The sequence below is a fragment of the Puntigrus tetrazona genome, chromosome 24 (assembly GCF_018831695.1).
Source record: "Puntigrus tetrazona isolate hp1 chromosome 24, ASM1883169v1, whole genome shotgun sequence".
NCBI classification, from domain to species: Eukaryota; Metazoa; Chordata; class Actinopteri; order Cypriniformes; family Cyprinidae; genus Puntigrus; species Puntigrus tetrazona.
This window is the reverse complement of record NC_056722.1, coordinates 14434771-14504929: the sequence shown is the minus strand read 5'-3', so window position 1 is coordinate 14504929 and position 70159 is coordinate 14434771. Positions and strand designations below refer to the sequence as shown.

Sequence of the window (70159 nt, the reverse complement as noted above, 5' to 3'; positions counted from 1 at the left end):
GTGAACGGTCACTTTCCCACCAAGAATGGATAATACATTTCTATCTGGGTACTTTAGGTGCGCCTCACCCGGTTGGCCTTTTTGACGGCAACATTCCTCAAAGAGTTGCCCCATTTATCATCAGCCTAGGAGTCTTAAACATTTTGTGGTATTAAAATGAACAATCTATGAAAAGAATTGTGTAATTTGACGGTTATAATCAACTGAGGGGTTAATACTGGAAACCCACATGTGCAGCAGTTGTAGACTATAGCATTAACCCTTACTGAGGGATGAACAGCACAGCAGATTCTCTATTAGCTGACACATTGCAACGATCACACACTATGCTGTCATACCACCCTGACCTATTGTGTACAGTTGGTGTGAATGTACCCTGGTGGTTGGCCTCTGTTGGGTTTTCCTTCCACACTTTGTGCTGAGATCTGCAGAACTGGCCCATGGCACCAAAGGCTGCTCTCCTCACATCCTCATGTGGGAACTGACGGATGCCCATTCACAAAAGAGCACAAACATCAGTAAAGAATCAGCATTACGCACAATCACTCACAAAACCACACACAAGAGCAGTCACTCACATCGCGGAGCTCATACACCTGCTGGAAACTGGACTCCAGGAAAGGCCGGAACGCTACTCTGAGAGACAGAAAAACAAGACAAAAATCAGCTAAAATTTTAAAGACGGTGTGTTTAGCCAGAAAGGCTAAAATACTAACAATTATTACTTAAAAGGTTCAAATTGAGCCCACGTTATATCCTCAAATACTGTAGTTTGTTGTGAATGCTGTCTTAACACAGTCAAACAGCCAAGAGAAACTAAGCACCTGTCTTTGTTCAAACGCTTAGAGTGCAAGAAATATCTTACGCTCATTAAGGCTGCGTTTATCTGATCAAAAATGGAGGCAAAATAGTAATGTTATGAAATATTACAATTTAAAATATTTTATTAATTTTACACACACACACACACACACACACACAACCTCTGATGGCAAAACAGCCAATAATCAAGTGTTCTCTATCTTATGATCATTCATAAATGATTTTAATATACTGATTTGGCGATCCAAAAACATTTCTTATTGTAACTGACCCCAGACTTTTGCATGGTAGTGTTTCTATACCTAACAAAAGATTTTAACACGTGAACATTTGTGCAATCTATAAAACATGCCTCATTACCCTGTGTTGAAGGCAATTTCACCCAAAGCATCACAAGCATCTTCTTTCTCATCTATGTAAGCATTTTCCACGCTGAATCTGAGAGAATGGACAGAATCCTGATTAGTGCTCTTATATAAGAGAAAACGAAAGAGGTGGGATGAAAGAGTGAGACAGAGACATACCCTGCAACATCTCTATCATCGACCTCAGACTCTTCATCTAAATCGGTATCGCCCTCTCCTCCTTCATCGTCAGCATCGTCATCGTCTAGGAGCACAAACTGTTTATCTTCATCTAAATGAGCCTGTGAAGTAGACAAGAATGTTATAATATTTGTAATTTGTCTGATGGTGTACAGATGAGCAAATAGTAGAGTATTGACTGACCGTCACACCCTCTGTGGATCTGAGTGCCAGCAGCATCACCGTGGTAATGGGAGTGAGGTGAGGTGCCAGAGAGTCAGGACTCACATCAGATACAGCAGAGAATAAGCTATACCTGGAATGAGAAAGACAACTGATCTGAAGATCTGAAACACTGATCTTCCAGTTCATACAGCCAACAAAATAAGTTGTTCAATATTTCCATTACTCTTTCCTAACTATTCAGTCTTCTTCCTGTTTGTCATCTCTGCATAAGTGTATAATATAAATATATACATATATAAAGGTCATACGTGCAGCGCCGCAGGTCTGGATCATCCACTGCATCAGTGAGGTTCAAGCCTAACTGCACACACTCTGCTGCCAACGGACTAAACACTTCCTTCCCAACAGTACGGGCCAACACAGAAAGCGTGTCTACGATTAAGTACAGAGAAGACAATTTATTCCATTAAATTAGACTTTATGCCTCTATGTGTGTGATGTGTGGAAGATGTTGGATCATTGTTTTTACCTAGTGCCTGGGTCTGCAGTGTCCTCATCTCCTCTCTTGTGTCTGTCAGAAATCCCTTCAGACTCTCAATAATTGGAGGAAAGTAAGGCACCAGCATCTCCTTGGCTGCGTTAGCTAACAAAGAGAGACTCGTAAGTCTGAGCACAACTGTAACATTACAAAATCCTGCGTTAATGAAAGGAGGATGTTACCAATTGCTCCGATTGCGCTGACAGCAAGCTCTTTGAGCTTAAGGTTTTCTGCACTGTTGAGGGCTGACAACATGGTTTCCATTAGAGTTGGTAGATAGGGCTCAATTTCTGGACCTGATCACGAGAAGAGTGCCGTGTTATTTTAGCATCATATACACACACAAAATACTATTAGATTTTTTAATTCATGCACTTTATTTTTGTATTTTACTTTTAAGTTTTAATTTAGTGGTATGTCTTTTTCTTTTTTAGAAAATGAAATGCCTACATAGCTTTTATTTTGTTAAGTTTTCATTTAATTGAAACTATTTCAGTAATTATTTTTTTTTTTTATAGCGATAACCCTGGAAATGGTAGAAGGAGCCAAAAAAAAGTGGTAGCTAAAAATAATAAAATATTTGTACAAATATATATGTGTGTGTGTGTATATATATATATATATATATATATATATATATATATATATATATATATATATATATATAATAAATCCTCTTACATTGATAAAGCATTTGGGTATAAAAAGGTACACATGACTTGTGTCTGCATTCTAACCTAAATTCTCCAAGAAGTTCTCCAAGGCATAGAAAGCCTTCGTCATGTGTCCGATTTTGGTCTGATTCACTGCAGACAAGTATCCATGCAACAATGGCATCAGCTCAGCATGGAATTTACTGACATCTGGCTATAAGAGACAAATCATCTCATTTTAAACTCAAATTAAGTCAATGAATAATCACAAAAGACAAAAAAAAAAAAAAACATCTGGACATTTCAGTCTGACCTGTAGGTGTTCAGAAAACTGTCCAAGGGCAAAGAGTGCAGCGCTACGGACCACCTGGTTACTGTCCGACAGGCTGCGACATACTGTCTGAAGCATGGATGACAACATCCTAACACACATGCACAAAGATAAAGCATCATACAGGCCGTTTGTTCGTGCATTCGGAAATTGTAGAGTAAAGCCTACTTGGTGCGGATGTGATCTGCACAGCCCTCAGCCAGCACAGCCATACACATGAGACCTCCCTTACGCTCATACGGGTTCTCGCTTGACAAACAAGCCTGAGTCAAAGGCAGCTGCAGGATACATAAACACAGATACTTAAATATGAGATATTTAAATATTACTGTGCCATTGAAATGTGGACAATCCATACAATGTGTGTTTTGTTAACTGACCAGCTGGTTAAAGAGCTTTTCAGGTGGCATATGAAGAGCCATGGTGTCAATGACCTGCAGGGGAATACATATCATATCATATATAGGATTGAGAGAGGGTGAGATGAGTAAAAGAAATAAATCATGCCAAGAGACTAACCTGAACAGCAAAGTGTTTGGGATTCTCACTGTCGCTGTCATTGTCGTTTTCTTCATCCTCTGGGTCCTCTTCTCCAGGAGGGGGCGCCGCACTTAAGATCGGAAACACTACTTGCAGGATCGGCTGTAGGAGTTTATGCTTTAATACAGCCTTTAGGAGATAAAAATGATCTTAGTAGTAATAATTAAAATCAACTCGTTAATCACATAGTCTCCCCACAGACAAAAACAGCAAGTCCTGAATCACCAGATCTAATCAGGCATCATCTGATTTTAAGCAACTTACAAGACAGACATGTTTATATGCTAAAATAAATATGAAACTAAAATCATACAAGACAAAAACTTATTAAAATTGTACATTTTATCAACTAATTTTTACATACAGAGTGCGATGACCATGCAAAGCTTTTATTTTTAGTGTTTTAAACTTTTTTTTATACTTTTTCCAAAAAGCACCTCTTTATAGAGAATGTATTTATTTTTAAATAAATAGCCATATGCATTAACACACATAAAAGTAATATTTAAATAAATAAAATGAAAACTGTTAAAACGAAAGGTGAAACCAAATCATCTATCTTAAATGTTTTACGAATGAACACTTGCATGTGAACACGCAAATTTCATTAATATAGTTTTGTGATTCATAAGGAAAAGCAAATGCAAAAACATCGTTACCTTGCTTTTAAGTCTGATGAGAACAGCGATGCATGACAGAGCTTTTACACGCAGAGAATCACTAAGGGAGGCGTCCGCGCTGATCTAGAAGCAGCAAAATAAACCTTATCACACAGTAACTCTAAATCAACAAGCGCTGTTAATATATGAAGACAAACCTCCAGGCAAAAACGGACAATCTCAGCAATTTGAGGGACAACTATGGAGACCTCGCTTTCCATTAGCTCGTCGAAAACTTCCATTGCCTCGCTGGCTTGGTCCTTAAAAAGAACAAAACCACATTGAAATTAAACTTATGAGATAAAAGGAAAGGCTGAAAGATGGCCGAAGCCATTGAACCACTTGAGTCATAAAGATTCACAAAGACAAACAGATCAATCAAGCGCTGCAACTCTCACGGTGCTTATCACATCATTGAGGAACGTAATGAAAACAGTGATTGGAGCATTAGCATTCGAACACAGCGAGCCGGTTTCAAAGTGTCCTCACCTGGTCTACCTGAATGAGGTGTTTAAGAGCAATGAGCAGTTTGGGGATCAGAGAACGCATGAGGTTCTAAAAGAGAAAAACACAACATTTTAATGAGGCTGGCTATGAATTTTTTTTTATCCAAGGGTCAATTACAGCAGTCAAAAGAAGCAGAACATACCATCTCCTCTGTGCCGGTATAAGGCGTGATGGCGGTAAGAGTGAGGATGCAATAGTACAGAGCTGTGGTATTGTTTAGATCCTGGAGAACAGTCCCAAACAGCTGGAGAAGTTGCTTGTAGTGGGGCTTAAAGGGCTCCGGGTTCGATCCAACCACTTTGCTAAGCAATAAAAGGCCCACCTGAACAGTTTAAAGTAGATATGTGAGAACAGACGGTGTAATTTAGGCTTATGATCAAGGTTGGGTGTAAATTAGCTATCGTTTCCCATTGATTTTAAAAACAGATTTTGGCTAGCGTTAGGTTTAGGGGTTAGAATTGGGATAAGTTTATACTTTTGGACAGTAATGTTGATCCAGGATCACGTCTTACTCTGCAAAATTACAGCAACCTTGTAATAATAGTGCTGTCAAACAATCAGTTGCGACTAATCACATCTAAAATAAGGGGTTTTGTATACATAATGTATGTGTGTGTGTGTGTGTACTGTGCATATTAATTATGTATACATAAATATACACACACATGCATTTTACGTTTATGTATCAAATATATTTATATATGATATATAATACATACACATATCTATATACACACATACATACATATACACACACAAAAATACATGTAACTATTTTCTAAATATATACTGTATGTCTATATATAGATAATAAATACACATAGCACACACACACATATAATAATAATAACAAATCTCAATCATGTGCTCATTCACTTTAGAAAACAGTTTTTATTTACTAAAATAATTAAAAAAAAATTCTCTTTTCATTAGTAATTTTGTTCTAAGGATTATTTTTTCTAAGAATAATAAATAGCTATATATATATATATATATATATATATATATGTGTGTGTATATTTATATATTTATATATATATATATATATATATATATATATATATATATATATATATATATATATATATATATATATATATATATATATATATATACACACATATATATATATATATATATATATATATATATATATATATATATATATATATTTATTTATTTATTTATTCAAAATTGCAATATTGAACCACTCCTAGAAATGTAAAAAATGATAAACAATAATGAATTTACAGCTAAAATACATTTAACATTTAGAATTAAATGAATTAGTAATCAATATTATTAGCCTTTTTATTCATTAACAAAACGAAAAAAAACAAGAAAAGTTTTTTCATAAGGCAGTATTCTTACTATGTAAAAACCACGATTTAGGAATGTGGTAATGATCTGATACCATACATATTCCATGGTAGGGGCTGAAACATTTCGATAAAAAAATAAAAGTTTATCGGGGTTACCTGTCTGTCCTGTGGGTTATTGCTTTTAGTAGACTGGTTTAATAGGCCCAGAAGAGCAGGCCAGCGGTCTGGAGTCTCATGCTTCACCAAGACAGCGCTCAGCTGAGAGAGAGAGTGGCGTACTGTGTGTCTGAGAAATGGCAATAAAAGGAAAATGTATAAAACCTGAAGCAAAATGAATATCCAATGCCAGATATTATCTAGTATTACCATAATTACTGTAGCTCTAAGGAACACAATATTCAACATTTACAGTAACATGTAAATAACCATTATTCAGTCTGATGATTATGGTTTATGTTATTATTACGTTATCACCGTACCACATGCACAGACTTACTCAGTTTCATTCTGTAGAGCCTGCAGCACCACAGCCTTCACACTGAGGGAGTGGAATTGAAAACTAAATTAGAAAATGTACAGCAGAAAAGTAGATTAAATTACGCTTTATGTAAAAAAAATCCCAAACCTTTCTCTGTGGTCTGGACTGATTTTCTTCCAGTGTTTTCTGACTCTCATCCTCAGCATCACTGCAGCTGACTGACGGACCTGAAGCAAGAATTATTGGGAATTATGGGAACTAGCATAAAGGCTGAAATGAAGGACAGTAACTTACCTGTGGGTTCTGGGACCCGGTCATAACCGCGCATAAAGCAGGGATGATAGCTGGATCTTTGAAAGCCTGTTTCAGCTCAGCTGTGGCCTGATAAGAAACATTACATTAATGAAATAAAAATAAAAAACATTTAACTGAAAATAATGCTAAGAATGGTCCACGAATGATGCTAATGCTGGCCAGAACATTAAAAGTAACGTATTAATTACTCTTTATAGCGAAAAGCCACCATTTTACTCACATAATGAATATTAAATGCATCAAGTATATCATATATAATGACAGTTTCATACGAATACCTACCTGCTGAATAACAGCGTTGTCGGGCTCTGTCAGCCTCGCCAGAATGCGCTCGAGCTCTTCTGACATCGTTTTCACCGTCAAACGGTTATTTCTTTTAAAATCACTAAATCAACCACACCGACGAGAAGAATAAAGTTGACGAAAAGCAACTGACAAGCTGACAGTACTCAGAGCAGATCTTAGTTCTTGGCTTCTAATCAGACGAAACTCATAAGAATACACCGACGTCGGTCTTATAAGAATATACCGATATATAAACTGTCATAAGGGAAATATTCCACATATGCACGAGCGCTTATGTGCGGAGCTCCTGAAGTTACCACGCGGGACAGAAACGCCGCATGAGCTGGATGTTAAAGGGACCACAGCCCAATAAAACAATGTGATAGAGAGAAGCTAGGAGCGCTACTAGCTAACAGCGCCAGCTCTGGTTAAGGAGGTCAAAATTCAGCGCTCACAAGCTTAGGAAGAAAAATAAAGATAATTCACGTGAAACCGTTTTGTGTGTCATTGTGTGGAGCAAAGTTGTTCGTATGTTGTTTGTTTTGAAGCGGATCGTGTTGAGGCATATGCTTGCTATAGAAAATGAAGTGCTAATGGTCTATTTGCATTTGAATGTCCATTAAAAGAGATGCTCTGCAGAAGACAAACATCTGTCAGCGTAATTGCAAAGTAAAACTAGACTACAGAAAAACAAGCCGAACAACTATGCATTTCTCTGCGTTAAACAATAAAAAAAGCGAAATTAACTTACTTTTGCATGAAATAGGCCATTATTTTTAATTCTATTATTTAATTTATTAAAACCACAACAGCTAGAGATAGACTTATTGTTTTTTGTCACTCGTATTGTTTATATATATATATATATATATATATATATATATATATATATATATATATATATATATATATATATATATATATATATATAATATATTTTACTATATATACAATATTTTTTGCAATATATAACCTACAATATAAAACTGCTTTCTATTTGAATATATATATATATATATATATATATATATATATATATATATATATATATATATATATATATATATATATATATCGTTTTCAAATCAACAAATTGCATAGAATCACATAGAAAACAGTTATTTTAAATATTTCTACATTTTACTGTTTTTCTGTTGGTCTACATTGGATTAAAATTGGCAATTTTTTGTTTCTCTCTTATTTATAGCTTTTAATTGGCTTAGAAATCAGATACACTGCTGGACAATAACCAAAAATAATGATTTCTTTATATAAAACAAACACCTTTTTAGGGCAGAATAGTCTCTGAATGCTACGTCAGTTAGCACTACATTGTTCATACTCTGTATTTACCTGGAGAAAAAAAATATTGTCGCAATCGTACCGTATGTTAAATGTCTTGATGTTTCCAAACTTGTCTGTTCTTTTTCTGTAAAAGCAGCAGTTTCCATACAGCGACACGTTCACCCATATTAGGGATTTCCTGGCAACGCGTTCTGCGCGAGAGCGCCCTCGGGTGTGAAAGAAACGCACACTGCATGTAGTTGTATCTTCGAATTTCGCATTATTCTGGATTCGAAGACTGTATTTATTTATTTTGTGTGTTTTTTTAACCTTAACATTTAGAAAGCTTCCAATTTTGTCTAATTTGGTGCATTAGTAAACAAGCAAAAACGGCTGATCCATTTTTGCCGCCACCTCCCTTGTCATTCACACCTTTATTCCATATAAACAGATCTGTGATCTCTCCAAGCACTCCGTGATTATCACATATTTTCACCTCATACAAAAATATTTCCATTCTAATGCAGCAGGCAGGGTGGACTACAAACACGCCTATTCATGTGGTAATTTAAGGCAAACCTGTTTAAAGCATTCAAACAGTCCTGCCGGTAAATGCCCAGCAGTGATGCATTCCATACCCCACAAACATTTTACAAGTTGAAAGCTTTAGATTATCACATTTATAAACGTGTTCACGCGAGCTTTGTCTTGCTTCTGTAGGATTAGTCGTGCTAATCTATAGAAATTATTGTTAGCTTGCAATTCCTCTGAAAGGAACCGTGGTAAACATTTTAAAAAGACAACAGATTAGAGAGATAAGAAGGCTCTGCACTAATTGTGTTCGAAAACGTAGGTTAATTTTTAAAATGCTGAAACAAATAGCAAAAATCTGGGGAATTAACAATATTGTTTTTGTTAAAACGGCAATAAATTATTATGAGTTTAAGTATAACACATAAAAGCAAACGTATCGTTTTAATTTAGTTTTAACTTAAAATAATAGGCTACATTTAAAAAAAAAGTTTTGAAAAACTGTGGAAAAACAGCTAAAAACATAAAACTATAACGATAAATGTGGTCCAGGTAAATGAGGGTGTGGCTGCCGCCTCTCAGAAGTCGCATCTGATTGGTCCGAGCATCTCGTAGCCCTTCCGCCCCACCCACTCCCGCTCACCTGGCTTTATAAATCAGCTTCTCCACGCGTCTTATTAGGTCATGTCAAGGGGTCTATTTGCGGTACTATGAGGAGGAGAGCTGTTATAGTCATCCGTTTTCTAGGGTAGTCGAGCCCTTGGATTTTTGTACTCGGGTGTTGTTAATTGAGCCATTAATTTGGTTCCACCTCTGCACGTTTGCTTTCTGCTCTGCGTTGATCGACGACGGAATGGCGGACTGGAAGATGCCAGTGAGTTACAACTTCAACCCGTCTTATCATGCGTATGCATACGGGCTCGTGTATCCGCAAGTGTCAGAACACGGCCACCCGAATCTGAGCTGGGCCGAGGCCGCGTACACCCACTCCGGCGGGGTCAGCGCTACTTATTACTCCGCGCAAACCGCCCAGCAGTCGCCGCCCTGGAGCCCGGAGAACGGCAGCGCCAGCGCCTACGGTCACTACCCGAGTCACTCGCAGAACGGGCGGCTCTTCCTCTCGTATAGTAAGACTGAGCCCGATCCGAAGCCGAAAGACGCAGAGCAGGTCGGCAGCGATACACCCAGTGATTCAGAGGCCCATACGCCAGGTAACCCTGCTCTGACCCTGAAGTCTCACTAATTCGAGTAATGTCCAATGATCCCAATTTATCTAGGTTATAGTGTCCATAGGTAATCAATGCTTGTTACAATGATGAGTGTTAAATATACGTTCATTAATACATTTGCTTTATTTAACCCATCTCCCCTTCCCTCTGATCTGAGTAGATTCCTGGAGCTCAAGCAGCAGTCGTGAGGGGGCCGCTCTGACCAACCTAAATCTTCAGTCCTGGGCAGATCGGGATTATGAGACGGACAGTGGTAGTCCTGACAGCGGAGAGCAAATCCCAAACACCATATCTACAGCCAAAGAGGAGCAAGCGAGTCTGAATCTGGGGATGGAAACCTTGCCTCCACTGCCTGTTTTGACCGCATCTCCAGCCCGACCTCCAACCCAGACCCGCAAGACACGGGCGGCCTTTTCTGAAGAGCAGATGAATGCTCTGATCCACCGGTTCAATATCCAGAGATACCTCACGCCGGCAGAGATGAAGACGCTCGCTGGAGCGACGGGTCTTACATACAAACAGGTGTGTGTGAGGGTATTTATTTTTTTATAGTGTTGAAATGGCATTGTCATGATGACCAAGTCCTTTATTTCTTTGCATAGGTTAAAACTTGGTTTCAAAACCGTAGGATGAAACTCAAGAGGCATCAAAGAGACAGTAGTTGGATGACGGAGAGGTATGTCGTCACTGCCAACGCCAGCACACCAGCTCCTCACTCTCAGGTGAGTCTCGCTTCATGTGAAACCATGTCTGTTATTTCAAATCTAGCAGAATTTAAGGGATAAGTTAATCAATGCAATATATATTACATTGAAAATTTTCTTTTAATGCATTTAACTTGGCGTGTGTATAATTTCTATTTTAAAAGGTAATCTAAACCATGAATATTCTTCCCCTGGTTAATGAACTGTAACTGTTAGAAAGTAGTTTTAAAGTTGTGACTATGTATAGAGTGAGGTAACAAAGTCAGATGCAACCAAAAACATTACTGGACCCAAACTTTATTTGGCAGAGGTCATCCCAGTTTAAGTGTCTACGTTGTTGCTTGTTCTGTTTTTGATTTGGTAGCAGAACTGATCAATGTGGACATAGAGCAAGTTATCATCTACAAAGGAGGCATTTCAGTAGTTTGGTTAATGTCTTAAAGGCACGATGATACAAATGACTTGTTTGGTTGCGGCGTGCGTTCATGTAAAAAAGCATATTCTAATGCCCCACGTCTCTTAGTTTCAGACTGAAACCCCCCGATCAACCCAAGACCCCTACAGTAACCCTCAGGTGAGAGAGCCTGTGTTCAAGAGGAGCCCTCAACAAAATCAGTTCTACCCCGGCTACCCCCAGACACGCTCTCCTTCCCAGGCCACCGCAAGACCCCCGGGAAACTGGCCTCTGCCCCCAGCTGTGACGCACTACGAGTTCCCCAGCCCTGCTGGCTACATGCAAGCCCGTGAAGGCAGCAATGTGGCCAACAAAGACGACAGCCCTGCTCAGATGGCATCCATGCCTAGTGCCGCCCAGTGGACGACGAAAGGAATGACTTTGCTGTGAGTCCGGCTGCTAGTGTACATTCACGTTCAGCTCCACAGCCTGGCCGTTCACTGTGTTTGTAAATATTTCATTTTTCGCAACACATTGTTGGATAATTTTTTTTTTTAGGCAGTGATGTCATGGGTTGCCAGGTGGGGGACCAAATGAGACGTGTCTCAAGATTTTTGTAAACTCTGGCTTTTTTTTAAAAAAAAAAAAACCCCTCAGCATGTTTTATACCGAGATCTATTTTTATAACTTCATTGTACCTTTCAGAGTATTTAATATTGTGATCCTTTTTGCTCTTCCAGCTGCTCGTTTACACTCTTTGAATTTTAGTCAGGACAAGTTGAATTCTCTTGAGTTTCATGAATTTGTATATGCACTGCTCTAGATCTAATGTATACGGGAGAAGGTTGTCTGTATTGCACTGTTTTGTTCTGTGTATCCATTTCCTTGCCTTTCACCACTTCTGTGTATGTGATCTGTACTGCATTTTGTGCGTTTTCTTGGAAAAAATCTTGCTCACTGGGCCTGGTCCATACTAAAGGAACAATGCATTGTAACTGCTACTCATTTAGGCTCGTGCTTGCCAAGTATTCTTTCCCACCCAAAGATTTTTTTTTTTTTTTTTTTTTTTTTGACCTGGTTGAGCAATAAATTTTTCTGAAGATCTTCAACTTTGTGTGTTGGTTGGTTTTTTTTTTTTTTTTTTTTTTTTTTTTTTTTTTTGAAGGGGGTTAAATCCACAAACCATGCTTTTTAAAGTTCTTTCACATGAGCAACTAATTTTAGTATGCCATTTCTAAGTTTGTCTAGTTTTAAAATGTATTTTTAATTTGTTCTGTACTGACTGACATTCACAGACCCTTTTAGAGGCAGAAGCTTTTTTTTGAAATGCAGGTGCTCCAGCCTCAATACACATCAAGTTTAAGGCTGAAGATGGTGACATGTCTTTTGTCATTCCACTATTCAACTTTGACAAATGGGCACTGCCATTTGTAAATTATAGGGGTATAGCCTCTTGTTCACATGGGTGAAGTTTATGACCTACACTGCAGTATGACGACACCCAGATGGTAAATTTTTCTTTTCTTTTTAGGATGTGTAGGACAATTTGTTATTCAGTGTGTTCCAAATGGCATATCACCCTCTAATTGGCACTTTAGAGGTGAAAACGATAATTCCTGCCAAGCTGAAGGATTGTTACAAACCAGTGCTAAAATCTGGCCACTTCAAAATGAAGGATATCGAAGGGTACAACTTTAACCCCAAAATTAGACTTGGGGCCCCTGATCTTTTTGAGGCCCTAAGTGGTTGCTTATTTGTCAGGTCTGCCCCTTTTAGTAAATGACATTACAGTGAGTACAACTAGTTAATTTCTACTGTATTTTTGATCAAATTAGTAGAACCTTGGTTAAAAAGATTTTTCACAAACATTTTTAACAATAGTGTGCAAGAACATGCATCAGAAAGGCATTTCTGAGAGTGAGCTTGGAGTCAATTTACACAGCCGTTCTCAATCTACACCACCATTGTTGCATTTTACCCTCATTTATTTCTCTTACCGTAATAAAAGTGACTTTATTGAAAACAGTATATTTACATTACAACAGATCACAGTTGATGGTGACTTTAGAGCATGGTATTGCTTCCATAATCAATTCTTCATCTTGTTCGTGTTAAACCTTCCTTCCAAAACTACTCTTTTGGTCAAAATGTGTATACTGTACCCTCAAAAAACAATATGACACATCTCTTTACCTCGAAGATTGTAATATCCTTCCATATAACCAACATCCACCAATAATCAAATAACCCACCTACAGTACATACAAGTGCTTCACTTCCTCAATGGGTTTTATGAAACATAGATAAGTATGAAGGCCTCTGATTCTTCCCCCTTCCCGTTTTGAAACTGGCATTTAATCATTTTAGTCCTATTCACTACATAAACAAAATCCAAAACAGGACTTTCAAGTCTCGGATACTTGGTAAGCAACATTTGAAGTATGAAAAGCAGTTCAATTCAGCACAAACGATCCGAAATAACTCTCAAATACATCTGTATTTGATGTGCATATAACATAGCAACTATATGTATCTATGTGAATTAAGTATCAGGGTGTTGGTGAGCAAAATAAAATATTAAATTAGTCTTTAGTCAGTCACATTGTCTGTTCCCTATTCCTTTTTAGATTGGCATCAACAGTTTTGATAGTTTAATATACTTCAGCAACACAAAACCTGCTCATGCAGGGCTCCAAGAGGACCTGGTCCACGAGTCTCTTCCTCACGTGAGGAAACTTGAGAGGAAACAAACTCAGTCCATCTTAAGGCTACGGTAGATGTAACGAATAAAAGCCAGAGAAGCCCAGAAGGACACCGTTCCCAGCATGAGCGAGAAAACGAACGCAGTGAGCAAGGAATATCCGAAGAATTCGACGCTCTGTACAAGGCCGCTCATGTTGGAGCGATTGTGGTAGTAGAAGAGTGAGTAAACAAATATAAAGATGCCCGTGGAGCCGGTGCTAAGAACGCTTCTCCACCACCAGCGGTAGTCCTCGCCTGAGAGCAGGAAGTAGGTGAGGGCCACGGAGATGCAGGCGCCCACCGAGAGCAGGATGGCAAAGACGCACAACAGAATGCCGTAGAGTGTGTAGTGTTCTCGACCCCACGCGGTGGCAAAGATGTAGTACAGTTCTACTGAGATGGCACTGAAAAGTCAAAACATGAGAGAGGGAGAGACAGTGAGTAATACTAGATAAAATGCAGTAATGATATAACACACACACATTCAATCAATCAATCATTTTTATTTATATAGCGCTTTTAACAACACAGGTTGCATCAAAGCACTGAACAGTATAAAGTAGAAGAGTACAATGACAGGGATGTATAATGACGAGAGTAAACAATTTGTTATTAAATGCAGAGACGGTCTCTGTAATCAATTTTGTGAGTGATTAATGTAATATAATAATATACATAAATTTTTCAACATTTTATTACTGTCTCTGACATAATTTGTGAAAAAGCTGATATATTATTTACATTATGTAATGAAATATATATGATTTTAAAAAAATATATATTTACTTGCATGTTTTAAAAGCATAATTCAAGTTATTATTATATTACTTATATATTAACAAAATGTCATAATACATTAAAAAAAACCACACATACACACACACACACACACATATATACTTTTTTTTATTATTATAAAAAAAAAATGTACACATGCAAATACATGTATAACATTTAAAATATAGACATGTAAAAAGAATATATATCTTGTGTAAGAAGACATTATATTTTTCAAATCACACACATGCACTTTAAGAGAGATTTTTTGTTCGTTTTTTGTTCGGACTGAGAGAAAGAACTCCACATTTTCTGCAGAGATTCACAGCTCTAACCTGAAAGGCAGGAAGCCTCCGATGGCCATGTGCACGGCCGTGTGTTTATACCAGGGCTGCTGGGGGATCTGGCGAGGTATGTTCCGTGTGCGACACGGGGCCTGGAAGTTGCCTGCTCTGTTCTTTCCAACAATTCCACCAATGACGGTGAGAGGAAACCCCACCAGCACCCAGGCACCAAGCAGCAGAAGCACGGTGGTGGCAGGCAGGGCCTGAGTCGATCCGCTCCACCAGTGAACAGAGTTCACCACGCTCCAGGTGAAAAAGAGAGGGCCTAAACGCATCAGAAATGAGTGGGCGAAATGTCAGTTATGAAAGCATTGTAATTATGACAGGCTAAATTTGGAATAAAGCACTAGCTTGCATTATAGTGTGTACAAGTAAGAGATTAACCTTCTAAATTGAAATACACCAGAAATGAAGAACATCATATTGAGCGGCACATCGCGCTGAGAGCAACAGATGCACAAGAGTGTTATGTCTCACCAGAGAAGAGCGCAGAGGTGAGGATGATGTTCCAGACCCAGCGCTGGCCCTGAATCTGTGTGTAGAAGCTGCAGGAACAGTAACCTGACACACAGCTGGTCAGGGCGTACAATACAATCGCTGCAGAGTTTATGGCACCATGACGATGGACATTAAACATCCCCAGCAGTGCCATGACAATGATTCCTGAAGAAACCAGGAAAGAGGACGTTCAGAAAATCGGTGCGTGTTCACGTTCTTCCTATCGGCAACTCTCTTCTCATTTTTATCTCAACGCTCAGCTTAATCTCGGGTCAAATATTTAAGCACACCATCGATGCAAATATTGCTAAATCATCTAAACAATCGTCATCCTGGACCATAAAACCAGTCTTAAGTAGCACGGTTATATTTGTAGCAATAGTCAACAATATATTGCCAAAATATTGCCTATGCCAAAAACCATTAGGATAGTAAGTAAACATCATGTTTCATGAAGATATTTTGTAAATGTCCTACCGTAAATGTGTCAAAACTTAATTTGTTGATTAGTAATTTGTGGGTTTTTTACACCCTCAGATTCCAAAATTTTCAAATAGTTGCATCTCAGTCAAATATTGTCCTATCTTAACAAACAATACATTAATGTAAAGCTTATTTACAATACAATCGTTATATATAACAGTATATTTTATTAAGTTGAACATTTCTGTAAGTTTTAAAATCCGAATGCAACTCTGAAATATTGAAATAACCCAAATCTTAAGTAGTTATTGTATGTATATAGCAATATGTCATACCTGTGGCCAGAGTCAGAAACTGCGCCCCGACCCCTAATACGGCACACAAGAGGCTCTTATACGGTGGGAAGCGAAAGACATCGGTGTGGATGATTTTCCATCCATTATCCCCCTGATCCAAGTCGTCACAGCCACCATCTTCCTCCACATTATACCTGTACACACACACAGCAGCGTTTAATAAGATCAGTTCATTAATGATTTGAGTAATGGGTGCCGATCCCTTCTCTTCTCTTATGTGGATAATTTATTGTAAAAAATACTTATAATGACTATGACTGACTTACTATGTTAATAAATTAAACAAAATCAATAAATCGAGAATTAAAGGCGACAGTTACATAACCATTCGGGTTTGGGCTTGTTAAGATTTATTTTTTTATATAATAACGTAACATATTAGACACCAGTGACTGGAATAATTGCTGCTAAAAATTCTGCTTTTTTTCTGACAGATGGAAATTACACTGTAAACTTCTTCGTACTGTAAAGTTATTTTAAATAATAATAATAATATTATTATTTTACGAAATGACTGTTCACTGTATTTTTAAACAAATAAACGCAGCCTTTGTGAGCATAAGAGACTTTCTTTAAAAGCAATAAAATGGTAGTGTTCTAGAAAACCCGCTTGATAATTTACCCAGATTTCATTCGATCTAATAACTTAACTCCACCTCATTAAGATCTCCTGGAAACTTGTTTGTGTGCACATGTTGCTTAGGAAACAACAGAAACACTTCAACACCAGCTCCCCGGTGCATCCAACGTGCTTCTAATTCACTGTGTAATACGCATGTAACGTTCAAGTAACTCACAATAAATTAGCTTAATCAAGCACAATTTGTATTTTGTCACGATGTAAACAAATAGAATAAATGATCAGTCATCAAATCCACCAGTTAAACATTCCTGTCAAGTACAATAACTATAACAATAATAATATTAGCACCAGTGCCAGTGAAATCCAGTTGATTCTGTTCATCTCTCGGTGCTTTTATTGTTCATGAGCTGAACAAAACCCGTTTTGAAAATCGATTTTTATCATTCCTCAACGTAGTAATCATTACAGCTTTGATGTGGACATCCCTGTTCTCACAGAACTGCAATCTATTTTTACTGTCACAGTTATCGCATATGGCGTGAACAGCTTTAACAGGCCGTTCATGGCTGCCAAGCAAAATAACATCTAAATGTGTAAATACCCACGTGCAGCACAAGGGACTGTTTTGGAAACCGAATTCCTACCAGAAATGTTATCATGTCAGACACATCCTCACCTGGCGAAGTCATTCTTCAGCACCCTCATGAGGATGATGATGACGAAGCCCAGCAGAAGCACCACCAGCACTAGAGAGTTGATGATGGACAGCCAGTGGATCTCCAGAGTTTTAGGAAAGAAGGAATAGTCTCTAAGGCGCTCCGCTCTGCGGGAGTGGGGCAAAGTACTGTCAAACCAGCGCACGCTGTAGGTATGAGTGACTGTCAGTCCACCACTGCTGACGCCATGGCCCGCCCCTCCACCGCCTTCCTCCAACGGCTCTGGCTTCACGTCTTTCACAGACACATTGGCGAAGATCACCGAGTCACCGTTGTACTCTATATTGAAGTCCAAGTGTGTCCACAACCCCACCTGTTGTACAAAATAGTGATAGTGATATATACATACCAACAATTTGTCCTCTTTTGAACTCTGATATGTCACCCATAATGTTGTGTGCATTGCGATATTTTAAGCAAAACTGTGCTATTGCTCCGCTAATAAAACCTTCACACTCTGCTCTTATTGGTGGAATGTGCAATCAATGACGATTGGCCACCAGGCTGCCCAAATTTAGCCATGAAACCTCCTACACTAAATTCTGGCCAAACTGTTTCAGTTTCATTGTCCAACTCCTGTGTTATATATAGTGACAGAGAGAGAGAAAATTTTCTTGACTAGTCCTGCAATGCAAAAAAAGAAGTATATATATATATATATATATATATATATATATATATATATATATATATATATATATATATATATATATTAGAAGCCATTACTCCAACGTTCAGTGTCACATTAACCTTTGTAAATTACACTTATATGCTGATTTGCTGCATATTTGCTGAAATTATTATTTAATAATAATTATTATTTCTTTAGAACAAAAAGTTCAAAAGAACAGAATTTAACCTTTTTTTGAACATTATTAATGCATTTACTGACACTTTTCATCAATTTCATTTCATGCACCCTTGCTGAATAAACATAATAAAAAAATTTTGAACAATAGTCTTCATAATATTTAAATATTTAAAACTAGCAACGGTTTGGTAAAACACCACTTGTTTTGATATATTCTTCTCTACTATTTGCGTCAAAACACTTTTTGTGCAACTGACAGAAACCGAAAAAAAATACCTTGTGGCTGTGAGGCAGGAATCCACTCTCTTCCATGTATCCCACGAAACCCCAGATGGGAATGTCATCCAGGACAAACTCAAAGTAATACAGCTCCTCGATGGCCTCTCGCAACTGATCCACCTGTAGTTTCAAAAATGTATAAAATACGAGACATCAAAAAGAACTCCACTGCCCTAAGTCTCTGCCGTTTCCCGTTTCACGACATGAAAATGTGCTAAATCCTGCCCGAGGAGATCTGCCTTCCTGCAGAGTTTAGATCCAACCCTTTAACACACCCTTCACGATCATTCTCAAATGAACCTGAAAACCTTGACTGGCTGGTTCTGCTGTGTTTGATTAGAGCTGGAGCGAGACAGACATAAAAAAATGTTGCTCATCGTTTCCCATTCCGACTGCGCAAATAAAAATCCCATACATCTTTGATGAAACCAGCTATTTTTGTAAATGAGATATTGCTACCTCTTTCTCAGAGAGAGTAAGCTTGCATAGCGTCTGCCTCTCTGTGTTTTCCTTGAAGTGGATGTTGTAAAGAGATTCAGCCATGCGATCTCCGTCCAACACCTCTCCCAGACTCAAGGCTTTATGGCGGACCTGCAAACACGTTAATACAACAGTCATATCATAATGCATTGTATCATAAGGTAATAAAGGAAACCAACAACAAGATCTAGATAACACCAGCGCACACGCTCACCTCTTTAGGTCTACAGACCGGCAAAGTGTAATAGTGATAGGTTTCCTGGGGGTTGTGATACGGACCGACTTTGTTAACGTAAAGGATCACCGGATCACCTTGCTTGTAACTGACTGCCCAGCCAAAGCGAGGCAGCAAGAACAGGACCAGCACACAGAGCCTCATGGATCGACCAGCGACACACGGGCCTGAACATTCCAGTCTTGCTGTCATGACAACACCTGCCACAGGGTAAATCAAGAATGGAAAAGGGGTCAGCAGCTATGCAAAAAAACATTTGCATAATTACTTTAAGTGGTTAACAGGTACTGCAGCCTGACATTCTAGACGGGATCTTGAACTTCTATTTTAGAAATGTTATACAATATTATATATTTATACCGAAAGACAAAATCATGAGGTTTCATTTTAGGACGAACGGTCCATTGAAAAAAAAAAAAAAAAAAAAAACGGTCACAGCATCTAAAATAAACATTCGTAAAAGTAATCATTTAAAATGTTTTCATTCATATCAATTTGAATCTTGATTAAAAACAAAAAGCTAATGGAAATACGCATATACTAAAGAAAACTATTTTAAAAGTCTTATTATTATTATTATTATTATATAATATATTAATTATAATTTGTGAACTTGTAGTGACTAAATGTTTTGAAAATGTGATTTCATTTTGTGAAGAACTATCAAAAATGGTCACAGCACCTAATAGTAATAGTAATCATACAAAGAAGTAAAAAGAAAATGTATGTTTTAGGATAAAATATACTTCTATTTACAATTACTAATTTAATCATTTATATCACGACATGCTTATTGTAAATGGAGCGTACTGGTAAATAAGTGAAAAACAATTACAGAATTACACTTTATATTAGAGCAACTTGTTACAATGTTATAACATAAACACTGAGGGTTACACTTTACTTTAAGGTGTCCTTGTTATAGTGTAATTGGACATTTAAGTACAGAGTAATATTAATAAACGAAATGTGCTTAATATACGTTTAATGTTAGGATTATCGTTTGGTTTAGGGTTACTTGCATGTAATTATGCAACATTTATTGTTATTAGAATATTAAGTGCGTGTAACGTGTAACCAGGACACTAGGTCAATAAATTGTTACCGCAATAGTGTTGGTGTTAGTTGCTTGTAATTATGCATAATAAACACATATTACTAAAGAAAGCACATGCAACGTGTAACGAGGACGCTGTGAAACAAAACGGTAAGTTACTGAAATCAGAATTTTGTTGAACCTCGTAGTGAAAAAGGGACCATCTCCCCAACGTCTTCGTCTTAATTCAAATCAGTTTTGAAAGGTTATGTAAACACATATAGCTAGCATCGTTCGGACATAAACAAATGGGAAACAAATCATTGAGCCTGCATTCTGATTTAAAAGCACTATAAAAAATCTGCGCCTGCTAAGATGCTTGGAATACTTCCGCATCAGAGAAATGCAACAGACCTGTTTCAGACGCTCCCTCGGATTCCTCAGAATCTCTTCTTTCTTTTCAAAATCCAGTCAGCAGCGCTCCCGTATGTGTAATATCATATCCTGACATTGCTAGGGTTAGAAGATATCCGATCTTTGCTTTTAGGCGATGAAACAGCCGAAAGGTCGAGATCAGCAACGGCGCACAGCGAATCCACGTCACCTTAAAAAATAAAAACACCCTATTCGTATCTTCCGGGGTGGGCGGGGCTAGAACGCAACACCTGCCCCCGCTTTGACAAGTCTCTGCATTATTAATCCACGGCTTTAAGTGTGATTTAAATCAACTAAAACATTTACAGTGCATTTTAACAGGTGATTGGCGTTAGCGGGGAATTCCTTCGCTCTCATTAAAGTCTTGCCAGTCCTGACTAATCGACCCAGATGCGCGTTCCGTTGTGCTTCACTGCGAAGGCACAACTAGACGATTTTGAGAAATCGATTCCATCGCATACTCCACGAATTCGACTGTTTATGCCTGTATAAGATTTCGCGCGAAATTGACTACGGTTTCTGGCGCGGTTGTGTTTGTGTGTCTGACTGAATAGCGAGGAGCTGAGACACACAGTATTGGTAAGCTTTCGTTTGTTTTTACGTTTCAGTTTGTAAACCTTTGGTCCAGGTATTCGGCGCGGTTTTAAGCGGCTTTATCGCACGCGTGAGGGTTTTTTATACTTAGTTTGGGATGCTTGTCGTTTTATTCATTCTTTAATATCCACGCTTATGTATACGCTGCGTGGCTTTTTTTCTTTTTAATTTACCGTATCGGTCAAAACTTACTTGTATTTAGTTTCTATGGATTTTAATCATTTCAGATTTCTGATAATAAGGCAGTTTTATCACAATGGGAATTCATGGACTCGCAAAGCTCATTGCAGATCACGCGCCTTCAGCTATCAAGGAACAAGACATCAAAAACTACTTTGGTGAGGCCTCCTATTGTTTCTCGGATGACTGTAACAGTGAAGCTCAAAAGTAGCATATGTGTGTGCGCTTGCGTCTTATGTGTCGTGCGTGTGTGCAGGCAGGAAAATTGCTATTGATGCATCCATGTGCATCTACCAGTTTTTAATCGCGGTTAGACAGGACGGTAACGTGTTGCAAAATGAAGATGGAGAAACGACTAGGTACGTGGAATTGTCTATTATCATTTGTGCGAATCTGCATGGAAACATGACACACATTTCTAACCATTTGCATGGTTGCTGTGTCTCCCCAGCCACCTCATGGGCATGTTCTACAGGACCATCCGAATGCTGGAGAGCGGCATCAAGCCGGTTTATGTGTTTGATGGCAAGCCGCCTCAGCTGAAGTCAGGAGAGGTGTGTCAGAAACGCACAGTCACTGTAGTGTGTGTGTATATACGTGTGTGTGTTTGTGTGTATACTGTGAAGTACAAAATCTGCCTTTTATTCTAAACTTTTATTAATAAACGCATATTACAGAAAATTAAAATAAAAAGATTTGAATAAACATTAACAATAGGAGTAAACAGTTATTTACACTAGTCAACATTTAAACCCTTTTACTAAAACAGAAATGTTCTGGACTTTTTTTTTTGATCCACTTAATTATATATAAAAAATAAACCTGTGCGATGTCATTCAGGAATTTTTAGGGTAATGTTATTTTATTTATTTTGCAGTTTTTCTATTAAATTAGTTAATTTACTTTATTGTACAGAGGCATATGATGCAGTGTAAACATTTTAAGATTTGTAACGCATAGTGAAGCAACTTACCTTTTTCTCTAAACACTTTCTGCAGTATATATATTAACAGATCTTTTTATCTGAACCCCTACAGCTGGAGAAGAGAGGCGAGAGACGAGCAGAGGCTGAAAAGCTTCTAGCTCAGGCACAAGAAGCAGGTAGACAGCTTTTAATTTTGAATTTTTAAAAAAAAAATAATTCTTTAACATGGATCCTAATTCTGAGATTTCTCACAGGTGAACAGGAGAACATTGACAAGTTCAGTAAGCGGCTAGTGAAGGTTACTAAGCAACACAATGAGGAATGCAAGAGGTTACTTACTCTAATGGGAGTCCCTTACATTGAGGTACCATTGCAGTCACCGACAGCAAACTGTAGAATTGTCTCATCGTGGATATAAGCGAAATTGTTTACCTCTGATGTTAAGGCTCCGTGCGAGGCCGAGGCGAGCTGTGCTGCTCTGGTGAAATCGGGGAAGGTTTATGCCACAGCGACGGAAGATATGGACGGTCTGACGTTTGGAACAACGGTCCTGTTGAGGCATCTAACAGCCAGTGAAGCAAAGTATGAAATGAGTAGAAATGATCTCTTCACGTAGACGTTTTTATATGTTACAGTCACAGAGATTTGAGGGCTTTCAGAAATAATTGGACGGATTTTGTATTCCATCGTAGAAAACTTCCCATACAAGAATTTCACTTCAGCCGTATTCTACAGGAAATGGGTCTGACACATCAACAGGTAAGACCTTTATTTCAGCGTCTTTTTTTGGTGCAGATATCTGCCTTCATGATAGATGTCAGTTCTTTCTAACTGCTGTGTCTTCCTCAGTTCATTGACCTGTGCATCCTCCTGGGCTGTGACTACTGTGGCACTATAAAAGGAATCGGACCCAAGAGGGCCATCGACCTCATTAAGCAGCATGGCTCTATTGAAGAGATCCTTGAGAATATCGACCCAAATGTACATTTATTTACATTCTTTAAAAGCGTTTACTTACTGTCAAAATGTTGCAATCGTATCCAAGATCATATCCTTGCATAATTGTGCCCTCTAGTGGAAAATAGTACAAATATTTTTGACCACCGACTAGTGTTTTGACACTTTTCTGACCAAAAAATTGTCTGCCATAATTTAGATTGATTGATTGATTTATATATTAATTTTTGCAATCCTGCTTCATTAATTTAGCATCTTGGCTGAAACGCTAACCCAGCATGCTTTAACCACTGCCTTCTCTTCTAGATGCTCTTTACAAGGTGATGTTTTCTCATTTTGTGTCGCAGAAGCACCCAGCTCCGGAGGACTGGCTGTATAAAGAGGCTCGAGGTCTCTTCTTGGAGCCTGAGGTCATCGATGGCACCTCTGCCGATCTGAAGTGGAACGAACCTGACGAGGACGGACTGATTCAATTCATGTGTGCTGAGAAACAGTTCAGGTACAAAGCAAGTTGAGCTGTAAGAAGGAGCGAGTAGAAAGGAAATAGTTTTTATTCGTGGTTCTCGCAGCAGCAGAATGTTTTTCACATTTTTGTGTTGCCAGTGAGGATCGTATACGCAACGGCTGTAAGAAGATTCTGAAAAGCAGACAAGGGAGCACCCAGGGAAGACTGGACACGTTCTTTACTGTAACGGGATCGATTTCTTCTAAGCGCAAGGTAAGAGGAAGTATTAGTAAAGCTTAAAGGTTTTTAATACCGTCATGATTATTTTACTGTAATTGCATGCCTTTCTTTAAGCAGTGATTGGTTTATCTGTTTTAAAGAATTTTTTTTTTTTAATTGTATAGGAGCCTGAAATAAAGGGATCTGCTAAAAAGAAGCAGAAGACAAGTGCTACGCCCGGCAAATTCAAGAAAGGCAAATAAATTCAATTTCGGCTAAAGGAGTTTGTAGTGTCATTAAAATTCAAAATATCGTGTTAAGGAACAAAAACACAAGTTGCTCTCATTGTTTTAATGAACATGGGGAGAAAAACGTTTTAAATGTCCTATTTTCTGTTTATTATCTTGAATAAAGATAAATATTTAACCATATCAGAGTGTACTTTGTTTTTTGGTTTTTTTGTAGAAATGCTGTCTGGATTAAACAAAACTTCTTTGTTTTAAGGTATTCAAATACCGGAATATTTGGGTGCTTTTTTTTTTTTGTTCCTGGCTGTAACTTTAGCTGCCCACATCTTTAACACTATGCTAATACTTCATTATTTTGTAACGATGATCATTCATTTAATACTGAAGTCTTTGTTCTCTAATGTCGGTTTGCCTGAGGAAGTACAACCATTGTTTAAGGTAGAAAAGAGTGTGATACTTTAGTGTTGATTTATATTTAAATGGGGTTTTCTGGTAATTTGATAGTTTAGATGGATGTTTTTCAGGTTCGTTGTAAGGTTATGATTCACTTGTTGAAAGCACACGTTGGACGTCTTGGAAAGAGTTAATCTGTATCATGACTGTCTATTAAAAAAGCAGCCAGGGTTTGAGTCTCTGAATCGATGATGGACTCTGCTGCTGTAGGTGTGGCCTTTCTATTGTTCAATTGTTTCTGAGCACATTTAAAATTTATCTAATGCAGAAATGTACTTATTAAAAAAATAAAGTATTACATTTATGTTGAAGTACCTGTAAAGATCGAAAATAACGTTTTTGTGTTTGTATGTACAGCACCTGAGAGGCTTCTCTTTTCTTTCGCGGTTCTTCTATTCTTACCGGTACAAGTTCATGTGCAAAGTGAGTCTTAAGAAAATGAGATAAGAAAGTTACTTATTATTTAAACACAATATTTTGAAGTATGATTATTTATATTCTGTTTTCAGATCCTACATACGATTCAACAATGCCTAATACAATAGCGGCGCTGAGTGGCTCTTGTTTGCAGATACCTTGTGCGTTTGATGCCCCAGACAATATGCTGAAGAACGCTGAAAGTATATTTGGCTGTTGGTTAAAGGGGAACCATGCCTTTCTTCAGCATAATAGTTTGGTGGTTTTTAATGGAAGTACAAACCGCATCAAAGGATTCAATCATTTAGAGATACTTGGAAATCTTAGTCAAAGTAAATGTACCACTGTTTTTTATGATATCATGAACAATCACACAGACAAGTACTACTTCCGTGTGGAAATTAAGAATCCAATTCAATCCGATCGATACTGGAATTACACGTACCAAAACTATCCCGTCTACATTTCTGTCTACGGTAAGTGGGATCTTTACTGTAAGCTATATTGCTCTTTTATAAAAAAAATATTCTGTTATTGATCTGTTTTTTTTCATGGGTTCATCGCCTTTTATTTAAATGACTTTTCATGCTCATTATTCATAGAACTCATTCTCACCTTAAACTGGTAAAATCCTTCATTTTTATGATAATTAGTCTTTTAGTAACTTAAGGGAAAGAACTGTGGGATTCTTCCTGTTAAAGGGCCTAAAATATGACAAAAGGCCACAGCAAAAACAAAAACGCTGCACTATAAATTAACAAAAGAAACTGTTAGTGATATAGTAGTTAAGAAAAGGTATTTGTTGCGTGAAACTACTAATGGCTTATGGATTATGGCTATTATAAAAATTAGTTTGTATGAAATGTAGCCTACCTGCAGCTCAGATAATGCATTGTTCTGCAATAAAATAAAATACAAGTGATCATTTTACAGTGCATTTAGTCTTTACCACTGATCTGACTAAAGTGCTCATCTGGCCATCTTGCTATTTCTGACTGGGCAAAAACATTGCTGTGTTGATTTATGTGCATCTCAGTTCATTTTTAATTCAGATGTTATTATCTGAAATGTTTATTGGTATGTTCAGGATAAGCAGTATATTGAAATCACATTTGCCAAGTCCATGTGTACACAATGATGCAGAAAATATTAAACCATATTATTATTATTATTATGCCATGGTGTTAGTATCTGAATTTGATTTGTGTATAAAAAAAACAACAACAAAAAAGTGAACAGTCAAATAAATATAACAAGTTAAAATGGGTAATTATTTCCATGTTTTGGCTGAAAAAGTACATTTTATTATGTGCAGAAAGCTATCTCCTGCTCTCCATATGCACGTCCTATATGCATTTTGCCAAGTTCGATGTGTCCCCAGGTCAACATATTCAACATAAGGTCAACAACATTTTATTACAAAAAATTTGTCTTGACCATACACCTAAACCTAAACTTACCCACGAGTAATGCAGAGGAGATGATAGCTGAATGACACTAAACACTGTAAGCATTAACTTCACAAAAAAGCTTAATTCATTCATTTAACTTGGAGTCACTGTCGACTATTGTGCGTTTCCAAGGAATAGCGTTTTTTCATTAATCATTTTGTCTTAATGAATCATTGTGCTTGTAGTAAAATATTCGAATGAACAATTAATCAAAAAAAGCCGCTTTTTTCATTCCTGAATGAATGAATGTTTTTGATTGTTTTCAGTCAAGTAAATCATTGAAATGATTCAATGATTCATTTACTCACTCCCCAGTCACTTTTATCCCATCTACTGGCGTAATCAAGTAACAAGCGGGGCAATTATATTTCATTTAGTATTATTTTATTCAGTGTTCTCTTGCCTTGTAGATGTACCAGAGCTTCCCATCTTTATACCAACTGATCTGAAAGAAGTGATGGAGGGAACTACAGTGAATCTGAGCTGCTCTGCTGAAGCTCCCTGCCCCAAACAACCTCCTACAATCTCCTGGTCTAACATCCCTGAATCTGCTGACATTACAACACAGTTACAGGAGAAACCTGATAAAACCCAGTCGGTGGTTTCATACGTGACCTTCAAAGCTTCATACAAAGATCACAGGAAGAACATCACCTGCGCTGCTACATATCCAAGAAATACACCTGATGTCTCAACTGTGAAGAGCACCGTGACGCTTAAAGTCCTGTGTACGAATTTTGCAATTTCGCGAGCATTATTATAATCAGATGTGTAATGTTATGATGTCTTGTTTACTTACAGGTGTTTCTTTTGCCCAAAAGTTTCTCCAAAAGAGACTCACATTACCATCAACCCATCTGATTCAGTCTCTGCTGGTACTAATGTGACTTTAAGCTGCAAAAGCAAAGCCAGTCCAAATGAAGTGAACTACACCTGGTACAAACGTGGACAGGAGAAAGAGCTGGATTTCGGAGAACAGCTAACCTTTAATTTAAGTAGAATGAGCGGCGGCTGGTACTTTTGCAGAGCAGAGAACATACACGGTAATCAGACGTCAGAAGAAATCCAGCTAATCGGCGCAGGTCAGTTTAATTCAAGTGCCATTACTAGGTATACAGACACTAAAATTAATCATCATAGGTCGCTCTAGTTTTGTGCACACTCTGTGCACAGCTAAAACAATTAATTTTACTTAATGTTTTCGATCAGGTTCAGCCTCATCACAATCATTATCTTTAATCATTGGCTATGCAGCCGGAATTTCAGCATTTGGGTTTATGTTTCTTCTGGTAACAATTATCATAAGGTAAGCACAGTTACATGGTGCTTTTCTGAATCTCCATTGTCCAAATTATTGTAATTGCATGGAAAAAGGCCAACTAGCCTTCAGAATAAATGTAATTCGGCTTTGAAGATACATTTTTGTATTGTATGGATTTCTGCATGTCTCATCCAAACAGAGTGCATAGAGTAAAGGCGTCCATTATTGGGGAAACTGACATTTCAGATCAGGTATGTTCTCTTTTAGCAGGTCACGTTTCTGTTGTTTCAACTGGAAAGTGCTTTAAAAAGTAGATATCAGTACTCTCTCATCTACTTTACTGTAATGGTTTTCCTATTTCAGGGTCAGGAAAAACATCTGCAGATCAACTCCATTTATGTTAATAGTGCTTTTGCAACGAGCGGAGCGCTAGAGACACCAAAGGATGAGAATGAAATCCACTATGGCCAGATCGACTTCTCCAGTCAACAAACCAAAAGCGCCACGGAGAGATGTTCAGAACAAGAGACAATATATGCCGAAGTCTCTGGTTCAGGAAAAGATTAGTTTACATTAGAATAAACAGCTTATTATTGAACTGCATGAATGTAGTATACTGTATGCTTTGGCCTTTGTGCATTGTCATCCAATATGGAAATATACTTTTTATTGAATTGAAATATTTAGCTATTAAGATTTTTATCATAGTCTTCCAGTTAGCCATTTAAGTGCCACATGTGAAGTATTTGGTGATTATACAACTGTCAATTGTCCAGTTACTTCCACTTTTATATATAATACCACCACAAGCAGGGTCAAAATATTTCAATAAAGCAATAACCCACTTATTGATCTTTGTTAATTTACCATATATGAAAAATTAATACTCATTTACAGCATCAGTGTTCGTGTGGATCATCTAAATTAAACTTAAGTTTCATCATTATGTACTTCTGCATTTTGAGTAAGTGGTAACACCTTTTTTTTGTTGTTTTTTATTCAATGTTAACAGCATGGTAAAGTGTATAGGGCAGTTTTATTTACCAGTAACACGAAAAGGCTTATTAAACGAACATTAATGTTGGGAAATAAAATGTTGAATGATTCATCAAATCTTGGTCATATTTTGATCACCCATTTAATGTTTATTTTATAATTAATGAATGTATTTTTAATACATCTTGGGTGGGAAGTGTTACGTCATAAGTTCCTCAAATTAAAGTGTAAAATGTGTTGCAATTGAAATGATCTTCTGTTCTTGTAAACGCCTGCGCTGTTGTGTGGTAAGGTTTTTTTTTCTCTATTTTGTAAAATGATCTGTTATCTGTAACAAAGTGCATATGTGTATTAAACATCTTTTACCTATAGCTCTTATTATACAGTAAAATAGATTTAATTGATTGGATTGGCTTACCAACAGGTTTTTATAAGAATTTGTAAGAGCTGCCTTCTGCTTATCTGCTTAAAACACACTCTTTAGCCCAATGTGCGGTTTATGAAATAGCCCTGCATTAATTTGTCATAAAAACATAAATTAATAAATTGTAAATATAGGTTGTTATTATACTTTTAAATATAAACACAAAAACATTGAAAGCGATTCCATGATCTCTCTATGTGCCCATTTTATTTTTGTTCAACTTCAGAAGTCAAAGGATCACTTCATGATTCTGACCTAAAAGACCTCTAGAGATGTCTGTGATTCACTTCACTTTCTTCATCATCATCAGTTTTGTGCTATTACATACTCACTCAGGTTAGTCCATTTGTAAATGAATTTTTCAATAGCAAACTTACAATTCAAATGTCTATATTGACAGAAAAACACAGAATTGTTGACATTTTTGCAGATTAATTAAAAAAGATATTTACATATATACATATATATTTATCTTCCAGCTGATTATTTCTCTGCTGAGATGCCTCAGACACTAACAGCTCTTACAGGCTCTTGTGTGCAGATTCCTTGTGCATTCAACATCTCTAATTTTGAGGACAAATGTAAGAAAACAAAATCTATTCATGGAATCTGGCTCAGAAACATATCCCACTATGCACATGAAAACAGTTTTATAGCTTTTAATAGCAGTAAAAACATCATCAATGGATTCAGTGACATACAAATGACTGGAGATCTCAGCGAGATGAACTGCACAACTATCTTCTATAACATCATGAAGAATCATTCAGACCGTTATTACTTCAGACTGGAAATGGAGCCAAATGTGTTCAGAGCAACATTTAACCCTAGCACAGATAGGTCACAGAAGACTGTGAGGATCCATGTCACAGGTAAATGTCATCTTTAACATATAGATTTTCTTCACCAAGTCACTTCAGATGGAACATCTTAAAAATAAGTACAGATCAATGTAAACATTATGTATTAAATATAAAGACACTTCACGTCGTGGCTCCATCACCTGAATTTTATCAGTTATTCCTTGCATAATATTTAAGGCTCACATCCCTAGGACCTGAACGTTTACTTAATGATGAATCGCAATTTTTTATTTATTTTATAGATTCACCACAACCTCTTGAACTTAAACCCAGTGGGCTACATTATGTGATGGAGGGAACTACAGTGAATCTGAGCTGCTCTGCTGAAGCTCCCTGCCCCAAACAACCTCCTACAATCTCCTGGTCAAATATCCCTGAATCTGCTGACATTTCAACACAGTTACAGGAGAAACCTGATAAAACCCAGTCGGTGGTTTCATACGTGACCTTCAAAGCTTCATACAAAGATCACAGGAAGAACATCACCTGCGCTGCTACATATCCAAGAAATACACCTGATGTCTCAACTGTGAAGAGCACCGTGACGCTTAAAGTCCTGTGTAAGAGATCTGGAGTAGTTTTGTGTTTCTCGTAATTTTTTATGTGATTAAATGAATATGTCTTTGCTATGATTTAGGATTAGGTATCAGTTTACTCTGCTTGTGTTTCCTTTAAAGTTCCTCCAAAAGAAACTCACTTCACCTTTACTTCTGTTGGCAATAATGTGACACTGACCTGCAAGAGCAAGGCCAGTCCAGCAACTGACTTGAACTACACCTGGTACAAATTTGGAGTGGAGATGCCTATAGCTTGGGAAAAAAAAATACATTTAACAGAATCCCAGCATCAAACAGGATCATACTATTGCATCGCACAAAATAAATATGGAAAGCAGTCATCAGAAGAGGCCTGGCGCACTGCTAAAGGTGAGTTTACACAGTTTAAACATAAAGAACAAAGTTATGAAAAGCAATGAAAATTATTCAAATGTCAGCATTCTGGCCCAATTATTTGTGTTTTATGACACAGGACCATTTATGAATATGTTTGCTGGTTGTGTGGGAGGAATTATGGCAGTGCTCATACTCTGTGCTATTGTCGTTTGTATCAGGTACATTTTGTTGTATTTACTCATAACATATCTTATAACAGTTTTAAGATGTGCTCTACATTATGCTTGAGGAAGTTTAAGTGTCAGTCACAGTTAAACCATATGAAACTGAGATGCTAGTGTTTGACCTGACAGTCATTTACAAGCTGCAAAGGCCTTAGTCATGCACACGTGTTTAACAAAGTCATTCTGTTTGTTTAATGCTTTGCTTTGTTACCATTGATGACAATATAATGCATTCAAGTATGCCACAAAATAATTTTTTAGCAAATTGCGAATTATAAAATGTTTTACATTTTTAATATCATTCATGACTCAAATGAGAGCATGATGGAATTTGTAACCATCAAATAGCATTTTAATGTTTTTTCTGCTTCTAAGAAATAAGACGGTTGACTTTTTGAGTTGTATTACAATCAAACATTGTTGCATATTATTCATTATTTACATATAATATAGGTTGACGAGAAAACAAGTGTACCTAAAACATTCTTTTTTTTTATTAGAACGATAACTTTCAATAAACCCAGTGATAATAGGAAGGATCCTTCCGGTTGGGTATGTTTGATTTGTTTAATTTAGTCAGAAATGCTGTTATAAGCTTATAGCTTATTTTACCATGTTAACGTCATACGTTTTATACACTCTGTTGTTGATATTAAATAGTTAATTTTGCATATAAAATATGTTTGAAATCTTTTGTCTTTGTGCACAGTTTAATGGCACTGATTATGTCAACATTGCCGGAGACATGATGAATAAATGGATTATTTCTGATGATGATACGCTCATCGTGTATTATGAAGAGACTGACATCTCAAAGCAGCAGAACTTCTGCCTCACAGAAACACTCTTCAAAGACGACAAATGCACAGAAATAGAATATACTCAGATGTGTTAGGATTTATATGCTCAAATAAAAAAATCTGCAAATGACGTAAAAATCTAAATAAAATAATAGATTATTTTTAATCTTTAATGTAATGTTAAGGAAGAACAACAGAAGCTGATTTGAACTCGATTAGTTTCAATAAATTGGCATTTCAGCAGACTGCTCAAAAAAGCAAAAATGTGCCTAAATTATTTGGGTATTACTCGCTCTCTCATCAGAACAAAAACCTAATAAAGCCAGTGACTAGTGGAATGATTCTTCTGGTTGGGGTAGTTTTGTACAGTTATCTTGAAATTAAGAAATGATTTTATCTTGTGTGTATCAAAATGTTGACATTTGTTTCCAAACGCAGATTTATCATTGATAATACATTTTTATGCAAGATATTACATACATTTTGCACAAAATATGTCTAATCTATTACACACAATAATTAATATATAATTTCTTATCACACACACATATCGTCTATAAGGAGACTGACATCTCAAAGTGACACAGACGAGCTGTTCTTCAATACCTTTCCTTGTGAGAACTGATACTGATCAATGCATGTTTATTTTAAACATTGTATTTTATAATCATTTTTTATTTACTTTAATATTGTTGATAAGCAAATATATTATGACTGTCATTATCTGTGTAATGGCTTTTTTCCTGTGAGGAATTTTTTTTTTGGCTAACACTGTATATGATTTAGATCAATTGGTTAAACTTTAGACCACCTGATATTTTAAATGTCACAATATACTTTCAAATTCAGGATTTTTGAATGAAAAAAAGTCTAAACTATTCTTTCTATATTCAGTCAGTCAGTGCTACAACACATCACTAAATGTCACGACCCGGACTCAGGTCTCTCTGGTGGGGGTCAAATGACTTAACACTTAGCCACAAGGGGAGTAAATGAAACACTTTAGGCAGAGCTCCAAGCAAGGTAGATTTAATAAAAAAAAAAAAAATATTTGCACAATAAAACAACAAAAAAAATCCAATTCCAACAAAAGTTCTTCTCATACCCAAACAACTTAATAGAAGTAGCTTGAGGGACTAGGTAACACAAGGCAGAAACTCACAGTAACGACTCAAAAAGAGAAGAACAAAAGGAGAAAATAACAACTTAAATACCCAATGGTAAACAAGGCACAGGTGAACTAGTTATCACTAAACAAGAACACACGGGGAAGAACTAAGGCGGGGGGAACACGTGGGCCTGTAGAGGCATGGAGAACAAGACCGGACGTATGCATGCACACACTCGTGTGACGAAGCTCACCGGTGCCATCTTGTGCACCGAGCTCATAGGGAGTATTTAAATGTCTTTTGAATAAGCGCTCAAGCAATTCTGTTCACTTTTACTTGTGATTTTGCAAAAATGAGTACAATAATAGCTACATCTTAAATAAATCTTTACAAAAAAAATTAACTAAACACGTTTTGGATTATCATGGGTCATGTTTTGTCCTAAGTAAAATAACTATGGTACTATTATGGTAACTATTATTATTACGAATTACGCTTTCTCAACATGAACGTATTGGATCCGAAACCAACCTGATCAAATTAAATAAACTATACCTAATTTGTTGCAGTAAAGTACAAATGCAGATGTTGCGCATGCGCATTTTAGATTAAAACACTGAAGGCGGGAAGTCGACTAGGTGCGACAATACTCAACGGTAGCAAGGAAATATTAACTATAATATAAGCTTACTTGTTCACTTACTTGGTAAAAGTGTTAATGTTCGCACTTTTTTTTTTACTTAGGTAAAAAATGGTATGTGAGTCTTGGGAATGTGGCAATGTAAAGTGTGTGTCACAGAAGTATCCAGTAGGTATGAGTTACTGAAACATTCTAAGCTCAAACATGGACTTTTTGGGGCTAGGTTCAGGCAACCTTGTGTATACAGTGATTGTCCTTGCACTTTTAAATAATGGAATAACCTCCTAAGTCATATATACCGGTATATGACCATGGTGATCAGTCATCTTCAAAACAACATCAGTTAGCCACATTTTCATGTCAGCTGTCAAATGAAAGAGATTACTTCAGTCATCTAGCTGAACATTTGCGTAAACATGAAACTGTGACTTGTGTATTTAAAGAGTGTACATTTCAAAATAACATTTATAACACATTTCATGCACACACAAATAGGAAGCACAATCCACATGTTCTAACTGAAACTGAATGAATTGAATGTTATCACAGTCAAATTGAATGTTATCACAGTCACTGCAGACTGTCGTGAGTCGGCCAGTTGAGTCCCATTGATTTTCCCACATGTTCAACTGAATCTGTGTTAGAGTCATGCAGTGATGCTGGTAATGATGAAGATATTTCTAGGGCAAGTGTTCTTAATATTGCCCTTGTTTTATTAAAGTTGGAAAACATTTTGCAGTTGATGAATTACTTCAGGAACTACATTATTCATTAACTTCAGCATCAAATCAAGTCACTTGTAGCATAATTTCTGACATTCTTAAAAATCACAACTTCGAAATTGACAAGTCTGTCATTCAAGAGCTTTCTGAAGCAGTAGGCAGGTCAAATCCCTTGGTTAAAGCCATAGAAAAAGTTAGTTTAGTTTAGTTTAGTTGCAGTGGTATTTTACAGTGTTACAGTGTGTTACTGGTAAACATGAGAGACAGAAAACTGATTCAGGGGTAGAAAAAGAACAGCTATATAGGTCTATCAGCGATGGTCTTTATTGCAAGTAAAACTCATTTTTCTGTGGAGAGGAATTAAAAATATCATTGTCATTGTACATTGATGATTTTGAGCTCTGCAACCCTTTAGGCACCTCACGTAAAAAGCATAAACTTTGTGGGGTCTATTGGATTTTGAGTAATTTGCCACCCGGATGCAGCTCCACACTTTCATCTATCTATCTAGCAGTTTTATGAAATGAAAATTCATGATTCACATGTTGCATCTGCAAAAGAAACCTCTGCTGCATTTTGTGGAGTAAAAAGAGGTTGTGTGTTAACAGTGAATTCATCTCACTTTCATGTTACTAGAGGCTATCCACCTGACATTGCACATGACTTGTTTGAGGGCATTGTCCTATTTGAGGTTGCACTCTGCTTGAAAGACTTTGTTTCCAAGAAGTATCTGTCTCTTGATACTCTAAACAACTTGATCTTGAACTTCCCCTACAAGTGGGGTGATAAAACCAATAAACCTCACATTATTACATGTGCTTATGCCTCCAAGAAGACCATTGGAGGTAATGCATATAAACATTGGAATTTACTGAGATTGCTTCCATTCATCATTGGAGACTTGAAACCAGAGACTGAGCCTGCTTGGCTTATACTTCTTGATTTGAAAGAAATAGTTGAACTTACAGTTGCTCCTATCCATAATGAAGAAAAAATAGCCTACTTAAACTGCTAAATTGTTGAGCACAGACACAGATTTGTTGAACTTTTTCCACTTTTACCTAAACATCATTATGTGGAGCATTATCCGCAAATGATTCAGTTGTTTGGACCTCTAGTAGGGCAGTTGACTATGAGGTTTGAAAACATAGTTTCTTTAAGAAAGTTGCTCACCACACAAATTGTTTTAAAAATATAACACTCACACCGGCTGCTAAACACCAGCAAATAATTGCTTACCAGATCCAATCCAGGAGCTTTAAGAAGTACACACTAGAAGTGTCTCCACACTTCCAGTGGATGTTTTAACTGAGGAAGTGGTTGCAGGTTTAAGACTGTAATATCCAGGAATTAATGAAGTTCATCTGGCAAAAAATGTGACAATGGGATAAATTATAGAACTGGTATGCTGATTTCATTTGGGTCTGCGGGTGGACTCACAGAGTTTGCTGAAATTCTTCAAATCTGTATTGTCAAAAGCAGTCTACATTTTGTTGTGAAGGTACTGTGCGCATGGTATCAAGAACATTTTAGAGCTTTTCAGTTGACTGTCTCTCCTGACAGAGAGGTTGCCCTGATTGATCTAGATCAGCTAACTGATGCCTATCCACTGTGTGATTATATGGTAGGAGGAAGATGAATGGTGACCCTGAAGAGGCACATCCTCATTTAAGGTAATGTATTTATAAACATGTAAAATAACTTACAGCGCAAAATTGTATTACTGATGTATGTTCTGCTTCCTTCCCTCTTTTTTAATAGAAAAGAAAGATTGAGTCCTGTCATTCTGAGAATTGTTTTTTGGGGGTTGACGATGCAAGAAAGCTTACCTTTCTTACAAAGTCAGCTTACAAAGTCTGTGGATGACCTTGTCCTTGAAATAATGACTGTTTTTGGGGTGAAGCAAAAGTTCAGGCTCCAGTACAAAGATGAGGACTTTGGAAATAAATACATGAACCTTGTGTCAACCAGTCAAATTGAAGATAGCACACCCTGAAGTATCAACTGATGACTGTCACTCTTGGACGCAGGAGACTGAACCTGATGCACCTTCCTGCTCCAGCATTTATGTTCCTTCACCCAGATCAACTTGTAGCTCTGATACTCCTGACAAAATAGATGTTAGCCCTTGTGTCATTGACTCAAGTCAGCACTGAGACTGTCATAATTACATTGAGAACCAGTTCTTGGCCTCAGGTTTTTGTAGTTCCTTGTTTTTCTTGTTCTGCTGAAATTCAGCTTCAGAGAGCTGACACAGAGTTAAATAAAAGTGAAATGCTGCTTATTCCACCACCCAAATTAAGATCTGACATTCTTGAAGGCATGGCTGAGGAGATCTTTAAGTATGCAGCATACCCCACTAATAGTCAGCTTGATCAGGCAGCTGAAGCCTTGATAAATGGCCACTCTTGCTTGAGCGAAAAAGGAACTCCCACTGGACACGAAGGATGGAAACACTACATTGAAGATAAAGATGGCTAATTTTCGCTCAAAACCTCAGCAAGATTGGACACCGCCAAATCCCTGTGAATTCTCTTAGGAACAAGCGTAAAGGTCAGGGTAAAGCAGCATCAAACATCAAAAAGCCAAAGAAAGCTGAGGTGAATATCCTTCCTTGCCTTCCAAAAGGGGAAACAGCAGAAAGTATGGAGAAGGAAAGAATTGCTCTCTTAACTGAAGTCCAAAAGAAAAACAACGAGGCAGTCGGAAAGGAAAAGATGCACTTGACCTTCTCCTACAGACGCCAAGAGTTGGTTGAGGACATGACAATGGTTTCTGATTTACAAAGCAGGTGGCCTGCGCTGTTCACATGAACATAAATGAAGTAAGTGGTATTGATATTTACACCAGAAAAAAAAAAAACATTTCAATGAATTCCTCCACACTACACCTATATTTCATCTTCTGCATTTCCTTTCCTTCTCTCAAATAAAGTAATTCATGCGGATAACGCCAGTGCCACTTCTGTCAAAGTTCTTGGCGCAGCTGGACAAATACACTGCTACTCTACAGGTTTTCAGCAGCAAAGAAGGCGCTTAAAGCCAGAAGATATCACGCATCATGGCAGTTGCAGACAAGGTGTGGTCAATTGCTTTTGATTTCTTTAGAAGTAATAACATATCAAATTGGAATCAGTTTTTATTATTGTGCCATTTCTTGTATTGTACATTCAATACAAGAAATGGTCCTGAACAGTACAGTTTTGCCTCTCTGCTCCATCTGGACACTTCCAAACCATTCTCGACTTGATTCTTGGAGCCTTTTGCGAAAGGCAAATCAAGAACGATTCTCATTTATTTGTTTTTACTCATTCAGTAATTTATTTTTGATTTGATATAGTTTTATTATTTAATGGCGAATTCTGAAATACTCAGTTTAGTACCTTGGACAGACAATAAAAACAACAATTTAAAAAAAAGAAAAAGAAAAAGTAGGGCAGCGGGCCAAATTAGCTGCCAGGCCGTCCCTTGATAAGAGTCATTGAAAATTTCTTAACGGCTCTGGTTTCAATTGAAGACTACAGAATACCTAAGATGTGTCACTCATATAGTTTTGAATGGGGAGAAACAGGCAATGCCTAAAATGTCCGATCAATCACAAGAAGTCCCGCCTTCTAAATAAAATAGCCAATCGCTGATCTGTGAAGCATTACCGCATCTGCAGTTCGAAATTCTACTTGCTATAGAAACAGTCAGCATTCCTAGACGTGCGCGTGCGCACTGACTGATCTCACATGTGAAAAAAGCTTTTTTATAACGCTATTTCAGCAAAAGAAACAACAATAATTGAACAGTTGTTGTCAGATTTCATTGGTGATTTCAAATACGAAATTTAATCATAAGCTTAGTGAACAGTTTGGGAGAATTTGATCTTTCCCAGTACAAAGAGATAGGAGCTACACTTGGATTCTCGAGAGGAGTTTCAAAGATGGTGACCGAGTGACATGACTTGTCTTAAATAGACTTTGCTGCAATATAGCGGACGGCTTACGTGAAGCTGATGTTATCCCACGTAGATGTCTGGAAAACGGCTTTTTTTATCCGCCATTTTGAAAGGATCGCGTTACCACTCGCTATAGAGTTCAGGGAAGGATTATGATTTTCTTTAGATTTTTCGTGATTGTAGAAAAGGGATATGTCACCACTGTTTGTCATTTATGCTGCATTGAGAATTGCAAAAACAACTCCATCATAGCCACTTGTAAGCAGAGAGTGGTCTTCTCAAAATGGCGGCGCGACTTAATTCACATTCTCTATAGCGGCCCATAGAAACAGTAGACGTATATACCCTTCGTAATCTATGGCTCCAAACACCGCTTCCATACTGTCTTCAGCTTACTGGATTTTTTAAAGAGCGTATAAAACAATTCAATATTTTTTTCTTTGACATTTTCATAGATTAATTATATATATATATATATATATATATATATATATATATATATATATATATATATATATATATATATATATGGGTCATTCTCCTGAAACATAAATTTTTCCGTAGCTTTTACAGAAATATTACAATTTAAAAATCTGACATTTGGGAAAATGCATTTTTCCTGAAAATTGTCACTGGTGTTACCTTCCTTATGGGTAACACCAGTAAAGACCAATAGATCAGGTCTCTGGTGATTACTTCTTGCAAATTCATTATTTTGCTGTAACTGAAATGTGATGAAAACAAACTAGGAATAATATTTCAGAAAATCATTTAATATAGCTAAAGTAGGTAACGTCAATGTAACGCCAAGCCAGCAGAGGGAGCCTTCACCCGAGTACTGACTCATCTCCACTCTGCGCTCATTTCCTGTTTGCCCAGCATAAAGCCAGAGCACGTTTTACTTGACGCAAAAAAATTGCCAGTTTCACTGCCTTACCAAGCGTTTCTCTCATTATTATTCTGACTGCTATCGAAGGCAAAACTAGTTGAATCCGTAGCATTGCATGTATTAATTGGCACATTTGAGACATATTAAGATTCTGTGTAGCCATAGAAGTTTGCAGAAAAGTGAGCATAGCAGGAATGTGACATAAATGTTTGTTTGTTTACAGAAATAGTTTTCTTTGCCGTGATGCTTTTGGTCATTATTTTCTGCATGTGTTGGATCAGTGAAAAAAACTAAAGAGTCACATTTTGGTGAATGGCAACTTTCATTTGATATAGTTTGCGGATAATATGAATATGAATATTTTTACGTCAAACTTCACAGGGTGGTGATTTTTTTGTGGGTGCAATTTCAGACCTTATTTTACTTTATGTAACATAAATGCATTATTATTACAAACTGCACTGATGCATGTTTTTCAAAGGTTTATATTGTATTGTTCTTATATTTTCTAATAATATTAGTAATAATAATAATAATTCAGAATTATTATTAACAATAATATGTTCTAAAAAAAAACATGTGATGATGCAGTTTCTATACCAGTATCTTCATTACAACCTTAAACGTCCCATGACCAGAAATATTCACTTTATGAGGTTTTTTAACATTAATATGGCCCCCTAGTGGCTAGAAAGAGCCCTGTGTTTTTTTTTTTTTGTCGTATTTTACCACAGCTGTCGTCAGTTTTTTTTGTCAGGAAGTAACATCGGGTATACGGTCATATTTCTAATTTGAGGCTGTATTACGTCGATTCTGATGCCCAACATTACAAGAAGATGATATTTTTAGCTCCGTTTGTAGCCCAATCTGCGCTGTTTTGAAAGAGCTGCCTCAGTCTTCTCCTTGATGAACGCTCACAAGCCAACAAACTAGTCTGAGCAGCTTGATTTTTTTCACCAGGAGTGACATAAAGTCAGCCAACAGCAATGTGAAAGACTGATGGAGACTAAGATGTATGAATTTTTTTATTGGAAATCAGTAAAGATTTAATAATGAAATTTTGAAGTTGAACAGCGGAAATATTAGTATTGGTATGTTTTTAATAAACCGACTTTTCTTTGCATTATTTGAGGTCTGAAAACATGCCATCTTTTTCCATTACATATTTTCTGCGTAATAAAAAATATATAATTTTTTTTCCAGTAAAGTTTAAATAGCACGTTTATACATGCAAGTGTTTCAGAGTTCAGTTAATATGCATGTTGTTATGCATGTAATTTCACAAAATAAGTTTGGAATTCAGGAGAGCTATTTTGTAAATTAAAAGTAAAACCTATTTAGCGGATGTTAGAAATGTACGACCCAGATTTGTCCAGTAGAGGATGCAAGTGAACTATTTTTATCTGTTCCAAAGGATATTTCACAGGTAATAAAACAAGTTTGAAACAATACAACTGTAAAAACTAAAGTACTTTTATTAAATGTATGTGAAAGTTTTTTGTTGTTGATCTGTGGATTTTAACAAGGGAATTGAAGAAGCATCCTGTGTGTAAATGCAAAGGACGCTGTGCACTTCTGGACATTATTATGTCCTCCATTAATTACAGGATAATCAGTGGTAGATCGCAGCTCGTAGATGGCATGAATTTGTGGGTTTAGTTGTTGCAGTCTTGAAGCTCCTCTGTGTTTAGTAGATGCTGTATGATTAGTTGTATAAAAAATATAAGAAAAAGCAAAAGTACACAATGATAATCAATGTTGGACGGTGCAAATACTTGAATTTATCATTTATATTAAAAAAAACATGTTTTGATAACATGTATTTTCTTTTGTTATGGCTTCCATCCTTTTTTGAACAAATTGTAGCTCTTTATTGAGAGAGGTCAAACAGGCAGAAGATCAACAATAGCATCAGGGGTACCTGAGACAGAGGCAGAAACATAAACCGTACCAGGCAGAGGTCGAAACAGAGAATCGTCCAAGGTAACAGTCTAAGGTAAATATGGGAAATCAACAGTGGGATATAAACGCTCAAAATTACCAGCTGGAGCAAGGATGAGATTTTGCAGCGAGCGTGTGTCAGGGCACAGCTTATGGGATGATGGGAGTTCTGAATAGTTAGTGTTCAAGAGTGGGTTCCCTCCGGTGGCCGTACAAGAGAGCCACAAAGGCATCTTTCAACACAAGATTTCAAAACAACATAGTCAATAGTACCGCAAAATAACTTTGAGGCCTCAAGTGTCTTTAAAAGGCCATAGGTAGAGCAATATAAACGTACATTAGTTCAGGACAGTAAGATTAACTCTTCGTTGAGAGTCACTGATGCTTAAATTACATTAGCTTCGCTGAAGTAGATGAATTAATCGTTCAAGGCCTACCTGGAGTTCAATGCACAGTCAATGCCTTCCGGCCAAGTTGAAACTCACTCAAGATTACGGCTTTCCAATTCCTCGTAGTTTGAACACAGCTGGTTAACGAGTCGCGAAAATCCAAATTCTCCTCCACTGTGCAGCATTAACATGGCACCGTCACCTCCAGTTCTAGCCTCATTTTCGGTAGCTTTACTTCAAGACGGTTCAGCTTTCGTCTGTCCAGACACAGTAAGGAAAGGAACTGTCAAATCAAAGCAGTCCTCCACAGTGCAGCAAACGAAGCTGCCATAACACGGTTAGTTCCAGTCTTCCCATTTCAGGTTCGGCACATTTTTTGTAAATCTCTACAGGCTCCAGGCAGTTTCCTGCACCACTAAATTAATGGCAAACCTGATTTCTGGTAGGTATTAGTCACATTGTTTATGATTATATTCTATAAATGCTGCAATCATACTTTTAAGAGATCAGTTGACCCTCTCTGTGGGTGGTAAGATGTATCTTATTTTGGTGTTACATTCCAACTCACACAATTCTTTAAATACAGCAGACACAAACTGTGTACCTCTGTCAGATACAAGTCAGGAACTCCCTATCTAGTTAATATCTCTTTTCTGAAAATTGTTGCAACAGGATTGGCTGTAGCTGTATGAAAAAGAAACAGTTCTACCCAACAAGTAGTTTTGGGTGAGTTCGTCGCCCACTGCAAAGCAGATTGATCTGCAACAACAGTGAATATTCCACGTTCAAGATAGCGCTGCCACTTTTCTGAAGCCCAAATTACAGCTTAGCATTCTTTTTCTGTTTTATAGTAGACCTGGTCCTCTCTTTTGTGTTAACACTGCACCCAGTCCTGTTGTAACGCTCTGAAGTTCATTACAAGCTGAGAGTATGCAATTAGTTGATTGCTTTTTTAGCCATTCTGTAATAAAAAAATCCATAAAAATTATGTTAAAAAACGGCAGCCATGGTTTTAGGTTTTATATAAAATTTACAGTTAAATACCGGAATTTCATTAACTGATCTAAAGTTATTATACCAACCTATTAAAGTACTAAAATCAGTTTTGTACCTTTATCATACACTGATAACCAGTGATAACCAAATGCAAGTGGTGGGTCACACAATGAACCAAAGTCCATTGCAGCTTTTAAATAACGCATAGAAGGTGCTCAGTGTCATTCATGAAACTTCTTACTTTAGTAAATAAAAAAAAAAAAAAATAAGTAGAAAAAACAAGTCCAAAAACGCTTATGATAGCTGGATCTGGCAATACAGTAACTGCACCTGTGCACTCATTCACAACTCTCTCAAGACTCGTTGACTCTGCCAGCATCTCGCAGTGATCATTTTCATATTAAAGACGCTAAACATTCTTGCAAACTGTCTAAACTGAATTAAACTTGTCATGCTGATTCATTTGAGGAGATTTAAACCTCATAGCTGGCTATGGGCCTGCCCCCAAAAAACATTTTACTGCAAGTAACTTTGCAAGAACATGTCAGAGATTTATTTCTAGAAATAACGCAGAGCGCGATGTTATGTCGCAATATTCAAATAAATGCTTAACAATGAAAAGCATGTAAATTGCCACATTCAAATAAAGATTTTTTTCTATCTCCACTGTGTGTCTTTTTCCTGATCCTGTTCATGTAAAAATGCCTGTAAATGGACAATAATATTGTATTTCTTCATTGCATCTTCATTGCTTATATGCAAATGACCTTGCTTTTTACATTTAGACTTTGTTAAAATTTATCTTGTTTCTCCGAGCTATTATCATCTCCTGTCCGTGTTTGTACCAGATGTAGATCAAGTCAATTGATGGACTGGCTTTACCTCTGCAGGTCAAAGTCACATTTGTACCAGGAGAGACAGAATCAGATGGATTAATGGTGAGTTTCTTTTGGAGAAACTTTGGAAAAAGAAAAAAAGCATAAATGGGGTAAAACTTTGCATTAGACATTTCTGTGTAGCTAAAATCAGACTAATTCAGACTTCATTTAAGCACCCACAGACTTCTGTTAAATGAAATAAGTATTCAGATCTCTTACACAAGACTTTAAGCGTCACAGTGCTCTTCACAGGCGAGATATCCGTTGTATTTCTTGGATATGTATCAGTGCAGGTGATGTTTTACCCCATTTGGCTCCATTTCCAGTCTGAAGTAATAGAGGTCTGAATGATTCTTCATGATGTTATAGAAGACAGTTGTGCAGTTCATCTCGCTGAGATTTCCAGTCATCTGTATGTCACTGAATTTGTGTTTTTACTGCTATTAAAAACTTCTAAAACATATCTTTGCATATCCACATCCCATGAATAGATTTTCCCTTCTTACACTTGTCTTCAAAATTAGAGATGTTGAATGTGCAAGGAATCTGCACACAAGAGCCTGTCAGAGCTGTTAGTGTCTGAGGCCTCTCAGCAGAGTACATATCATCAGCTGGAACATAAAAAAACACAATTATGACTTAAAGCATAGAAGGGTAAAGCTCTTAATTAACCTAAAATTATAATAATAAAAAAAAAAACTCAAAACCTTTGACATTGCTAATGGATTATATTTTAATTGAAAATCAGTTTAGTATAAAACGAAATATATATTCCTTCTGGAGAACACCAAATTTGTAACCCTAATTTACAAAATGAATCTCTTTTTAACAAATTGTCAGTCTGATTTGATACCAGGATGGGCATGGTTGTACTTGATTTTTGATTTTTTGTTTGTAGACACACTGGAGCTGTCTTTGGAATTAGTTGCATTTGTCCCGATAATCCTATTGTCTTTGCAAATTTTCCAGACAAGGGCAGATGTGAGGCATATTTTGAATTTAAACATGTATAAACTGCTCCTGTGTCCAACATTATGGCTGTGGTTTTCCCCTCTATTTTATACTCTATTTTGCATAATAGGTTCTTGATTAGCTTGAGTTGTTAACATTGGAAGCTGATTCTCCCCATTAATAGCCGTGATTGGGACCTCCCAAAGGCTTTGCTGGGCCCTGCACTCTACCTCTGTTAGGCTTCGTCCAGTTCTCCCCTCTTCCCCCCTGAGGATACTGTTGCCAAGGATAGGTGGGACAGTCAATTGTATTATGTCCAGGCAGTCCACATGTCCAGCATACTCCTGGAGGACCAGTATAAGGCCTGCCTCTTCCTCTCTTTGGGCATCTTTCACCTGTCTGTAATGGTGACGCATCCCTTCCAGATGCGCTGAATGACTTCTACACACATTTTTAGGCACAGAATAACACAATGGTGAGGAAGTCCATCCCTCATACTAACGACCTGGTACTCTGCAGCATTTTACAACATCTGAAGATTGTTGACTTCAAGAGAGCACAGAGTGACCATTCTCCACTGTCCACGGTCCTCTCTTGCTGTTTGCACTAGTCTGCACACTTTGTACTTTACGTGGTTAAACAGTTTAAACTATAACTAGAAAACAAACGTAGAAAGAAGCTCAAAGAACACCCACACCTCACCAAGGCAAAAGAACAAAGTAAGGAGTTGAAGTGTATTTACAGACCTCAACCTGGGGAATCTGGGTAATGTAGTGCTCCCTGTATGGAAAGGTACTATACAAGAAATTGTAACGTACTAGGAATTATGGGAAATGTAGTTCAAAGGAAAAAAGAGAATTAGGAAAAATTATAAAGAGTCAAAATCTACTGAAATACACATACTGAAAAGCAAAAAGTATTAGCAAGTACACTACCAGCCAAAAGTATTTGAACAGTAAGATTTTTGTTTTTATGTTTTTAAAGTGTCTTCTGCCAAGCCTGGATTAGTTTGATCCAGAATACAGCAAAAGCTGGAATATTGTGATATATCTTTACTTTTTAAACATAATTGCTTTTTATTTTAATGTTTTAAAGTGTAAGTTAGTTCTGTTTGATTCGAAATACAGCAAAAGCAGTAATATCTTGAAAAATTTGATCACCCTAATGGAAGTTCACTTGTGGTTAACACTGCTCGATGGCAGTCTCAAGAGAAGACTCCAATATACCTCTGATGCTGACGACATGACCACAAACCTGAAAATAAAATACAAAAGATATTCTTGTAGTAACAGTGGTAACTCAGTTTTCCTCAGACTAGAAACCTGAAAATATCAAAAGAAGTAACGTTACAAGAAAATACTGTGTAAAATCTCCACTGAAACGGTGGTGTTTCCTAAATGTACTTTATCTCAAAATTTCACCTTAATTTGCTGGTAAGGTTAAATAGCGATTGGCCAGGCGAGCTAACATCAGTCAGAAAGTACAAAATTTGGTTACAGTGTAGGTTTACTCGGTAGCTTAATTAATAAGGCATTGCACTAATAAAAAGCTCAGGTTCAAATCCCATGGAGATATGGTTCAACAAATCTGCATAAAAGGCAGTTGAAATGGCATGGTTGCATACATTTTTCAGTTTTCATTCATCAGTTTTGCATTTGTTTACACTAGCTGGTAGGTTTAGGGTTGGATTTTGTGTAGGGCACATTTACAACACAGCAGAGCATTTCAAGCAATGTAATAACACAGCAATACTTACCAAGATCAAACAAAATAACATTGACGTGTACTAGGCAGAACTGGCAGAACTCGAGAAAGACTTACAGGCTTTAGTTCCTTTTTCACACTGTGGGCTAAATATATGTTCACACAACATGAAGATGGCATTTAGTTAACAGTATGAATTTTTGTAGTGCAGTGTTGCATCCTTGTGTGCCGGTTAGTATTCGTGCCCTTGTATGGTTAATATTTGTGATGAACAGTAAATGTTGCAGGTACCATAATGTAGATAATATACAGTAAGTAACATACAGCTGAAAGAATATAAGTGTGAATTGTATATACTCTCCACTGAAAAGTAAAAAAAATTAACTTTTGTAACAGTTTATTGCCATATTTGTTCTGTTACTGTTTCTATTTGAACAAATCATACGTGTTGGAATGAATGAAGACACTGCCAGTGGTACATCAAAAGTAGTGCAGTGAGGAAGATGGTTTTTATGCTGCGTTTCTTTGAATGTACTGCTCTGTGGTAACTTGTCTCTTGCAAATTGACTCTTATTAGGATATAAATCAGTAGAAAACTGAGTAAACTTGTGTTTGTTATGATGTCTGTGCTTCAGATCCTTCATCATCGTTAGCTCTGTTTCTACACACTCACTCAGGATGGTCCATATTACATTTGGTTTATTTGATGCTAAATATTGTTTTCCCAGCAGAACTTTACCATTGTCATGAACCGGTCCATCAACTTCCATTTACTCAGCACCAGATGTCACCCGCTTACCACATGGACTCTTGCACTACGCTATTTCGGTCTTCAATTCCCATCACCTATTGCACTGACGACACACACAGACCTGATTCCACTCATCAAACGCTGTTGTCCCCTCATTATCCCAATTACAACGAGCAGATAAAAGGTCCAGAATTCATGTCAAGCGTGCTATTTGCATTTGGAATCTGTTCCTGTCAACTCTCAAGATGAGATCCAAAGAGCTGTCACTATCAGTCACTATCATTTGGCTGAAAAAACAAAACAACTACAGATGCAGTGACTACAGATCTTTAGATACTATCAGTCCCATAAGGTATTAGTATTTAGCTTTTATTAGTTCTTTTATAAGAAATAAGCAAGCAAAAAAGTATACTAATACATACTAATACAGTCTTATTTACACAAATTAGGCTATATATAATATCTCCCAAAATCAAACTTTGGCTTGGTTGTGTAGTTGCAGCTCTGTATCATTCTTGAAGAAAAAAAATAATTTCTATTTCTGTTTTCATTTCTACATTGACTTTGTGGTCAGCAGAATTTCTTTTACAATGAAAAAAACTTCTACAATGCTTGAACATCATTGTCTTTTACTGGATATGATAATTTATACTAAAATGACATTCACAAGATCATAAGTTGAAACAGACTATATTTCCAGTCATGTATTTTGTCATTAAGGTTTCTCATAAAATCTCATTGTCATTTTGAAATATTTGTGTTGAGATAATTCTAATTGAACAGTCTACAGACATATACTTGTATAAACCTGTAGACACAGCTTACTTTCTGTAGACCTGACTAAGTAGTTTTGCCAATAATAAGACCATCTGTGAATTTTAGAAAAGAAGAGCTGGAAAACTTATTGATGATCATTCTTTGCATTTTATTAACATTATATAAGGATTATAAGAAAACACAAATCTCTTCTTTATCACATGGCCAACTTTAAAATAAAATAAACCAACAAGGGATTACGACAGGTTACTTAGAGAGTGAAGTTAAAAGTGGCCTAAAAAGCAGAAGTGCTCTCACTGAAGTCATGCTCACAGTACATGAAAATGTGACTAAACCATCACATGATGCCAGCCTCCTCACCACCATCAGTCACAAATTGAATGAATGGCACATATTTATGCTGGATTCATTTTCAAAGTTTCAGTGAATTAGTGATTACTGACAAAGCAATGAATGAGTCAAAAAATGTATATGAGAGCGTCCTTAGTGATTTCATTCAGGAACCGGTCCTGGCCAAACACAGACAAGGCACATTCAGAGCGAGATCTAGTTCAAGAACCAAAAGTTGACCAAATAGTTTACCTAAGAGTGAAAAGTATGTCACCATTTACTCCCCCTTAAGTAGTTCCAAACCTGTAAGAATGTCTTTATTCAGAAAGGAAGGAAGATATTTTGAAAAAAGTTTTTAACCAGGCTGTTTTGGGTCACCATTGACTTCTATAGTAGGAAAAAAATACTATGGAAGTCAGTGGACCTAAAAACTGCACGAAACCTATTCAGTGGACCTACATTTTTCCATCTTAAAAATATATCCAAATTATGACCTATGCTCTCAATATCAAATGCAGAAATGTTAATTCATGCGTTTATGACCTCTAGGTTAGTTTATTGTAATGCTTTACTGGGTGGTTGTTCTGCACGCTTGATAATCAAACTTCATCTAGTCCAAAACAAATATAATATTCATATAGATAATGCAGAAATCGCTAAAGAAATAGGAATTGTGGACACACTCTAGATTTAATCATGAGTAGAGGTCTAAACATTGCATTTATTGTTATTAAGGATGCAGCACTCTCTGCTCACTTCTGTGTTTTCTCTGAGATATTGACCTCTGTTTGTCTTTGCACTGTTTGCACTAGTCTGCACACTTTGCACTTTATGTGGTTAAGACACTGTCTTAGCTCAATATGTGAGTTATTTTGTATTGTGTTGTAAGTGTGACTTCATGTAGCACCAGGTCCTGGAGAAACGTTGTCTCATTTCACTATGTGCTGCACGGCTATATGTAGTTGAAATGACAATAAAAAGCCACTTGACTTGACTTGACTTGTTACCACTGAATCTAGATCAGTCTGTGAGAAGGAGATGCATTACGGAGGCTATATCTTTAACACCAAGCATTTCTGTTGATCTTCTCCTCGATTCATTTAACCTGAAAGTTAAGACTGTAACTGATGAAATTGCTCCAGTGAAATTCTGCTAGAAAAACGGCAGACAGAATCACCATAAACACAACAGCAGTTCAGAGTATAAAAAGTCAATACAGAAAAACTGAGCGGATGTGGGGGAAGAAACTGTAAATTCACTATAGAACATATAAAGACAGCCTTCATGCTTTCAATGTGACGCTAGTCAACCTAGACAGACTTCTTCTCAAACCTCATAGTAGCTTAAACAACACTCGCTCTCTTTTTGCTAGTGATTTCAAAGTTGTGTAGCTAATGACTGATTTTGGGGCTGAACAGTGAACTATATTGTCCTAACTACTGTTGTGTTTTGTTGTTGCATTTATTTAGGTAAATGGCAATACAACCCCTATTTAAGGCAGGGCAAAATTGTACCTAATTGTAGCTACAAATGTTTAATAAGAACATTTCCCTTTTGTGGCCTGCAACTGTTAGCTAACAGTAAACACACAAGAAAATGCTCTGACGAGATGGATTAACGCAGATAAGCTTATGTGAATATGTGGTAAGTTAAAACCGAGAGAGTGAGCAATCACTACTTCAGACTCTGGTCATAATCAAAGATTTCTAAATTAATACATTTTTATATGATGATAGTGTAACATTATACACATCTTTTTCTTTGTAAAACATGATTTAAAACATAAAAGTAACAGAAGGAGGAAGAATGTCCAGTGACGTCTATGGTTTCTGCAAATATCTTCCTGTTTGATGACATTACCCTGTGGGTGTAGTGCAATGACACAACATGAAGCATGTTTTGAAAAAGGCAGTTGCAACAAAAAAAATGTATGCATCTGCTTCTTAGAACTTAAACTACTTTTCTGAGGTAAGAAAATTCATTATAGCACTTTATATATATATATATTTTTTTTTTTACTGATGTAAATGTAAACGTGTTACTGATGAGCTAAGAGATATGTTTTTTTGTTGCTTCGTGATAAAGTGTACTGTCATAAAGTCCAATGTCATCCTCTCTACAAACCCTGATGGCGAGAAACAAGATCTCATGCCTTATTTTCATCAGCTCTGTGCTGGTACTTACTCACTCAGGTTAGTAATAATTGTCGTTATTATGAATTAGGATGAGTATCATTTTAATTTGTACTAATAGGAATTACAAAATAAATACTAATTTCTTCATGACCATGTGTGTTTGTTTTCCAGCTGATAACTTCTCTGCTGAGATGCCTCAGACAGTAACAGCTCTTACAGGCTCTTGCGTGCAGATTCCTTGCGCATTTAACATCTCTAATTTTGAGGACAAACGTAAAAGGGCAAACTCTGTTCATAGGATCTGGCTAAAAAACATATCACAGTATGCAAATCAAAACAGTTTTATAGCTTTTAATAGCAGTAAAAACATCATCAATGGATTCAGTGACATACAAATGACTGGAGATCTCAGCAAGATGAACTGCACAACTATCTTCTATAACATCATGAAGAATCATTCAGACCGTTATTACTTCAGACTGGAAATGGAGCCAAATGTGTTCAGAGCAACATTTAACCCTAGCACAGATAGTTCACAGAAGACTGTGAGGATCCATGTCACAGGTAAATGTCATTTCATACTGAAATCTATTGTGTTACATTTGTTTAAGGTTAGTGGTTAAGGTAAGGTTAATTACATGATATTGATATTACATGAAAAGTCAGGTTTACAAACTGCCTTTTTGAAAAACGCTGTGACATTATAAAACCATGTCTTCTGTGTTAAGAGGTTGCATTTCTTAGCTGACACATAGCAATAATTTAAATAAAAGATACAAAAAAACACATTATTTAAATATTGGCAGCAGTGATTTTACCTTGTGACACAAACAATATAAGTGCAAATGTGCTAAAATGCACCACAACTCTGAAAACCTTCTAACATGACTTGTGCATTGTGCATTTTCCGTTAAGCTGTCTGCCATCATTTGCCCTGTAGATTCACCACAACCTCTTGAACTTAAACCCAGTGGGCTACAGTATGTGATGGAGGGAACTACAGTGAATCTGAGCTGCTCTGCTGAAGCTCCCTGCCCCAGACAACCTCCTACAATCTCCTGGTCAAATATCCCTGAATCTGCCGACATTTCAACACAGTTACAGGAGAAACCTGATAAAACCCAGTCGGTGGTTTCATACGTGACCTTCAAAGCTTCATACAAAGATCACAGGAAGAACATCACCTGCGCTGCTACATATCCAAGAAATACACCTGATGTCTCAACTGTGAAGAGCACCGTGACGCTTAAAGTCCTGTGTAAGAGATCTGGAGGTTTTTTTTGCTTATTTATTACTAATGATCCTTAATGTGAGGACATGAAAAGGTATCAATTGTTAACCCTTATGTGCTTATGTTTCTCTGAAAGTTCCTCCAAAAGAAACTTACTTCACCCTTACTTCTGTTGGCAATAATGTGACACTGACCTGCAAGAGCAAGGCCAGTCCATCAACTGACTTGAACTACACCTGGTACAAATTTGGAGTGGAGATGCCTATAGCTTGGGGAAAAAAATTACATTTAACAGAATCCCAGCATCAAACAGGATCATACTATTGCATCGCACAAAATAAATACGGAAAGCAGTCATCAGAAGAGGCCCGGCGCACAGCTGAAAGTAAATAAAGCACTGTTTTTGTATTTTTATTCAGATGTGCCATGGATCTATGCATTTAAACTTTTACTTTTGTAATCTAGGACAGAGTGGACGTTCTCGTCAGGTGATATATGGCTGCACAGGAGGACTTTTGGTTTTTGTTCTGTTGTCTGCAGTATTTTTTTACCGTAGGAGGTAAATATATAATAACAGGAATGTAGCTCATGTCTATAATATTGTATTTAATAATTGCATGTGTATACATTTACGAATGTTTTTTTTTTTTTTGCAACAGAACAAAGGTTTTAAAACAGGCCAATGTCATAGGAAGTGATCAGGTAATAAGTTTAATAAACAAGATGAGTAGCTTAAACAACAAAAATTGTTCCAAATAAAGTCATAGCAGAACTGACTCAACCATGAACCGTAGCTATTTGATTCCTGGTGAATACATTTTTAACCATTTATTTGAGGGAACGATTCAATAACACAATCGTTTCTTAAAAACTACTTCACTTTCTCTCTCAGGCTGAGGATAAAATGATGGATATCTACGCTAACAATGCCACTGTGCTCGGCATGAATGACAAGAAGAAGGAAACTGGTGATCTCCACTATGGTGAAATAGACTTCTCCAAACTCCAGAGGGGTCACAAGACGAGAGAACACTTAAACACTGGCCTAGAGACAGAGTATTCTGAGCTTCAAGTGACAGAGAGAACGAGACAAATCAAAGGTGCTCAGCAAACGGACATCATTTATGCTCAGGTGCAAAAAAAGTGATTTTTGCTCATGTTAAACGTTGGGCCTGTGACTCTCTCAGCCATGGAAAGTCAGCACTTTTCACAAGTGTTATTTTTACATTATTACTGCTGCACGGTTGACTCATCACAGTTTCTCTCCACCCTTTTGCAGCAAACTAGCTTCAGAAAAATAAGCACAAGGTTTTAGCGCTATAGATTTAGCCATATTCGCCTGTATATATATAATGTACATATAATGTAGATTTGAGTTGTTTCCAAATACATTAAATGCCATTAAAGTGGTTTCCATATATTCCATTGATATCAACATGGCATTTGAGCATTTAAACTTTGCCAAAACATTTCCATACATGTAATTTTCTTTGATTTACTAAATTGAGTTTTACAATTTGTATTTTGTTTTATAGTCTTTATCTGCTGTCTGCACCTAAACGTTTCTCTTTTCAATATACTCATTTTTTTTTCTTATATTTTTATTATTATTCTTATATATAAATCTTTTTTAAGCATTAAAGTGTGTTTGGCGTTCAGCAAAATTGAGCAGTATGCGTTTGGGACTACAACCCTAAATTCTGGACTTTTTTTAACCTTGTATTTTTCACTTAATGATGCACTAAATGTTCTCTAAAGGAAATATCTGGACTGCAACAGGCCAATTTCACTTTATTTAGCGAGCATTAACAACGTTAAGCTGATAAATGTAAGCATTATAAACTTAGGACATTCAGAGTATATGTAGTTCATGGTATTTTGCTTAGACAGCATAGTCACATTTCTGGACTTTGTTATTGTTTTTTGTCTCAAGCCATGTGCTATCTGTGCCCTACCTTCCCTTCGTGTTTAATTGTTTAATTGTCTTCAGCTGTGTCTTTGTTAATTTAGTTAATATCCTGTGTCTTTGTATTCCGTTTGTCGGATTGTCAATGTCCCTGCTCGATGTCTTTACTCAAAGTCTATACCGGTTTTTGTTCACGAGGTCTATTCGTGGTTTTTGTTCTGCCTGCCTGTATTTGTATATTTATTTTTCCCGTTTTGGATTAAATCTATTTGAGTTTATTTACGCCTCGAGTGCGCTCAGTAACAACAGTAACAACATGTTTGTACGTATTGAAAGCATTTAATATTAGGCTATTTTGGTGCAGGGGAAAAAAAATGCAGTTACAATTTACAATGTACAAAAATTAAATGTAAAGTTAAGAGTTTATGGAGTTATTCAAAACAGGCAGATATTCTCTGCATACATACTGCAAGCGGTAAACCAAGAGTGGTCTCATAGAGTTATTATAACTCTTTGATTATTTTTAATGTAACAATGCATGCAAATCCTGGTCCGTAACATTTGGGTGCAGATCATTCACAATCGGTGACACTTGAGGATTACAGCTGCTCTCCTTTTCTTTGGTTTCGCAGCTCTCCTCGCAGTCTTCCTTGCGCTTCAGGATTTCCCTGTAGTTTGAAAACGCATCATATATAGCAGGCCTGTCATCAGACCTTGCTAGGACATTAATAGTCATGCGTTGGGCCCATGCGATGCATATTGGTCTGCCCAATTGGTCCAAAAGGCCTGAATATCGCACGCAGCAATTGTTCGGTGACATCTGGGTGCAAATCACTGGCAAGCAATGATGAAACATGGTCATTAGATTTTTGGCTGCCCACAACTGAAGTCCAATTGTAGGACATTGCCATTTATGATTATGCTTTAGTCAGATTAACCTTATAAACCGACTAGTGACATCTAACGTGACATCATTCTCCACAGTATCTCAGTATCTAAGACACGCATTAAAAACTGACATATTGTTATTCTTGTTACATGATCGAAAAAATATAATAAAAAAAATAATAAATTCAACGTAATGTCTCAATAAATGTCCTTATGTGTTGATAAGAGACTTTCGTATGAATCCTTTATTTGGGTATGAGCGACCCCTGCTGGCGAAGAGCGTCTGGAAGCTCAAAATTACTGAAACGCTGAATTTGTATTATTTAACGTTTAAATAGTTTTGTAATTAATATATTAATTGCTTAATTGTTTTTGTGGTTCAGGTATTGTATTTGTGGTACATTTACTGTATGTTCATAGAACATGTCTGACTCGAGAAAACCGGTGGAGTTTAAACTGTGAAATAACACAGAGCTTGAAGAAAATTCCTATTCATTTTTGCTGTTTTCCATCCTATTTGCTATCCTTTAATGTTTTATGCTTTATACAATAAACTATAATAAATAAACAAATAAATGAATGTTAATGTTATGTTTGAATAAAAGCATCTGTGTAAATGCAATGTTGAAATTAATATTATGTACATTATAGACAAAATATTGTTAATATTTTCGCCAGCCATTGCATGAGTGTTTTTCCTGAATGGAAATCGAGTGATGTTTTAATTATCCATGACGGCTGCTAAATTAAAATTAAAGTTAAAAATTAAAGTTAAATACTAGTAGGCCTATACTGTTTTAGCATGTTATCTAATAATTCAGAAATCAGAAAATCACTTGCTTCATTATATCATTTATGAATGACTTTTTTTCTTTTTTTTACTATGGTTTTAAAATGTGGCCTTAACTAAAAAGTTAGTTTCTGTCACTGTCAAGGACTACTTCTATATTGCATTAAATGCTTTTTTAATACAAAAATGTTAAAATATTATTACATACTTTTTTTCTTATTATTTGCAGTTTGTGTTAATCATTCTATAAATGTATAGTGTGATAATATAGCAGCTCAGTAAGTCATTTGTGTATGTTGCTAACAAAAGATCTAATGATGTGCAATACCACAAAACTCGTATTTAATGTTGAATTGACTCTATTATTTTGTATTTCAGGACAGGGTGTGGACCCATGATTGCTGGCTGTGTGGGAAGAGTTTTGCTCTCATTTAGTTTGAGGTAAATTTAGCTTTCTTTTGAATTATAGTGTTCATCAGGATTTTGTAGCACACTAGCTACAGAAAAAAAGGACAAAGTGTGCTTATTACGACGAGTGCTGAAGATTTTGCCATAGGTGGTAAAGAACCGTAGATGCAGTCAGTTATAATGTAGGTTTTTAATAGTTTAACAATACACCCAGGAACAGTAAAAAATTATATGCCATTGTATAAGATGTTTTCCATATTTTTTATTCAATTTATAATTGATTAATGTTTAGATTTAAAACATTATATCAGTTTTAATACTATATTATAAAGTTTACATACTGAATCTCCTTTGATAATGTCCTGTTCAAAACGGAGCGGATGCTGTAAACGTGAGATTTATGGCATACTGCATGAAGTGAAGAGGTAACTGTAGTATCAGTTTAATCTTTGTCTACGAATGGCAGTTTATTACATCTGATCCGATACAATCCGAGTGACGCACATGACAAGGTTTAGTTTAGAGTTGTATTTTATTCAGTCAGCTCATGTAAAAACATGCACACATTCAACGACTGAGACTTCTTTGGTCTGGATCTTTCAACCCTAGCTCAACCTGATTCATATCAATCATATTCCACTTATAAATGGCAAAATCTTTGGAAATAAAACTTCAGCTAACTATATATATATATATATATATATATATATATATATATATATATATATATATTGAAGAGGCTGTGGTCTTGCTTAAACAGTAAAATAATCTAAAAGGCAATTTGGGACATAGTTTGTAAACATTAAATAGAAACTTCTACTGTAAGATAAAATAAGGCACCTAGGTATTGATACCACCGATGGCATCGTGTGAACTTTTTGGTTTTGTGTTTCTCAGGCGCAGCCTTCACTGCAGTGCAACAGTCACATTAAAACAGATACCTCCACCTCAACTCATCCCACTTTTCACACCCTCACTCTCTCCTCCAGCGCCCTCAGCTCTCCTTCCACTTGCGCAGGCAGATCGGCTCCAACCTGCTGGGTGAAGTAGGTCCGAAGCTCCTGTGTTTCCTTCTGCCAGAAGGGTTTGGGCAGGTCAAAGAGGGCACCCATATCGATATTCCCACCCAGGCCTTCTGTGTTTATGGCACCGTTTTGTGGAATCCATCCCACGATGCTTTTAGCGGCAGCCTCGTCTTCGCTGGTTCGGCCGCATCGTTTGAAGATCCACTCGAGGACGCGGGCGTTTTCTCCAAACCCTGGCCACAAGAAAGAACCGGTCTTCTGGTCTTTCCGGAACCAATTGACGTGGAAGATCTTGGGGAGTTGGGTCTGGCCCTCGCGTGTCTCCATACTCAACCAGTGGGCCAGGTAGTCTCCGAAGTTGTAACCGAAGAAAGGACGCATGGCGAAGGGGTCATGCATGATTACTTTACCTAAAGAAAATGAAGCATTTCAATTATAATGTGTAAATATAAAAAGCGACATTAATTGTCAGTAAGTAGTGTACACTTCTATGGAGAAATGAGAGTTTGTACCTTTATGTTCAGCAGCAGCTGTGGATTCGGATCTCATGGCTGCTCCCACAAACACACCGTGACGCCAGTTAAAGGACTCGTACACCAAAGGCACACCTAGGAAAAAAAGACAGGTACGTTTTAAGGTATAAATGTATAACATATGTCTGTGATACAGTTACTGTGCTGTAGAAAGTTTGGAAAGAAGGCTGCATTTATTTGATTGAAAATGCAGTAACAATGGCATTATTGTGAAATAATATTACAGCATAACCGCTTTTTGTTTTCATTTATTGAAAATGCAATTCATCCCTGTGATGGCAAAGTGCAGCATTTACGTGAAATTACTTCTTTTGGTACATTTATACTTTATAATTTTATTATAAAAATATATTTTTACATAGATATATTTTTATAATTTAAATTTATGTCTTGTAATTGGTAATCTTATTCAAAATCTGAACATTTACTTCTGCTCTGGAATGGCATTTCTTTTCTGACTGGCTGTCAATTTTATTATGTAAATGAACTAAAAAACGAATTAAAAGTGATTCCAATTATATTTGTGCCAAGTGCGGACTTTTATCATTATTGTCATAGTTACTGTCCTTGGTATGAACCAGTTATCAAGATACAGAGTCTCAAGATACTATTCTGGTTTTTATTAATATTTAATATTAATATTTTCTACTTGTCGTGTTTGTGTTTTTATTTTACTTCATGTAACAAATGTTTTGATTTGTGGTTTTATTGTGATTGGGCCTTAAAATGATTGATTTCATACATAGTATGTACCTTTTTTATGTTTTGATTCAGTGATACTACCCACCTTCTGGTCTTCTTCCGCCAAATACAATGGCATCGATGGGGACGCCCTCATCACTTTCCCAGAGTGGGTCTATGATGGGGCACTGGCCAGCTGGGGCACAAAACCTGGAGTTGGGGTGAGCACACAGTGTAGAATCACCTGAGAAACACAAATAGATTTAGGTTTATATACAGGTTTATATAAAACCGTTGCAGAACAAGAATATAAATGTTTCTTCGATATTTAGTAAACAATCTTACCGTACTTCCAGGATTTTCCATGCCAGTCTGTGAGTTTGATTCCAGGCGCAGGTGGTTCCAGCCCCTCCCACCAAACTCCCCCGTCGCTGGTCTCTCCCACGTTAGTGAACACGGTGTTACTGGAGATGGTTGCCATGGCGTGAGGGTTTGTCTTCAGGGACGTCCCAGGGGCAACTCCAAAGAAACCATTTTCTGGATTAATGGCTCTGAGTTTACCTGGTGAAGCAAGTCAAAATCCACCGCAGCCTCCGTTGAAAACATCGAACCTCAGTATCACAATCAAAACTATACGATAAAACCGTTTCTCGGGAACTGGGCTTTTTGTTTACACACAGCCATTATTCCTATTTTAATTAGTTCACTTTCTGCTGCCCAATAAAAATGCTAAAATAAAAGATACGGTGTCATTTCCTGGCCGCCCATAAACACACACTTGTCGTGCTGTGTCAACAGATGCATATGTTGTCTAGGACAAGTCGTATTTCTCACCCCGGCTGTCAAATTTCATCCAGGCGATGTCATCTCCCACACACTCCACCTTCCAGCCCGGCAGTGCTGGTTTCATCATGGCCAGGTTCGTTTTCCCACAAGCGCTCGGGAACGCTGCTGCAATGTACCGTTTAACACCCTGCGGATTTGTGATTCCCAGAATCTGGTAGAGAAAGAAACACAGATGTTTTACAAATGATGACTCCAGCTAAAAGACACACACAATTACTTGATCGATATGGCTAATATATAATATATAAGGTTGTAAGCATTCAGCTCTAATGTGTTATTATAGGGGCTGAGCAAGACAAATCTGGGAATTCTGTCTGATGTCCCGTACCAGCATGTGTTCGGCCAACCAGCCCTCGTCTTTGGCAATGCGTGAGGCGATACGAAGAGCGAAGCACTTCTTTCCGAGGAGCGAGTTTCCACCGTAACCGCTGCCGAAAGACAAGATCTGTCTGGTGTCAGGAAGATGTGAGATCAGCACCTTGTCCGGGTTACAAGGCCAGCTGTTTACTAGAGGGGCTGTACGGGAACAGCAGAGAAAGAGAAGGCATTGACGAGAAAATAAAGTATATACAGTACGTTTTTAATACATTTATTTAGCAAGGACACAATAAATTGACCGGAAGTAAAGACATAATGTTGCAAAAATGAATGGTGTTCCTTTAAACTTCAAAGAATCCTGATGAAATGCATTATGGTTTCGACAAAAAATATATATATATATATATATATATATATATATATATATATATATATATATATATATATATGTTTTTACTAATAATATTTCACAAAACAGCTACTGTTTTATTGTATTTTTTATCAAATAAATGCAGGCTTGGTGAGCATGAGCCTTTTTTTGAAAACATCAATAAAAGCTTACTGACTCCAACTTTAGAAAGGTAATGTAATTAGCCAAATAATATTATAAATAATAAACAATATGTGACAAATATACTTTATCATAATCAATCATTTCAAGGAACTGGTGAAATTTATTTTATTTGATTGATTGAGTCACATGTACATTAAAATATATCAGTAAGGTACCTTTGAGTGGTAAAGGTCGGCCCAGAGAGTGCTGGCAGCGCACAAACTCGGCCCCCTCGGCTAGTTTCTCCAGCACCGGTGTCCCCATGCGTGTCATGACGCCCATGCTAGCCACGACATATGGAGAATCTGTCACCTGAACACCAAACTTGGCGAGAGAAGAGTTCACAGGGCCCATACTGAAGGGGATCACATACATAGTACGTCCTATGGAGGAAAGGAAAGACACAAATATTAGAGAGATGTTCCTTTCAGTGTCCCAGACTATCCTACTGGAGTGTGTGGACTGTTCAACAGTTTGATGAATATTCCGATTTTAAAATAATGACATGATTCTAATGACAGAATTATGTGCAAAGTGATTAGATATTATGTCTGTTTGCTTCACACAATAAACATTGTTCTATTTCTGTCCATAGAAAGGAGGTGCGGCAACAAACTGAATTTGATTTAAGAGAGCTCTGGTTTATGTACATTTACTACTGATCACGGCAGCAGTTATTCATCAAATAACGATCAGATAATGGAGAAAAGCATTATAACCGGGCAAATATCCAGCAGCACAATATAGACAAGTGCTCTATCAGCATTTTAAAGAGCTGATTCAGATCCCTGGATTTCAGCGGTGTCATTATTACTGAACATATTTATTAAAATACTGTTATATTTTATGTTTTAGTAAAAGTTTTATTCATTCATCTATAAAATAATATTAAATATATGTATATAATATAAATAACATTTGTAATATTATTTAATATCATTACTGATAAAGTTATTGTGGTTTGAGTAACACACACCTGCCATGCAGCCGGGAAAGCGGTCCTCTCTGGCTTTCTGAAAGTCTTCCTCACTCATCCAGCTGCCAAGCTGGGACTTAGCGCCTCCGGTGGGAATGGGAATAGTGTCTCTTTGGTCCTTAGTGACAATCACAGTTTTGCTCTCCACACGAGCCACATCCTTAGGATCAGTACGTGCCAGCCAACTGCACACAGAAACAGAGTAAAAATTTAAATCAGGATTAAGGCAGTGTAAAATCATTCATATCATCATCAGTATTGGTACAAAAAAAAAAAAACGAATGATGAGACGATAAAGTGCTTACCAGTTTTGGTATTTGGTGAGTTTCTTCACCATGCCTTCTTTCTCCAGGTTGGCCAGGATGTCTGCTGTCTCCTCTGGAGTGCCTGTGACCACGTGCACTTTAGCCGGTTTACATTCAGCCACAGCGCCCGACACGAACTCAGACACCGACGGGGGCAGCGATGGGATGGAGGCGAGAGACCGCACACCCACTGAAGCTGTACTGATGGCATTTCTCCTGTACGGACGCACAAACGTCAGTACATACAGATATGGTTTGTAAATAGCATGCATCTGGTGCTGTCAAACGAATAATCGCATTTAATCGCATCCGAGGTTTTCTTTACATATGTGTGTGTATTGTGTATATTTATTACGTATAAATACACACACATATTTTTCTTATATGTGTACACGTATGTGTGTGTATTTATACAAACATAATATACACACTACACACACATATACATATAATTCATTGCGATACTTTTCAGGTTTTAGTTAGTTATCCATGTACATATTTCGCAAAAAATTACGCAGTAACATCAACACACCAGCAGGAGGCGACAAAGTCACTGCCTTTATGAGTCGTGAATCGTTTACTCAGAAGATTTGTTCAAAACATTGATTCATTCAAGAACAAAACGACTGAAATCGTTCAAAATCACCCATTCGCACATGATCGAAACAGGACGACTGTGTGTTGCTCATAGACTCGCGATATTTATCAAAGAACATAAAATACCTTAAAAAGACACTTTGATGTTTATTCTGCTATAATGAAGACTATAACGTCCTAGAACTATTTTCCCTGGAACAAGAATAGGCTGACCGTACTGCATGCGAAATGTACGTTACTCAGTATCATCTGTTAATTTATTGAACTAAGCATCAATTATAAACAATAATTGTCCAACATTTTTAAATGAGTTCTCTCAGCCCAATCTAAACCGGAAGCCACCTTGTGTTTCAACATTAAAGTAAGCTATTTGCAGTAAACGTGCTAGCCTTCCAAGCTGTTCCAAGTAAATAATAACGAGGAAAAAATGTATTTGCGGCAAATGTATTTGCACTACAAACAAGTGCTTTTATGATTACTATAATTAATGTAATATGGTAATTAGCAGTAATAACAAGCAAAACGACGGACTGTGATAACGCCTTTAACGGTCATCAGCATCGTAAACACTCAAAAGTTTTTCATATTTGTATTTTTTAAAACTCTAGTTACATATATAACACTATTCTTTGTACTGTGTTACCTTTGCATCATTTGCTAATGCTAATGTGAGGGTGTTGCTAATGCAGTGTCTATGTGAGAGACGATCGTTTGCTCTTTTGACTGTCGTTATCAGTCTCTCTCATTTTTTCCCCTTTTATTAAAAGACATGAAAACACGACGTTCTTTTGCTATATGAGCGAAAGGGAATGCAAAAAATACTGAGAAACCCAGAAATGTGGAAAGGGTCCATTGACCGTTTTTGTACAGCTAAAATAACTAGAAGGCAATTACATTATCATTACAGGAAGTCATTACTGCAAAAATGTAATTGCTTATATGTTTAAAAATAAGGTGGATAATATAATGCAATTCAGTGTAAACTCTAAGCTAAAGACTGTAGATAATGTATAAGGTGGATGATCTATGTAATGACATGTTGCATTATGATGAATGAAGGTAATGTTATATTTGAGCTGTCAGCATGTCATTATGAACGCTGCATCATCATAACCACTAAATGTACTTTAACACAGATCTTTGCCCATAACTGAAAGATAAGTGATTAAGAAGTTGCAAGACTAATTAGTGTCCTTTGGAATGAAAGGCGCCACATATACTGTACTACACTGAAAAGTGGTATCGAAAGAAAATCGGAAATTGCACATTAAATAAAACCTTTTTTTTTTTTTAAATAGAAACATTCTTGCACATCATGCTCCAATAATGTGTTTTATGCACAACTATAACTTCAAAGGTTTGCAGCCCACTTCAGATTTGACATTTTTAGTTACTTTTTTCCTGCAAAATATATATTTTTTAATCAATGACTACATTTTCTCCATTTACAGCAAGTAACTGATTGTACTTTTAATTTACAATATTAAGCCATGGTCATAGCTTTGATTAATTTGATTTGATTCAATGCACAAACTGATGAATGCATGCCATCTCTAAATCCCTAAACTGAATACAATGCATGATGGCAAAAAAATACAGAATGGGGAGGAGAAGAGGATACTCTCAATTGTTATTTCTTACATGAAATCAGATAGAATTACGGACGGAAACAGAGAAAGCTAACGAAAGGAAGTTCAGTAAGCAAAAAATAGCAAACAAACCCAAAACAGAACAAAGGTTTCATGATATACGAGAGACTTTGTTCATGCCATTCAATCCTCTACTTTCTGAACTAAAATATGGGTCAAATCGTTTGAGACCAGCTTGTCATTCTTTAACAGTGTTCGTGAGCTGAGCACAGTCAGCGCATTCAATTAACAACACGGCTCGTGACTGCAAGGCCTCTTGGCTATAATTAAGAGAATATTTGAAGGATAGCAAAAAAAAAAATCCTTGCCTTTACCCTTTGACTCGGTTCGGCACAAACCCCCACCCTAATTGCCACACTCTCTACCCCATAATTCCCCTCTATTGTTTTCCAAAGCCGTAAAATGTATACAAACTCAACCAGAACAAAGTCTGCGAGTCTATCACGGTTTTGACCCCCGTGATCCCTGACTTTCATCAATAACCGCTGAGCTTTAACCCGTCAATTATTGTGGGCAGCCGAACACACCCCCACAGGAACCAACCAATCAGATGGCCACCTTGGCATTCACTCCCCTCCCCTCCCCTCAGAGTCTGGTTAAACTGGGTACGGCCACTTCAAGCACACTATGTTCATGCATGAACACAAAACACACGTAACCATTTGAAAAAGGTGTAAAATAATAACACTCGGGGGGCAAAAGGGTGCCTTTCTTTTCAAACCTCGTGCATGCGTTAGTGCTATACCTCAAGGGTGTTTCAGTAAAAAAAAAAACTAACCTGTTAAACAAGTTAGTAGACACTTACACTCAAAACACATACATATACATCAGTTTAACAATCAGTTCCTGGTATCATGCATCTCGTGGGGTAAAGTTTAGCTAGTGGAGACGTTCACACTGTGCATATTTACTTGAAGTCCTGTGCTGATGTAATCACTCCTTCTGGTGAGAGATCGACAGAGCAGATATACATACAATAAAATGGGATTTAGCAAGGATCTGCATGGATATCTTTTGTTCAACATCATTGTAGTCACATTGTTATGGATCCATAAATATATACCAAATACTGGTTTGACATCTGACTCAGATATGCTCGACTTTGCTTTTGTGGCAAAAGACGATGGGTTATTTGTTCATTCGTAACCTGTTTTTCCGACTCTGTATACATAGTGATACTCATTTCTCTACGTGACTTACGTTGCTGCATTCCTGTACGTGACACTCTCAATGACACCAGTTTCAGATTAATAGTGACATGTAATATGTGGCAAATGTCATAATTTGGTAACACCAGACCGCTACAACTCTATCAAAGATCATTATTACGGACTTCTGCAGTTTAGTGCCTCCCTAAAACAAGAGAGGTGATACCGTAACTGTACAGGGTGTTGACAAATGTTTTACAGAACGGTTTAAGTCTGATTAAATATATGATCTCACGAGAAACTGTACAACAAGGATGTTTACCCAAGAAAGATAGGGGTGTGATGTTATATTGAATAGACTGCAGGAAAGCAATAAACCTTGACCTTTAACTCTCTGTTTTACTCTATTTAGCTACAACCAGAAAATAAATGTAATGATCTGAATAATGTATGAAAATAATAGCAATTTGCTTTAAATATTCCAGTGTAAATACATATATATACAATTATATATATATATATACAATTATATATATATATATATATATATATATATATATATATATATATAAGATTTATATATACTATATAAAAGGACACTCACCTCCTTAGTACTCCAAGCAACAGGCAGGACATCTTTGGAGCAAATAAAAGTTGTGGAGCAAACAACCGAAATTTTAACTAAAATACAATAAAGCAATATAAGAGGGGTGGCTTGTTCCTCTTCAGTCTTCAGTCTTGTGCACCTCTCATATCAGACTGGTGAGTGTGATAGTCCAGCTCTTGAGGTAGACTAGAGTAAAGTAAGACCCTTGCACTGTAACACGTGTAACTTATCATCAGCTGATCCCACCCTCAGCTCAGATCGCGCACTAATAACGACGAACAGCCCGAGGTGTCTCAACAATAAATAAAGCTTTGCGCTGACAAACTTCCTAGTCGAATAACATTTTAAAAGTTCTATATTTTCCTATTAAATGCGCGCGCTTCCAATAAAACACGACAGAGTGGGAAAACTAGCCGTTGCATTTCAGTGAAGAAGCTCTAGATCGACGCCTCCCGATTCATCGAAGTCAATCAAATCGGGCGAATCGCGAGGATTCGGATCAGTTCGCGGTCCGCCGGCTGACGCAAGCGCGCTTCGGTTCCTGTAGTCGGAGGAGTCGCTCGACGCCGGCTGCAAAAACGCGGTTGTGCGACGTTGCGTAGACGCGAATCTTATTTTTAAAGGTTCTTTATCGAGTTCAGAGGTCACACGAGCGTCGTCGCGGTGTGCTTCGTGTTAAGTCAGCAGATGTCGTTAAAAGTTGAGCGTGGACATCGTAAAAGGCGGAAGCTCACTGGGTGACGTCGCTCCATTCATCACGGCTCGAGAGACACTGACAGCGTATGGCGTTCAGAAATGTAAATATGAAGGGAATAGGGCCCTGTTTTCTGAGTTTAGAAATTCAACAGGAGCTGCCCTTACGAAAATAAACCAAGGTTTTGTTACAAAACAAACAAACAAAAAAAAAAAAAACACGGCAACCAGAAATTAACCATGGTTTTGCCACACTTGGTGTTTTAGGTAAAATGTGCTTATATAAATGTCATTAAAACGCAAAAAAAAAAATTTTTGCAAGGGCTGTTCAACAATATTACTTTTGAAAGAAATAATAAAGCTGTATTGTCTGTGAACATTTACTTTGAGATGTTGTTAAAATCATAATAATCAAGATATTTAAATGGCGGTGGAGATTAATTGTTAATTATATGAAATAATGTAGATATAATGTGTCTAATTATTTTGCATTCCGTGTTTGCTAACACTTGAGTTTTGTTAAAATTAAAAGATGTCAACGTTTTCTTTTTGTTATTTGAATGTCACAATAAAAGTTACAAAGAGTGCATTAACCAGCTATTATTTCTGTATTCAAGAGTTCATTTTGGTATATTTTAGATTACACTAAGCCTACCTTTCAGAATTTTGCGGTTGTAAGAATGAAAAATATATATATATATATGCTAATTAAGGCTGCATTTATTTGCTAAAAAATACAATAAACTTGGTAATACTGTGAAACATTATTACAATTTAATAATACCTGTATAAATACATTTTAAAATGTCATTTATTTCCCATGATTGCAATGCTGAATTGAAATGTCAAATGTCACTTTAAAATATATTAAAATAGAAAACAGTTATTTTAAACTGGAATAATGATAATACATTTTCTGTCTTCATGAAAAATAAAAAATATTTTTAATAATAATAATCACACCACAGAATGCTAGTAGACCCAATACATTACTTAAGAAAATTAAAACGTAAAAACACAGTTATTGTATTTGCTGCATGGTTAAAAGCGTGCACAGTGACCATTGATTGAGAACGTGAGCAAGGACAGGTACACTGTGAACAGGCGAAAGATCACAGTGTTTGTGTGTGTGAGAGAGAGAGAGAGAGAGGTAGATTAGAGGAGAGTGGATAAAGATAAGATGAAAAGCCATTGTGGTTAGACTTTAATCTGTGTAAAGTAATAGATCCACAAAAGCCCAAAGCCCCACTACACTCATTATCCTATCCGGAATTAAGATGAAATAACAAAAATCATGCAACAATGCAATGCACAACACATTTAAAGCTTCTCATATGTCCAGAATTCTTGTATAGTTTATGAGGGTTCAAACCTTATGTGCACAGAGGGAAGAGAATTTTTATTACATTCTTGTTAGACTTCACTGTAAATAAAACAAAAGTATTGGAGTGTATTTTACAAAAAAAAGTATCTATTTTAAAATTTAATATTCAATTAATTGTATTTCTTGCATTGTGTGGTAATACAAAAATATACGGTTGAATATAAGTGATTGTTAATAGCAAGGATCATTCTTATGTTCATTCACTAACACACACACACACACACACACACACACACACACACACATGTTTGATGAGAAAAGAGGACTTTGCCCTTTGGACTATGCAAAAACAAAAACATGCACTGCATGGGTCATTTCAGCCAGTAATCAACTTGAAACACATTTTAAATATGTGTTCCTTAAAGAAGTGCTTCAGCCAAAAATTTTAATTTGATGAAAATGTACTCACCCTCAAGCCATATAAGATATAGATGAGTTTGGAGAAATTTGCATCACATTACTTGCTCATCAGTGCATGGGTGCCGTCAGAATGAGAGCTGAATAAAAACATCACGATAGTCCACAAGTGAAAACAGTCCAAAACGCTTCTAAACAAATATGTCGGTGTATTTTGATGTGAGCAGGGGATGGTCTTTTTCACTGGAGGAAGCATTTTTATGGATTATGGACTGTTTTGCACGATTTGAAGTTAAAATCCCCTAATGGTGGATTTGTTTCTCACGAACATGCAGATTTTCATGTCGCAAGATGTTATTTAATGGACTGGAGTTGTTTGGATGATCGTGGACTCTCAGAGGATCCACTGATGAGCAAGTAATGCAACGCCAATTCTGTTATGATGAAGAAACAGACTCATCTACGCCTCGTGGCCTGAGGGTACATTTTCAGCTGATGTCATTTTTTAGGTGAACTATTCCTTTTATTCAGTTTGACGAGATCAAGGAGACACGTTCAGTCATTTGAAATGCAAACAACCCATGTAAACAGTGGCATTCTGATTCATCAGTGGATATCTAGGGGCGGAAAGTCAAAGAATAAACAGTGTTTTAGATTAGATCCGGTGGTCTGCATAATTGCAGTGTACTCTGGTATTTTTTCAATAGAGACACCATGCAGTGCTCACTTTCTCTTCCTTATAGGTGCTGTCTCTGTCTTTTGTTGATAAGATTACAAGCAACTTCTAAGAATAAATTAGGCAGTTTCTTGCATAACAAAGAACTGCACAGACTGTTTTTCTCTGAAGACATGAGCACGTGTTCATGTCTTCTAGGCCTTTGAACGACAAATGTGACTGATCAGCCTTTGCTTTGGCAGCATTTGAATGTGTTTACATGAGGACATTTTAAGAGCAAGATCAATAAAGATATTTAAGGGGTGGACTAATAATTGGTCAACAATATGACAAAATATTTTTTGACACATAGTGATTTAAATAAATGCCATTAATATGTATCAATTTAAAATGTATTAAACTAAATGTTACACATTTAGTTTAAACTGTCGTTTAAAAAAATGTAGTCCAAAATTTAAAAAAAAAAAAAAAAAAAAGGCCACAGGTTCAGTTCGCAGGTAAGATACAAACTTGAAAGTAATTTAATTATAAATGAACAAAATAAATTTGGACATGTATTGACTATGTATCATCAAAACTTGTGAGAACATGAAATATAATTTCTCTTAAATTATATATAGGCACAATGTCTATGAAACATTTATATTTTTTTAATAAAACGGGGAAAAAAAACATGATTTGAAGTTTTGGTAAAGCTGCTTTGATGCTATTTGCATTGTATAAAGCACTATATATTTATTTTGGATTTATTTAAACAACAGAATTATAAATTAAATTAAAATCAATTATTTGTTTCATTACATTTTATTTCACTGGAGTTAAAAAATATATTAAATGTATTGTTTTGAACAGTTTACTATACTTTACATTTATATATTTATATTTATTTATATTAATTATTAATATATTAGCAAAATCTCTGGTTTTTTTTTTTTTTTTTAAATACATGATTAATCGTAAATGCTTCGATAAAACTCCGTACAATAATTGCATGAATTTTCTATAATTTGTTAATTCCTCATTCAAACAATTGCTCAAACCAGTTTCAGTCCTATGACAATGTGTTCTAACCACTGGTGCCATGTACCATTTTATTTTCTATTTTTTGTTCGTAGATTTTTATTTATGTTTTGTTTTAAAGAACAGCAGGAGGACTTTTATTATAGTTGGCGAAACAAATCCTGTTTCCTCCAACGGGTTTTTTTTGTTGTCGCCCCCCTCCGGTCGTATAAAGAACTATTTATTTGACGCTTAATTCACTTTCATTTTCATTCTTTGTGCTGACTAACTGCGACTTCTCGTCGTGTCGTCGATAACAACTGGATCCCGTCTTCTCTTTTCAACCGAAATCCCACGGCATCCGGTGGGACAACACATTACACGCGTGTTTTTTTCCGCAAACAGCTTTAATAAAGTTTTGCGAGTCGAAGCGATAATTCTGCAGCAATGACTTCCTTAGACATGAGCCCTGCGTCTAAGAAACAGGTAGAGCGCCTATGATAGGCCCAAAACTTGATTTAAACTTATTTTTAACCGTATATCGGTCAGGAATGATACATTTTGAGTCTAACCAGCTTATAAATATAAACGTATATATTGAACATGTGCTTGTAATTATATTCCACGTTTGAATCACACTTCCTGTGTGCTTTGCAGGTGGATGGATTCTCCCAAAAAATCACCAAGGAGGTAATTATACATTTATTGAGACTCACGCTTTCATCGATTTTGAAAAAATACAATAGTTAGTATAGATTGCAACTACTACTATAATTGCAAAACTACATGTCCGATAGATTCATGCAGCAGCTGTAATGAAAGATTGTTAAACTGCTTGATTGTTTTAATCAGGCCGAACAGTTGATCTCGAAGTTCTTCCCTGAGAAGATCGCAGAGATGGACAACATCTTACAGGTATGCAATCACACTCATCGTATAATATACCTGGTGGTTTCGTCGACACTCACACTCGGTGATTATAGTTTGCGCTGTGGTTAAAAAAATGCTTTGTTTTTATTGTATGTTCTTTAGGGCTCCTGCAGCCTGAAGGATCTGTCGGTCATCAGG

At 36.7% G+C, this 70159-nt stretch overlaps 8 protein-coding genes across 10 annotated transcripts in view; 5 read left to right on the top strand and 3 right to left on the bottom strand.

The window, feature by feature from the left end:
• Window positions 1-7507, bottom strand: part of ipo4 (importin 4) — a 12219-nt gene extending 4712 nt beyond the window's left edge. For both annotated transcript variants that reach the window (XM_043226908.1, XM_043226909.1), the window contains exons 1-22: window positions 7158-7507; window positions 6855-6941; window positions 6708-6787; window positions 6579-6620; window positions 6239-6368; window positions 4903-5082; window positions 4743-4808; window positions 4412-4513; window positions 4254-4337; window positions 3574-3723; window positions 3435-3488; window positions 3223-3332; window positions 3037-3145; window positions 2808-2937; window positions 2253-2366; window positions 2062-2175; window positions 1841-1964; window positions 1551-1662; window positions 1347-1468; window positions 1183-1260; window positions 579-636; window positions 376-481 (exon numbers count right to left, since the gene is read on the bottom strand). In XM_043226908.1, coding sequence (XP_043082843.1) covers window positions 376-481; window positions 579-636; window positions 1183-1260; window positions 1347-1468; window positions 1551-1662; window positions 1841-1964; window positions 2062-2175; window positions 2253-2366; window positions 2808-2937; window positions 3037-3145; window positions 3223-3332; window positions 3435-3488; window positions 3574-3723; window positions 4254-4337; window positions 4412-4513; window positions 4743-4808; window positions 4903-5082; window positions 6239-6368; window positions 6579-6620; window positions 6708-6787; window positions 6855-6941; window positions 7158-7223 — 2218 coding nt within the window. In that variant the 5' untranslated portion in view covers window positions 7224-7507. The remainder of the gene's footprint in view (window positions 1-375; window positions 482-578; window positions 637-1182; window positions 1261-1346; window positions 1469-1550; window positions 1663-1840; window positions 1965-2061; window positions 2176-2252; window positions 2367-2807; window positions 2938-3036; window positions 3146-3222; window positions 3333-3434; window positions 3489-3573; window positions 3724-4253; window positions 4338-4411; window positions 4514-4742; window positions 4809-4902; window positions 5083-6238; window positions 6369-6578; window positions 6621-6707; window positions 6788-6854; window positions 6942-7157) is intronic.
• A 2136-nt stretch (window positions 7508-9643) lies between these two features.
• Window positions 9644-12411, top strand: nanog (nanog homeobox). The gene is made up of 5 exons (XM_043226488.1): window positions 9644-10186; window positions 10365-10726; window positions 10807-10926; window positions 11432-11748; window positions 11861-12411. Exons 1-5 carry the CDS (start codon window positions 9829-9831, stop codon window positions 11865-11867), a joined length of 1164 nt encoding a protein of 387 aa, XP_043082423.1. The 5' UTR covers window positions 9644-9828; the 3' UTR covers window positions 11868-12411.
• An 858-nt stretch (window positions 12412-13269) lies between these two features.
• Window positions 13270-21188, bottom strand: tm9sf1 (transmembrane 9 superfamily member 1). The gene is made up of 9 exons (XM_043226485.1): window positions 20997-21188; window positions 19526-19746; window positions 19291-19422; window positions 18829-18951; window positions 17702-18054; window positions 16422-16576; window positions 15643-15828; window positions 15157-15430; window positions 13270-14448 (listed from the first exon to the last, which is right to left on the bottom strand). Exons 2-9 carry the CDS (start codon window positions 19736-19738, stop codon window positions 14055-14057), a joined length of 1830 nt encoding a protein of 609 aa, XP_043082420.1. The 5' UTR covers window positions 19739-19746; window positions 20997-21188; the 3' UTR covers window positions 13270-14054.
• Window positions 21189-21448: 260 nt separating this feature from the next.
• On the top strand, window positions 21449-24768 carry fen1 (flap structure-specific endonuclease 1). Its single transcript, XM_043226489.1, has 12 exons — window positions 21449-21596; window positions 21839-21949; window positions 22048-22150; window positions 22243-22345; window positions 22829-22892; window positions 22971-23080; window positions 23162-23298; window positions 23409-23475; window positions 23566-23697; window positions 24021-24172; window positions 24277-24391; window positions 24523-24768. The coding sequence occupies exons 2-12, from the start codon at window positions 21868-21870 to the stop codon at window positions 24598-24600; spliced, it is 1143 nt and encodes a 380-aa protein (XP_043082424.1). The 5' UTR covers window positions 21449-21596; window positions 21839-21867; the 3' UTR covers window positions 24601-24768.
• A 260-nt stretch (window positions 24769-25028) lies between these two features.
• On the top strand, window positions 25029-33076 carry LOC122329862 (myelin-associated glycoprotein-like). Of its 2 annotated transcripts, none has more exons than XM_043226486.1 (8): window positions 25029-25248; window positions 25396-25461; window positions 25548-25931; window positions 27317-27634; window positions 31128-31376; window positions 31480-31561; window positions 32068-32119; window positions 32277-33076. In XM_043226486.1, exons 1-8 carry the CDS (start codon window positions 25227-25229, stop codon window positions 32460-32462), a joined length of 1359 nt encoding a protein of 452 aa, XP_043082421.1. In that variant the 5' UTR covers window positions 25029-25226; the 3' UTR covers window positions 32463-33076. The 2 variants fall into 2 exon arrangements, with proteins under 2 accessions (XP_043082421.1, XP_043082422.1); XM_043226487.1 differs by lacking the exons at window positions 25029-25248; window positions 25396-25461; window positions 25548-25931; window positions 27317-27634 and adding exons at window positions 29434-29450; window positions 29814-29923; window positions 30067-30459; window positions 30693-31010.
• Window positions 33077-50248: 17172 nt separating this feature from the next.
• si:dkeyp-28d2.4 (myelin-associated glycoprotein) lies at window positions 50249-56493 on the top strand. The gene is made up of 8 exons (XM_043226438.1): window positions 50249-50354; window positions 50472-50578; window positions 50693-51085; window positions 51462-51779; window positions 51889-52137; window positions 52218-52311; window positions 52412-52454; window positions 52645-56493. Exons 2-8 carry the CDS (start codon window positions 50491-50493, stop codon window positions 52897-52899), a joined length of 1440 nt encoding a protein of 479 aa, XP_043082373.1. The 5' UTR covers window positions 50249-50354; window positions 50472-50490; the 3' UTR covers window positions 52900-56493.
• pck2 (phosphoenolpyruvate carboxykinase 2 (mitochondrial)) lies at window positions 56258-65702 on the bottom strand. The gene is made up of 10 exons (XM_043226437.1): window positions 64980-65702; window positions 60982-61197; window positions 60677-60861; window positions 59877-60083; window positions 59158-59345; window positions 58818-58980; window positions 58329-58544; window positions 58090-58227; window positions 57282-57377; window positions 56258-57179 (listed from the first exon to the last, which is right to left on the bottom strand). The coding sequence occupies exons 1-10, from the start codon at window positions 65009-65011 to the stop codon at window positions 56710-56712; spliced, it is 1911 nt and encodes a 636-aa protein (XP_043082372.1). The 5' UTR covers window positions 65012-65702; the 3' UTR covers window positions 56258-56709.
• A 3642-nt stretch (window positions 65703-69344) lies between these two features.
• The window catches only part of psme1 (proteasome activator subunit 1), a 3116-nt gene continuing 2301 nt past the window's right edge, over window positions 69345-70159 (top strand). Inside the window, exons 1-4 of the mRNA XM_043226436.1 lie at window positions 69345-69577; window positions 69749-69781; window positions 69944-70006; window positions 70124-70159. The exon at window positions 70124-70159 is cut by the window's right edge and continues 66 nt beyond it. Of these exons, the coding sequence (XP_043082371.1) occupies window positions 69539-69577; window positions 69749-69781; window positions 69944-70006; window positions 70124-70159 (171 nt within the window). The 5' untranslated portion in view covers window positions 69345-69538. The remainder of the gene's footprint in view (window positions 69578-69748; window positions 69782-69943; window positions 70007-70123) is intronic.

Coding starts and splice junctions, on each gene's coding strand:
- nanog (XM_043226488.1), top strand. CDS start 9,829: ATGGCGGACTGGAAGATGCCAGTGAGTTACAACTTCAACCCGTCTTAT. Junction 10,187..10,364: donor TTCAGAGGCCCATACGCCAG/GTAACCCTGCTC, acceptor TGATCTGAGTAG/ATTCCTGGAGCTCAAGCAGC. Junction 10,927..11,431: donor CACCAGCTCCTCACTCTCAG/GTGAGTCTCGCT, acceptor CACGTCTCTTAG/TTTCAGACTGAAACCCCCCG.
- tm9sf1 (XM_043226485.1), bottom strand. CDS start 19,738: ATGACAGCAAGACTGGAATGTTCAGGCCCGTGTGTCGCTGGTCGATCC. Junction 15,829..16,421: donor GTTTCTGACTCTGGCCACAG/GTATGACATATT, acceptor TGGTTTCTTCAG/GAATCATTGTCATGGCACTG. Junction 15,431..15,642: donor CACCTCTGCGCTCTTCTCTG/GTGAGACATAAC, acceptor TGATGCGTTTAG/GCCCTCTCTTTTTCACCTGG.
- fen1 (XM_043226489.1), top strand. CDS start 21,868: ATGGGAATTCATGGACTCGCAAAGCTCATTGCAGATCACGCGCCTTCA. Junction 21,950..22,047: donor AGACATCAAAAACTACTTTG/GTGAGGCCTCCT, acceptor GCGTGTGTGCAG/GCAGGAAAATTGCTATTGAT. Junction 23,698..24,020: donor TTGAGAATATCGACCCAAAT/GTACATTTATTT, acceptor TTTGTGTCGCAG/AAGCACCCAGCTCCGGAGGA.
- LOC122329862 (XM_043226486.1), top strand. CDS start 25,227: ATGATGGACTCTGCTGCTGTAG. Junction 25,249..25,395: donor GATGGACTCTGCTGCTGTAG/GTGTGGCCTTTC, acceptor TTGTATGTACAG/CACCTGAGAGGCTTCTCTTT. Junction 31,562..32,067: donor GCTATTGTCGTTTGTATCAG/GTACATTTTGTT, acceptor TTTTTTTATTAG/AACGATAACTTTCAATAAAC.
- si:dkeyp-28d2.4 (XM_043226438.1), top strand. CDS start 50,491: ATGTCATCCTCTCTACAAACCCTGATGGCGAGAAACAAGATCTCATGC. Junction 52,312..52,411: donor GTATTTTTTTACCGTAGGAG/GTAAATATATAA, acceptor TTTTTGCAACAG/AACAAAGGTTTTAAAACAGG. Junction 52,455..52,644: donor ATGTCATAGGAAGTGATCAG/GTAATAAGTTTA, acceptor TTTCTCTCTCAG/GCTGAGGATAAAATGATGGA.
- pck2 (XM_043226437.1), bottom strand. CDS start 65,011: ATGTCCTGCCTGTTGCTTGGAGTACTAAGGAG. Junction 61,198..64,979: donor TTGCTTGGAGTACTAAGGAG/GTGAGTGTCCTT, acceptor GCGTCCGTACAG/GAGAAATGCCATCAGTACAG. Junction 60,084..60,676: donor CTTTCCCGGCTGCATGGCAG/GTGTGTGTTACT, acceptor TTTCCTCCATAG/GACGTACTATGTATGTGATC.